The following is a 72,089-nucleotide window of genomic DNA, read 5'->3' on the forward strand; positions in this document are numbered from 1 at the left end:
CCACGTGGCACCTAAGATGGCGGCGCATGGAAGGACCCCCTTCCTCCCTCGCGGAGTAACTAAGATGGCGGCGGCCGGAACGAGAGGTGACGTGTGTGTGTGTGTGTCACTGTGAGTCACTGTGTGTGTGTCACTGTGTGTGTGTGTGACAGTGTGTGTGTGTGACAGTGTGTGTGTGTGACAGTGTTTGTGTGTGACACTGTGTGTGTGGGACACTGTGTGTGTGGGACACTGTGTGTGTGTGGGGGACACTGTGTGTGTGTGTGTCACTGTGTGTGTGTGTCACTGTGTGTGTGTCAGGCACTGTAGGGTGGGGACCGGAGCTATGGGGTGGGGGGGTCAGGAGCGGAGAGAGTGGGGGGAGCGGAGAAACATACAGGGGGAGTGGAGAGGAGGCACCCGGAATGTCCACTGTCTCCCCCCCCCCCCCTGTCCACTGTCTCCCGCCCCCCTCCTGTCCACTGTCTCCCCCCCCTCCTGTCCACTGTCTCCCCCCCCTCCCGTCCACTGTCCCACCCTCCCGTCCACTGTCCCACCCTCCTGTCCACTGTCCCCCCCTCCCGTCCACTGTCCCCCCCCTCCCCCCCCCTTTTCCCCCCCCTCTCCCCTCCCCACCCTTTCCCCCCCTCTCCCCTCCCCCCCTTTTCCCCCCCTCTCCCCCCCACCTTTTCCTAGCGGGAAATTTAACTCACGGGCAACGCCGGGTCTCTCAGCTAGTGCCTTATATTTCTGGACTACTACAACACCTGATGAAGATCCCTGGGAGGTTCGAAAGTTTGTAACCACCTGCGGTCAGCCAACCTTCTCCTTCTCCCGCCTAACTTTCCCACGTCACAGCTTCCCCTTCGAAGACGTGTTCAGGTGGTAAATGGCGCCCTCTGCTGGAAGTTTACTATTGGCAAAATGAAAGAAGACTTTCACACAATGTTCTTTTCCAAATAAAACGGCTTCTTCTCTCTGGCCCAGATTCACTGACCTAAGTTATCGACCTAAGTTAACGCAGTACTGCACATAAGTGGATGCTACCTGGCATTTAGTGGAGTAAGCCCCCCCCCCCCCCAACAGGTCAGGTTTTCAGGATCTCCCAGCTTCAGCATAGGTGGCTCAATCAGTCCCTGCTTCAGCACAGCCAGCTCAATCAGTCCCTGCTTCAGCACAGGTGGCTCAATCAGTCCCTGCTTCAGCACAGCTGGCTCAATCAGTCCCTGCTTCAGCACAGCTGGCTCAATCAGAGGCTCAGTCGATTGAGCCACCTGTGCTGAAGCAGGGATATCCTGAAAACCTGACCTGTTGGAGGGGATTGAGGACTAGAGTTGAGCACCCCTGGAGTATAGGGTATTCTATTTGAAGGTATATAAGCCAAAGAGATCTCATTCTCTCCTCTCCCTCTTTCAGGATCTGAATGGGAGTAATACAATTTATATATGTTATTTGAAGATAACGCAGCGTTATCCTAAAATGACGTGACATTAACACTTTGCTAATGAGCACCGTTACAGTCGTTCTGTTTTGCAAATCATTACCTTGGCGAATAAGGCCCAAACTTAGAGCAAATAACTACCTTATTTGCCCTGCTAATGGAGCAAAACATTCAAAATCCTGTGTTTTTTTAATAAATGTGTAGTATTAGATAATACTTACTGACATTTGTTTTCCAACTCTTTTTTTCACGCGTTTTAATAATGTACTGAGCATCCATTGGCTGCTTAGCAAACCTTTAGAAAGTCACATCCACTTCCTCTTTTGAAACAGGCTCTCACACACCTTTTTGAGCTCTGCCCTTTGGCAACAAAGTATCACAAAGAGATCTGTTGCGGTGTTTCCAGCAGCAGACTGTGTATTGCCGAGCTGTAACAATGGACAACAACGGTGACATCACCAACTCTCCAAGCATGAGCGCAAGCTGCCCTGCAGAATTTTGCAAGCGTGAGCGGGGGGGCCGTGGCCGGGGGCGTGTTATTGGCTGGATTGAGCTGTGTGTGTGTGTGTGTCTGTGTGCATTGACTGGTGCTGATTGGTTGCTGAAGTGTCATGTGACCCTTCAGTGCGCTCAAATCAAATTGTTGTCTCCCCAAGCGTCTAGCTTTGGAGAGCGCGCGCTGCCTGAGCGTGGCCTTACAGATTGAGATTCACAGAAGTAAACGCGCTCAGCGGCAGCGCGGACGCAGCCTTACCCTTAGTAATATAATGTTACATTGCGGCTACAGCATTTCGCTGACTGCAGCACAGAGTAAGAAGGCGGCCATTTCGATAGCCCCAAGAGCAGGATATTGGCCGATCGATCAACGCAGCTTAGGCAATTACTTCTCATTTAAAGCTACTCTCCTCCTGCACATAGTAAAACAGGACAAGAAGAAAATAAAAGTGAAACCAGGAGCATTTCCCCTCCAAACATTTGTATTTTTTTACTTTACATCCGCCCACCTTCCCGGGGGAAATAAATTTAAATGTCACCGATAAAATAGGGACCCGAAAATCACTTTTTAATTGTGAGTGCGCCAATAATAGATTTTGAATTCAGCGCTGGGGAACTCCTACACTTTATCGTTTTCGTTGTGTTCCCGAACCCTCCGCGGTGCCTGAGAGAGGAAATTACAGGGACGTGACGTCAGTGCCCCAGGTCGCAAGACCCATTTGGGATCCGAACCCACACCCACTTCAAAGGCAGGAGATGCTGGGCCTGGCTCTCAACACATGCCTTACCTCCAGGGTTTGCACCCACTCCGGGATTGACCCGGAGACCACGTATCTCCGGGCCACGGGTTTACCTAGTAAATATCTGGGTGGCAGCGGTGTCTCCCGGCATCCTCCTGGCATCTCCCCGAGTCTCCCGACATCATCCCAGCATCCTCCCGGCATCTTGCGGCATCCTCCTGGCATCTCCCGGCATCCTCCAACATCCTCCCAGAATCCTCCTGGCACCTCCCCCTGCACATCCTTGTCAACGTGGCTGCGGAACGTCAAACGGCGCGGCGTTGCCATGAACATGTGGTGCCACGTGACGCCTCGGCCCCACGAGGCGTCCCGGGTGTCATGGCAACTTGACGCCGGCGTGACGCCACGTAGCGTCCCATTGCAATCCCAACGCAGCGCCATTTGACATCCCGCAGCCATGGTTTGCAGGGGAGGATGCTGGGAGACGCCGAAAGTAAGAGAAATAAATATATAAAGAAGATAAATGCAAAAAATGTTATCTCCTGGTTCGCCTTCAATAGAAGGTGGCAACCCTCCCTACAGTACGTCTCATGATAACCCTAAACAGAGTGCTTCCAAAATACTAGCTCCCTCCCTGGGGACAATATAGAGTTTGAATCTGGGAATAAGCCATCCAAGTTCCCACCACACATACAGTATACTTTGGTTTCTTATCTCACTGAGGTTTGGCTATTTAGCGAGGAGGAAGGATGTCTCTTATCTGCTTATTCTCTCCTGCCGTCTGGGGACGGGTGGAAGTGAATTAACCGTGTCACTGTCAGACCAGCCTGTGTGTTTGCGTTGCCGTTTTGTGTTGTGTTTGTGTATTGCATGGCACCGGCTTGCAGCTGCTGCGGGGGGGCGGGAGAGCGCGCCTCCAGCAGTGGTGCTGTGTTACAACCTCCAAAGGACAATTATATCGTTTGATTCGCTGATGAGTGAGCGCTCTGATTTGTAAGGGCAGCTGACATGCACAATATTACAACACCGTGGGTTTAAAGGGGTGCGGAGTTGGATGTGTGTGTATGTATATGTGTGTGCGTGGGTGTATATACATTGTGTGTCTATTTGCATGTCGTTTCCCAGAATCCCTTGCTGCAGTGGAAGCACTGTATGCTAGGGGATGATGGTGAAAGGCGTGGTTGCAGACCTGTCTCAGGCAGCGGCCTCAGTGCCTTCTCGTGCGCTGCGCGAAGAAACACCGCCCCTCTGTGGGGCTGGGCCCGGTAAGCACCTTGGCGCGGGATGTGCAGCCGCGCTGTACTACCGTTTTTCCCAAAGACATTGAAATTGAATTTAGAAGTTGCGACGGAGGGGTGGCCACGCCCCCCGCCGGCGGTTCAGCCAATGAGGGTGTTCCAGCCGCGTGAGGTCATGACCACGCACCCCCCCCTCCGCCCCCGTCACAAACTCTGCAGTTTTGTCTCAGACCCCGGTGAAGCGCTGTGCGCGCGTCGCCCCCCGCCGAGCGTGCATGCTTCAGTGCACACCACTACCTCACCATGTGGGAGAGAGGGCAGTGACGTTGTGTGACAAAAGAGTATATGTTAAGACAAACTGAGACTGTAGGATATATATATATATATATATATATATATATATATATATATAGTGTGTGTGTTTGTGTCTCTTGCGTATATATGTATACTGTATATAAAACGGAAATAGCTGCGTTAGTCCAGTTGCGATAGTGCAGAATAAATGAGTTCTTCGGTATTAGGTGATACCTTTTTTATTTGGACTAACAATTGATGTCATAGGACAAGCTTTCGAGAGTTCTCCTCTCTTCCTCAGGTCGGAAATACTGGTTAACAAAGGATTCTGTGGCTAAAACAGATTAGAAAAAAAAAAGGAAAAAGAGATGTAGTTAAAGTTGGGTGAGAAAAGGATATTTGAAGGCATTGGAAGGGTAACAAAACGGTGACAAGGAACAGCATGGAGGGGGAAGGGGATGCTGTAGGGGGCGGGGGGAGGTGTAGATAAGAACATTGGCAGAGAGGCAGGCAGGATCATTACAAACAATTGTGATAGTGTGTGAGAAACCCCATATCCACATTAAGTCCTCTTGTTTTAGTGTCAAAGAGTCTTATCATTCTGAGATCAAATGTTTTCCGTTCTTGTGGGCGTTTAAACATTCCATTGAGGATTTTGATTTTTAAATCATTTATGGAATGATCTGGTTGTGAGAAATGATGTCCCACAGGTGAGCGGTATCTTCCTTCTTCGTGGTGTTGTATAGAGTGTCTGTGCATATTCATTCTTCCTTGTAGTTTTTGGCTGGTTTCCCCAATGTAGCATCCTTGGTCACATTCGTTGCATTGAATCATATAAACCACATTCCTGGATGTGCAGCAGTATGATCCTTTAACATTGGGTGTTCCGTGGTTGTGACTGGCTGTGGGATCTTGGCATATATGTTTGCAGAGTTTGCAGCGTTTGTTGTTGCACGGTTTTGTGCCATTATCAGTGTCTTTAAGTTAGTTATGAAGTTTTCTGCTGACCAATTTCTGTTTGAGGTTTGGTGGTTGCCGGAACGCAAGAATGGGAGGTTTGGGAAAGATTTCTTTTAAATGTCGCATCCTCTGCCAGCATGGGTTGCAGATCTTTGATTATTTTTCGTATTCCCTCTAGGGTAGGGTTGTATGTGGCCACTAGTGGTATGCATGTGGTAAGTTCTCTCTGTCTGCACTGTATCAGGTGTTCTCGTGGGGCTTTTAGTACAGATGTAATAGTTTTGGCAATGGTCTTTGGTTTGTATCCCTTCTGTCTGAACGATTCGGTCAGGGTTGTGAGATGCCTGTTTCGCATATGCGGTGGTATCTTATAGCCTGGCTGTGTATGATACCTTGTTTGGTATGAGTGGGATGGAAGCTGGAGTTCTGGAGGTAACTGCATCTGTCTGTTGGTTTCTTGCATACAGATGTGTGTAGTTTGCCATCTTTCAGTGTTACTGTTGTATCTAGAAAGTTTACTATGTTTGCAGAATAATCCATTTTGGGTTTAATTGATGGATGGAATGAGTTCAGGGACTCGTGGAATTGTTTTAGGTTTCCTTCACCCTCTGTCCATATTATAAACAGGTCATCAATGTACCTGTAGTATTTGTAGGGTTTGTGGGGGCATGTAGTTAGGAAGCTTTGTTCCAGATTTGCCATGCAAAGATTGGCATATTGCAGTGCCATCTTGGTACCCATTGCAGTCCCCATTAGTTGTAGGTACATTCCCTTGTTGAAGTAGCTGTGTGTGAGGATGTATTCTATCAGTTTGGTCATTACATCAGCGCTGTATTTCTGATCCAGGGGAGACGTTGTAAGGAATCGCAGGCGTGCCTCAATACCATCCTTGTGGGGGCTGTTGCTGTAAAGGGATTCTACATCCATGGTACTGTAACTAGCAGTGTGCTGGATGGTAGATGGGGGATGTTGTTAGTTAGCTCCACGCGGTAGGGATTCCTTTCCTAGTGCCGACTTTGGTGCACTTATTGTATTATAACTCCCTGCACTGTGCTGTCTCTTTGTAAAGCGCTGAGTACACTTTCTGCGCTATATAGATAAAGATATATATAAAAAAGATCAGAGAGGTAGGAAAAAGTTTAATGACTATAAGTAATTTCCTGGTCATTAGTCTCCCCAGACACTGCAGCTTGGCACGTATCTCACTGTCACTGATCTCTAATACAATCATAACGAGGCTAAGTTAGTGCATTCCCGTTCCCTGCATTAGCAAACCTCTGCCTACAATGTGACATTCACACGGAATACAGCTATACTATACACCGCTGCGCTATACACAGCTGTGCTATACACTGCTGTACTATACACAGCTATACTATACACCGCTGCGCTATACACAGCTGTGCTATACACAGCTATGCTATACACCGCTGCGCTATACACCGCTGTGCTATACACCGCTGCGCTATACACCGCTGCGCTATACACTGCTGCACTATACACTGCTGCGCTATACACAGCTGTACTATATACACAGCTATACTATACACCGCTGCGCTATACACCGCTGCACTATACACAGCTATACTATACACCGCTGCGCTATACACCGCTGCACTATACACAGCTATGCTATACACCGCTGCGCTATACACCGCTGCACTATACACAGCTATACTATACACCGCTGCGCTATACACAGCTGTACTATATACACAGCTATACTATACACCGCTGCGCTATACACCGCTGCACTATACACAGCTATACTATACACCGCTGCGCTATACACCGCTGCACTATACACAGCTATGCTATACACCGCTGCGCTATACACCGCTGCACTATACACAGCTATACTATACACCGCTGCGCTATACACCGCTGCACTATACACAGCTATACTATACACCGCTGCGCTATACACCGCTGCACTATACACCGCTGCACTATACACCGCTGCACTATACACAGCTATACTATACACCGCTGCGCTATACACCGCTGCGCTATACACAGCTATACTATACACCGCTGCCCTATACACAGCTGTGCTATACACCGCTGCACTATACACCGCTGCACTATACACCGCTGCACTATACACAGCTATACTATACACCGCTGCGCTATACACCGCTGCGCTATACACAGCTATACTATACACCGCTGCCCTATACACAGCTGTGCTATACACAGCTATGCTATACACCGCTGTGCTATACACCGCTGCGCTATACACCGCTGCACTATACACCGCTGCACTATACACCGCTGCACTATACACCGCTGCACTATACACCGCTGCACTATACACCGCTATACTATACACCGCTGCACTATACACCGCTGCACTATACACCGCTGCGCTATACACCGCTGCGCTATACACAGCTATACTATACACCGCTGCCCTATACACAGCTGTGCTATACACAGCTATGCTATACACCGCTATGCTATACACCGCTGCGCTATACACCGCTGCACTATACACCGCTGCACTATACACCGCTGCACTATACACCGCTGCACTATACACCGCTGCACTATACACCGCTGCACTATACACCGCTATACTATACACCGCTGCACTATACACCGCTGCACTATACACAGCTATACTATACACCGCTGCGCTGCCTCAATACCATCCTTGTGGGGGCTGTTTCTGTAAAGGGATTCTACATCCATGGTACTGTAACTAGCAGTGTGCTGGATGGTAGATGGGGGATGTTGGTAGTTAGCTCCACGCGGTAGGGATTCCTTTCCTAGTGCCGACTTTGGTGCACTTATTGTATTATAACTCCCTGCACTGTGCTGTCTCTTTGTAAAGCGCTGAGTACACTTTCTGCGCTATATAGATAAAGATATATATAAAAAAGATCAGAGAGGTAGGGAAAAGTTTAATGACTATAAGTAATTTCCTGGTCATTAGTCTCCCCGGACACTGCAGCTTGGCACGTATCTCACTGTCACTGATCTCTAATACAATCAGAACAAGGCTCAGTTAGTGCATTCCCGTTCCCTGCATTAGCAAACCTCTGCCTACAATGTGACATTCACACGGAATACAGCTGTACTATACACCGCTGCGCTATACACTGCTGCGCTATACACTGCTGTACTATACACAGCTATACTATACACCGCTGTACTATACACAGCTATACTATACACCGCTGCGCTATACACAGCTGTGCTATACACTGCTGTACTATACACAGCTATACTATACACCGCTGCGCTATACACAGCTGTGCTATACACAGCTATGCTATACACCGCTGTGCTATACACCGCTGTGCTATACACCGCTGCGCTATACACCGCTGCGCTATACACTGCTGCACTATACACTGCTGCGCTATACACAGCTGTACTATATACACAGCTATACTATACACCGCTGCGCTATACACCGCTGCACTATACACAGCTATACTATACACCGCTGCGCTATACACCGCTGCACTATACACAGCTATGCTATACACCGCTGCGCTATACACCGCTGCGCTATACACAGCTGTACTATATACACAGCTATACTATACACCGCTGCGCTATACACCGCTGCACTATACACAGCTATACTATACACCGCTGCGCTATACACCGCTGCACTATACACAGCTATGCTATACACCGCTGCGCTATACACCGCTGCACTATACACAGCTATACTATACACCGCTGCGCTATACACCGCTGCGCTATACACAGCTATACTATACACCGCTGCGCTATACACCGCTGCGCTATACACAGCTATGCTATACACAGCTATGCTATACACCGCTGTGCTATACACCGCTGCGCTATACACCGCTGCACTATACACCGCTGCACTATACACCGCTGCACTATACACCGCTGCACTATACACCGCTGCACTATACACCGCTATACTATACACCGCTGCACTATACACCGCTGCACTATACACAGCTATACTATACACCGCTGCGCTATACACCGCTGCGCTATACACCGCTGCGCTATACACCGCTGCGCTATACACCGCTGCGCTATACACCGCTGGCTAATCCATTATCTTTTTATTTATTTATAAAAATATTTTTAACCAGGAAGTAATACATTGAGAGTTACCTCTCGTTCTCACGTATGTCCGGGGCACAGAGCTATAACAATACACGGTTACATTAAAAGAACAGGGTTATACAGCCAATTCACAGGCATTTCATGGACAGATACAGTTGGAAAATTAGGTACAGGGGATAAAGGGCTGGTGAGTTTTAGATTGAAATAGAGAGGCTTTAACATCACCAAACATCAACGAATGGCAGCATACGGCTAACACCCTTTGGCTGCCCTTCGGCTGCGCCAATGGCTGTCCGCCTTTGAGGCAACGCAGATGTACACTGGGGTGGTTGAGATTGTTATTTGTCCTCTTGGCTCATTAACATCCCAGTGGGTGTGGTTGACGTTGCACAAAGTACAAGCACATGTTACCCCTTAGCACGCTGGTCCTGTGCAGAGGGGAGCAGCTCTTGGCGCCCCATCAGGCTGTCCGCCTTTGGGGCAACGCAGATGTACAGTGGGCACCTGATGCTCTTCCACCCACTGCACAAATTCATTAACACACTGATACAATGATGTACACACATTAACACACTGATACAATGATGTACACACATTAACTCACTGATACAATGATGTACACACATTAACACACTGATACAATGATGCACACACTGATACTCATTAACACACTGATGCACACACTGATTCAATGATGTACACAAAGTGCACACACATTAACAGTGATATGATGCACACACTGATAAACATTACCACACTGATACAATGATGTACACACATTAACACACTGATAGAATGATGCACACACTGATACTCATTAACACACTGATGCACACACTGATTCAATGATGTACACAAAGTGCACACACATTAACAGTGATATGATGCACACACATTAACACTAATACAATTATGCACACACTGATACACATTACCACACTGATACAATGATGCACACACTGATAAACATTACCACACTGATACAATGATGCAAGCACATTAACACACAAATACAAGGATGCACACACAGTACACAAACATTAGCACACTGGTAGAAGACTGCACAAACCATACACGCATCAATACAATGATACACACACATTAACACACTGATACAATGATGCACACACAGTACACACACATTAACACTCTGATACCTACACAGATACATAATGATGCACACACAATACACACACATTAACACTCTGATACCCACACTGATACAATGATGCACACACAATACACACACATTAACACTCTGATACCCACACTGATACAATGATGCACACACATTACACACACATTAACACTCTGATAGCCACACTGATACAATGATACACACACATTAACACTCTGATACCCACACTGATACAATCATGCACACTGATTTGTTTCCACTTTGAGAACGAAGGTTGTTACTAACTAACAGAGACTTGTTACTGGCGTTGTCTAAAAACAGGATCTTCCCCAGAAATTTAGGACAGTCCCACTAGCCAACAGCCAATCCTAAAAAGATGCTCCTGTATTATTTTGTATGGGACCATTGAGCAGGCACTCTTTGGGCTCCTAACTTTCTGTTTTGATGGAACAACACAGCTTTATCTTTATAGATCTTTATTTTGAATAACAGACCCCGCCCTGCATGCAGAATCCAGCCAGTTTCCAGAACAAAATATGGGAACTGCTTTTAAAAAAATGTAACACCTGAATATACTGTAATAGGTCCATGTATACATATAATGCAAAATAAAGCGTGTTTATATATATATATATATATATATATATATATATATATATATATAATTATTATTATTTTTTTAATGCTGATCAAATAGAGAAAGGTATAGAATCAATGTAAGCAGTGCATTAAGTCTTCCCTTCTAGACCAAGGCATTGCATGGAATCAAAGTCGGCTAAAGCTCATGTTCACTAATCAGTCTTCCGCCACGAGATCCCTTTCCAGCGCTGGAAAACACCCAAGTGTGTGGGACCTATACACTATAATCTCATCTATGAAGAATTCTTATGCTGGTTTCTTGCAACAGATCGACACTTTTCCAGGACTTCGAAGGCTACCAGAATGTCAAACTCATGTCTATCAAGAAACAGCATCTGCCTGGGAGACTCCGTGGTGGTGTCTGCGGACCATGTCTTCATGTGGTCACTGCTTTGTCAACACTCTAGTCAACCGTTTCCAGGTGACTTGCCCTCCTTTTTCTGTCCCTGCCGTCTCTGCTTTCTTCATACAAGTTTTCCTCGTTCCTACTCTGTATCAAAGGCATGGACATAGACAAGACTATCTCCAAAGTAGAGGCAATGTCCTTTTTTCCCCAACCGGCGTCTAAACATTCCCTGCCAATATCGGACAACCCCACTTCACTTGGGACAGTGGGCAGCACTACCCGTCATTGGGGCTTTTATTCGATATCTGCCAAAGTGGCCGATCGAACCACTGACTTCGATTGGGAATTTTGGCCAAGAATGACTCAATCGGCCACTTCAGCGGATGTAGAAATATCCCCATTGTGTGTAAAACATTTGTCTTCATTGTGTATAGCATACAAACACTGGATGTTTCTGTCTCGGAGTCAAATCACTTGGAGAAGAGCATATAGTGTTCAACCTCAACATGCCTTCTGTGCTGCTCTACTAAATTAAAATAGGGGGTCCTTCACAACCTTCATTCTAACAGCATTTGCTGTAAGTTCACCTCTCACCTCTCAGGACACAAGCTGCTACAATGTAGCCAGTGGCGATGAGCATTGTAAGTGGGAAGGACCAAGGGACGAATCTTACAGCATCCTTCCTGATGACCTGTGGAAGGAGGAAATACTGTAAAATATTGTTGGCATATGTAGACTTCTGCACCATAATGCAATTTTACAATCCTAACAGTTGCACATAATTGTGCTTCCACATCATTGTGGTAAGTGACTGAAAGGAGGTGAGACAGACACACGTATCTTCAGCTTTAATAGGCCCAGGGCATAATACAGGTGTAGGACAACCTTGTACTTGTGTGAAAAAGACAGGCAACTCTGAGCGCTCCTCCTTGACCTCGATAAAGTATTAGCTCAGGGCCACCAACAGATCTCCCGGAGCCAGGACTGCACTCTTGGTCTGGACCCAAGGGAGGGCAGGTGAGGGATTGAGGGAGAGAGGGTGGCAGCTGGTTGTTGAGCTGGGAAGGGGGGCATTGTCATGATAGAGAGGATTCGGCCCGGGATTAAAGGGGTTACACCCCATTTGGCCACCCTCAACTCTCATCAGGGAAGCAAGGGGTTAACGGGACTGAGGTCCAGTAATGTGTTTTGCCTTGCTTCAGTATCCAAATGTTTATTCCCCTGTGTAAATGTATTGTGTTATCCTGGTGTTTGCAGTCACACATACACTAGGGTTGATGCGGGAGGGAAGGGGTTAATGTTAAAATAGTGATTATAGCCCTTTGTGTAATTTTCCCGCCTTTTCAGCCTCCATTTTGCAGCCGTCCATAGGTCGCCATTGAGCCTCCATGCTTTCTAATGGCAGAAGTAGCGGTTTTGGACCTGTTTTCCAGCGACGACCAGCAGGTTGCGTCCGAGAGGAGGAGCGGCGGTTTCCCATTGTAAATCAATGGGCTCATTGACTTCAATGGAGATTCCTCAATGCCGGCCTCGAGGAACAGGTTGACAGCCATCCAAACCGCAAAAGCGGATACAATGTCTTTTAAAAGAGTTTAATCACTACGGTCAAGTTCAACGACAATTGGCGTGGGAATCTTGGGTTCTAGGGCCCCTGGGAATAAAGTTATTTTTGTCCCTAACCCCTAGGAACCCCCACACACGATCCACACCGGATCCGGGAATGAGGGACCCCCGTAAAGGGTCGAGCGGAGAAGGAGGGTCGCACCATTGAATCTAATGGCGGCGGGTGCCATGCATTGTCAATGGGGGCGCCGGCCATTGATTCCAATGGGGAAAAGCCGCATGGCGAAAAAACGACTAAGTGTAAAATGGTGAAATGTGTAAGTCCATATCTCCGGTTCTGAAATGACCAGAGGGATGGGATTTGGGTGGCATATAGCCAAGGTTCCGGATTTAATGCATGCCCCTTCCCAGCCCCCTCAGACCAACCAGACGGAGTATGGACGAAGGTAAAGATTTGTGGATTTTCTCATAGACTTCAATGGCGGCGGTTCCTCCATTGAAAGTCTATGGCGGGAAACTCCATTGACTACAACGGCGGAGTTGCTCCATTGAAACCCATGGCAGCGGAGCCCGTTGTTTTCAATGGGGATTTAGTGAAACGCTGAGATTTCTTTTTAGCAGAGATTTTTATAATAAAATATGAAACGGTTTATGTGATATTTGTATAACTCCGGTTCCGAAGGTCGTTGCGGGCTGAAATTTGGACCCTATAGTGTACCACTTCCGGCATTAAGGTCTGGAAAGTTTGGACCCGCTGGACCTACCAGAACCGGGTATTTTAATATGTGTAGGTATTAAAATGTATATGGGGTTTTGGGTCTGCTCTGACAATGCAGACCCCCATCTGCTATGCTAATAGGGCAGGGAGAGCATCCTGCAAGAATTAACATAGTCCGGTGATCAAAGGCTAACTGTTCTGATTGTTTATGCTAAGGGCAAGAACAAAAGGGCTGAGTGTTTTTAAAGTGTCGGTCTTCACACTTACAGGGAAGTCAAAATCTCCTTCAAAGAGATTTTTGCTAGACAGCTCAGCGCCTTGAGTGTAAGAGAAGGGTTGAAATGGTATATAAGTCAGAGTCACCCCTTACTCAAATGTCCTTCATGTGTCTTCATGATCTGCATGTATTGCTGTGATGTCAACTGAATTATGGAAGAAATGGCCCATCCTGTATCCTGATGGCTTTCTTGTCCTAACCTTTAAGTAAGTGTCCATATTTTGTCTGTTATTTGTATATCTCGTGTGTTCACCTTTTTCAAGGAATAAATTATATTTTATCATATCTAAGCCTCGTCCAGTTCAACCCAATTATATATTTGGTGTGTATTATTATAGCCTGTCACAAAGCTACCGTCACAGGCATGAATGTAGGTGGGTTGTGGAGAGGGGTGAGGGGACCAAAGGTACATCCTGTCCATCCAACAGTTGTGTGCACCTGGATTTCACGATCAGTGGGGCCCAGGCCCCCGACCTCCACCGATCCTGGGAAACTTGTCCCCACTCTTCCCCACGCCCCCCCCCCGCCCCCAGCTTGGTGGCCCTGGGTACAATACTTATACCTATTAAAACAACTATTCTGCCACATTCATGACACATTATACACATGGCTGCCCCCACCCGCCTCTTCTGTCAGTTCTGCAACTTCCTTCACATATTTTTGGTGTATAGTCTCTGAGAAGCGAGAAGGGAGGTAAAAGTTTGTAATCGCAGTGTTGTCAGCGTGACATCTTTGGATCTCATGGTCCAGATTGTAGGATGAGTTTCCTGATAACAGTTTGCTCACTTGCCGTCTCTCCCATTTTTTGGGGGGCGCCCGCTTTCGCTGTGTCATCCAGTTGTGGTTTAGTCTCTCCGTCTCTTGGTTGTTGAGGTCTCACACAGTCTGTCTTTGGGCGATTGACCTCCAACATCGACGTTTCGAGAAGGGTTGACTGCCTCAACCCTACTGGTTATATAGGAACAACGCTGGAATCCTCCACCCTACATCCTGCAACATTACATAGAGCTGCTTCTGCAACATTCTTCAGACGCTTGCTATTCAATACTACAAACAATTCTTCAATTACAAAAGGAACTGGATGTTCTCGTTAGCGGTAATCAAAACGAACATTCATACCAGCGGTAATAACGACATTATCACATTGTTTCTAAATACATCTTAAGGAACAGGGCAGGAAGAGCGAACTCAGGAAAAGTGTAATTTCCTGGACAGTCAGCCTGCTACCCTAGATATTCGTGTACTGTTTTTCGACTTCCAGTTTTTAGTTGCAATGATTACCTAACGACGGCAAACCACTGCGCTCGCAACCCGTGGGAGCTACGATTTGCCAAATTTCTGGATTCCCCAAGTGCTTGCACCTTAACCGGATTGTTCGCCCGCCATATTTCTTCCACTTTTTTGGACTCGAAGGGTCTTTTCTCCCATGCAGAGATGTACTTATTTGTCTTTTTGCTCCTTTCAGGCTGTAAGTAGCACTTCCCTTGACCGTAGCAGTGAAACAATACCCTGACATTAAAGCTTTGAAAATAACTACCTGTTGTCTTACTTTTCCAGTGAGGACCCTCAACGCTCAGGGCAGTGGTAAGTAATGTTTACGGACTTATTATTATTATTATTATTAGTCTGTGTAGCTACTGTGGTGCTGAATTGGGATCAATATCTTTGTGTTGTTCAAAGAATAGCCCAGTGGTGATGTCACTGCCGTTATCAGTTGTGACATTGGTAGCAAGCCACCTTATCTCTCTGTGCCACGGGCAGCCTAGTTAGAGTGTTAGCTCTTTGGGGCAGTGACTCGCGGTGCCTGCAAAATTCTATGCATAGCGCTGTGCACACTGCCAGCCCTCTCTAAGAAACAACTGTTGTTATTAACGGGCTGAAAGAGGATATGAAACTCACTCCCCTTTCTAATAACGAAGCAGTTTTAGGAGAGGCTCAGTGAGTAAAGACACTCTCTGTATGACAACAACAACACTGCGTGAGAATCAGGGGTTCAATTCCCAGTGTCGGCTCCCTGTGCCTCCCTGCACCAAAATCATAGATTGTAAGCTCACCTGGACAGAGACCGTGTCTGTAACATTCTTGTGTGCTGCATGCCGCGCGCTGTGCTTGTGACGCAGTATATGAAATAAAGTGGTTATTAGTATATGCCAGGCTGTGATTATCCTTTAGTACCATTGAAACAAACACCGTGAGACTATGGGACATCCGAATATATATTATGGCAAAGCTGGTGGACACACAAATTTCCGTGTCGGTGCCAAATGCCACCGAAATCTTTTTTAACCCCTTATGAATGTCTCTTTTCTGTTCATATCTCAGAGTATTTATTATTATACAAGATTTGTTTGGGGGCTTTGGCTTAATTTTTTGATGCTCTAATTCTAAACGTACGAGTCATTGATAAATGTAATTAGCAGAGCAGGGACGCTCAAGCCAGTGCTCAAGTCACCCCCCCCCCCGCCCCCCTCTCCCAAGGAGGTCAGGTTTTGAGGATATCCCAGCTTCAGCACAGGTGGCTCAATCAGTCCCTGCTTCAGCACAGGTGGCTCAATCAGTCCCTGCTTCAGCACAGGTGGCTCAATCAGTTCTTCGACTGAGCCACTGATTGAGCCACCTGTGCTGAAGCAGGGATATCCTTTAAAACCCAACCTCTTGGGGGGGTCTTGAGCACTGCATTGGAGCCCCCCCCTGTAATAGAGGACTGCCACAGTGAGCCCTTCCAAACCCAGTTCCCTCCCATCGAACAACCGACTAAAACCTACGATTTCTAAAGCAATCTTTGTGTTTTAACTCCCCCCCCCCCCCCCCGCCTCCCTCCCAAAAACAAATTGAACTAAAATGAACGGAAGGGTCTTAGCCAACCGCAGTTTCCCAAAAACACACGTATAAAGAATTGTTTTGGTTTGGTTTTTTTCAAACAAGTGTAATTCTCTCTTTTTTTTTTTTATTTCTAAAATATTTTTTTACCAGGAAAATAAAACATTTGGTACTTATTCTCGTTTCCATGTATGTCCCTGGTCCAAAATAAAACGCTGACAACATTACAAGTTACAGGGACAAACATGTTTAAACATTTATTTTCTGGCGCCCGTCATCCGTCGCTTGCTTGTTGTCTGTCTTTGGGCGGTTGACCGCCAACATTGGCGTTGTGACTACCGTAACCCTACTAGTTATATAGGTAGGGAAAGGCCCCAATTTTGAATTATCTAAGCCATGAGTTGGATTTGCATTGAAAAAAGGGCATTGCGCCAAAATGTTTTTCTCACCCCAAATCCTTAGTGGCGTATGTTGGTATTTCTTATTCATGTTCTTGTATTGTATTGTATGTCTTTATTTGTATAGCGCCATTAATGTACACAGCGCTTCACAGTAGTTATACACGTGGTAATCATATAAATAACAAATAATATAATATAAATAACAGGTCATGGGAATAAGTGCTTCAGACAAACGTAACATTTAGGAAGAGGAGTCCCTGCTCCGAGGAGCTTACAATCTAATTGGTATGTAGGAGCAACGTACAGAAACAGTAGGAGGGCGTTCTGGTAAGTGCTTCTGCAGGTTCTTGCTTATAGCGCACGTTTCGGTATTGTTTGCATGGCGTGCATCACCCGTGAACACATTAAGAATGGTTTGCGTCGACGCGCGTTTGGCTTTTGCGCTAAGAAAAAGTGGACAAACCATATTGGCGCGTTTCCGGTGCAAGAAAGTGGCGCGTGCAATTTAAAAAAAAAACATACTTGCCTATGTGCGCCGCCGACTACATACCAACCCCGCCTCTAACTCCGCCCACTGCGTTATTTTCTTCTTAGTGAAAACAAGTTAACACACTCTGCACAACAACATCGTTTTTTTTATATACATTTGCGCGCCGACGTTGGAATTTGTTACGGGCGTCGGGTTTCCGACAGAATGGCTCGTTGCGATACTTTGTATGTAAGCCCTGTATGGCGGCTTATGCGATTATATCCGGCAACGCGGGCAATCTCGCTGCTTTTGAACGAAATTCTCCATCGGCAAAGGGTGGGTCTCGATCAAAAATAAATAAGGCGCCCCGCAGCATAAGGGTGTGAAGTGGACCCACATGTAGGTCCAATTGCTGTGCATAATAGAACCATTTTAAAAGGATTTCCAGTACTTTTGCCTTATTTTGTAGTATTTTTAATATATATTGTCGTATTTTATAGAACATCTGCCATTTAAGTGTTAATGACCCTTGTAATATTGTAGCGTTATCATTGATCAGTTTAAGCCAAGGGTGGGCAACTCCAGTCCTCAAGGGCAATGGACAGGTCAGGTTTTCAGGATATCACTGCTTCAGCACAGGTGGCTCAATCAGTCCCAGCTTCAGCACAGGTGGCTCAATCCGTCCCAGCTTCAGCACAGGTGGTTCAATCAGTCCCTGCTTCAGCCCAGGTGGCCCAGTCTTCGACTGAGCCACTGATTGAGCCACCTGTGCTGAAGCAGGGATATCCTGAAAACGTGACCTGTAGGTGGCCCTTGAGGATGGGAGTTGCCCACCCCTGCTTTAACCACGCCTCATTGTTGGGGTACGTGCGTTATGCGGTGGAGGTTTGTACGCATCATGTCCTTGCTGATACCGTATGAATCATCGTTGGGCCGGTGTGAGTCAGACTAGGAAAACATGCATCGTGACGTTAGATCTTTCCGACCGCACACTCGTATCTCGTATCGTCCCCTGGAACCGATGCGTAATTAGCAGCTGTGAGCAAGAACGTTGTGGATCAATATAAAAATGACCCGTACTCGATGGGATGGCACCAAAGACTCAGGAGTAGTACCAACTACGGACCGGGGGGGGGGGACGAACCGGGTGTGGGGGGGGCGGGCGGATGAACGGACCGACCAGGGGGGGGGGAGGGGAGATGAACGGAGAGCAAGCAGCAGAGGGCATGTGTGGTGGCTCACTGCACCCTCTTGCAGCCCGGGAGACCCCCGCTGCAGCCCTGCGCTCAAACCACAAGCCAGCTCCCCCCCCCCCCCCGCACCAGCTCCCCCTCCCCCCCTGCTCCAGCTCCCGCTCCCTCCCCCCCCCCCCCACCAGCTCCTACGGACTAACAGTGGGTTAGAGCGCACCGCCCAATGTGAGCCATGGGGGGGCGGGACACACGGGGAGGGAGGGCGAGACACACCGGCCAATGAGAGCCGTGGGAGGGACAATCAAATTGTCTACAGGGACGCACAAACAACACTTTTCAGTTTTATATATATAGAGTCTTTCCCTTGCTACAGTTCCACATTCACGGGCGCCGGCAGCTTTTCTGGCACCCAGGGCTACCGTCTTGACCTGGGCCCCATGGTTGTTGAGCATGGGTGGGTGGGGGGAGCATTGGGTGGAGGGTGCTAACGAGGTAGAGGCCCACCTACGTAGAACTTCTCCTTCATGGCCGGGCCTGGGACCATTGATCCGGCTTTCCTCCCCCGTCCTCATCCATTTACTTAAAAAAACAAACAATCTAACGTCTTTCTCTGTCTATTTTTAAATATTGCATGGACCTTGTTAAAATGAGGTCACCGATCTTTGTCCCGATGTTGGATTTCTGTCAATCAACCACAGTACCACTACTGTTTGCAGACACGTTGCCCCATATTTTCAAATTTTTTACAAAAAGACCCAAGAGGGTCCCAAAAGATCCCACAATAGGCACTCGCTGTGGATTTATCAATAATGACCATATGAGTCCTCGAGATATAGTGTCTCCGTCACTAATAGTGATAGGATGGACTAACGCATACACAGCCTCCTATGCAGTTGGTGTAAGGATCGCGCCGAAAAATAATAACGTTTTATTCAACCATCATATTAAAAATGCATGGGATTATATACAGTGAATGATTAAAAAAAAGTCCCCCGTAGTGGGGGGAGGCGGCTAGAGCTAGGTGTGGTGGTAACCTGATAAGCGTACAGATGAACACTTGCAGGTATGTGGGATAAACCGCAGGCTCTGCTGATGAAATGGGTAGGGATATCAATACCCTAACACTGCGCCCCCTCCCCCCCCCCCCCCGCCTGCTCTCCCCCTGTGTCGCCCCCCCCCTGCGGCTTCTAATGTTGATTCGGGGTGATGTGACGAGTGGACACGGAAGCCGGGTAAGTGAGCCGCGCCCTCCCCCCCCCCCCCCCCAAAAACAATATTCAGGATATCCCTGCATCAGCACAGGTGACTCCATCAGCCCCGGCTTCAGCACAGGAGGTGCAATCAGAGGCTCAGTCTTTGACTGTGCTGAAGCAGGGGATATCCTTGCTACAGGGAAAAGTTGACCCGTAGCTGGCCCTTGAGGACAGGAATTTGCCATGATGCATTATTTTCCAAGATGGATTCCAATATGGGCCTTGCCCACTGCAGATATACATTAACATGAGCATAGTCTGTGTAACGATGTACATGGTTCGCTTTCTAAGTCCCCCTTTTGCAACTTTGTATTGGAGCATTAATGCAGCAATCCCCTCTTACCCTTTCTTTATCCCCCCCTACCCTTTCTTTATCCCCCCCTTTCTTTTACAGGATGGGGACCGGGAGTCCCTGGAAACTGAAAACCACCATTTTTTTTAGCTCCTGTGGATCCCCATTGGTTCCCAATATACTTGCCAGGGAAGTTACTTGGTTTAAATCTCCCTCCAGGGGAAACAAAATGGCTACCAAATCTCGGGCCCAATAGTAAGCCGAAACATCAATGGTTGCAGCTTCCTATTGGATAGTCACTTAAATCCCCTTTTATAAACCAGTAAGTAACACCGGTAACTTCACCTGTAATTATTTCAGGAACTAGGGGGTCCCCAGTGCTGGAAATAGCACCGTTGTGTCCAGGAGGTTCCAATCTTGTAAATAACAATGGCTAGTTAGGAGGAATTGCTGCTTTAATAGTTTGCCCCTTAAAAATGATGTATAATTGCATCCAGTTTAATAATAACTTTTTTTCATATAGCGCTTTCCTCCCAGTGGGACACAAAGCGCGTTGGAATTACAGTATAGCGCGCAGTACGCAGGATTGTTACAGACACAGTCCCTGCCCCGCAGAGCTTGCAATCTATGTTTTTGGTGGCTGAGGCACAGGGAGATGAAGTGACTTACCCAAGGAGCCAACACCGGGAATTGAACCAGGTTCCCCTGCTGCACGCTCAGTCTTGTTGTTTACAGCGTCAGTGTCGTTACTCGCTGAGCTAATCCGTTAGGTTTCATATCTTGTGCATGTGTGTAATTTTAGTTGCCAGCACACTCGGACGCCCCGCTGTCAGCATCTGAACGGGTGACTAGCAAACTGACACATTGGTGGCGGGTGACTAGCATACATTTTTCCTGTAGTCATCTCTTTCCAACCTCTTTATAGAGAACTATTCCCTCCTCTATCTTTCTTCTTACTCCTTCTTCTGGACATCTCCAGTACACACTGGTTCGTTACGAACCTTAGCCAAACGCACAAGAAGCCGAGGTATCTCCAGTTTTGGGAAGTTTTACTGTCCCAACCAGCTTGAGATGGGATGTTGCCTACAAATTTAGGATAGTCCGGCTTAATTCGGGGAAGTTGGCAAATCTACTCAACAATGGTACCTGGGGGTCTTGTACATTGATGAATTATGCTATGTGGTCACTGGGAATGATCAGTTATTTTCCTTTCATATCGAGCCTTCACCATCAACAAGGTTGAACTGAAAGCTCTTCCGTCCAACATCTTGAAAAACGGGGCCAAGCTGGAATTGGACTGCTCTGTCGAAATCGTGAAGACGGGGAGCTTCCTGCTGAAGTACAGCATTTCCTTTTACAAGAATGACGACTTGATCTATAATGTCAGCTCCTTCAAAGAGCACGAGACGTACACCATCAATTCAACGAGGGTGTCCAGCTCTGGGTCCTACAAGTGCAAGGTGGATGTGAACGGCAGGGAAAAAACCAGCATGGAGTTACCGATCACCGTCACTGGTAAATCCCAATGCATGGAAGTATTGTTAAGCTTCTTTGGTATCATACAGCATAACATCCAGGGGCAGTCTGGGTCAGTCCTGGTTTTTAATTCCCATCCATGTGCCTTCTGGGACATACTGTAAATCTAAATACGAGCAAAATCCCAGAATGTTTAGGGATAGGAGGCAAAATACAGATTCTGTATGTTTTCCTATCTTACGCTGTCACACCCAAGGAAGTCTATCAAAGCCAAGTTCTGAAATTTAGGATGAGCAATGTCTGTGGAGCAAGGGGGAGTTGAAGTAATAGTGCAGAAGGTGCTACAGCCTCCATTTCCCCAGAGATTTTGGCATGAAGGGACTGATTCGCCTTCGTACGCTCTTCACATGTCATAGATGTCAATTGACTTGTAGCATTTTTCCATGGCTGCTATTGACTACCAAAGATGTGCCATGGTAGCCCTAATACTGAGTGTGGTCCATTAGAGCAGATGTCACAATCTGAGCATGGTCCCAGCAACCTTGCTATGGAGCCACCATGGGTGACCTATAGCCAGAGGACAACTCTACCCTTTAGAAGTCCATAGCTGCTCAATGGGGAAATGTGCTATGGAAGCTCTTTTGGTCTATCTAGAGCTTGTTTAATCTGCCTTGTGTTTCTTTTAAAGGGCTGTCAAAACCCATACTTAGACTTTCCAAGAAGGAAGTAAAGGAAGGGGAGGAAATAATAGCCACGTGTGAAGCAGCAGAAGAGGATCCACCCTTCACATTCACCTTCTACAAGACACCGCAGAATAAGGAGAGGCAGGAGAAATCCAAAATGTCCAATACCAAGAACTACGCCGAGGCTCTCTTCCAAATAGCAGAAGGAGAGAGGATTCTGAAGTTTGAGTGTGTCGCGAAAATCCTTTCTGTTCCGAACCAAGAGACGTCGGACACCAGTGAAAAGCAGATGGTGGCTGTGGTCGGTAAGTAAGGCTCCCCCCGTGATAAGAATCCTAAGATGTAAAGGTGCAATCCCACAAAGATATAACGAGAGGGAAACGCTTGGAGGAGCGAATACCTTGGACGCACAAATTTGCTCTCCTCTATTCCAGTGGGGGCCTGCAACGCTTTGCAGAGCGTTGTAACAGCATGCCGAGCAATGCGTTATGGCCCGTCTGACAATGAAGGGGAAGACACATTGTTATACATACCGAAACAAACCCATGTTTACTTACCTGCGCTATGCCTTAAAGCTGCAGTTCAGGCAATATCCTGCATGTGTGTGTTTTTTTTTTAATAAATCAGTTCTGTAGTAAGAAAAAATACTTTTAGCATTTTCTGTTTAAAAAACAACAACTTTGAAAGACCAATTTTCTTGCATTCTATTTTAACAAGCATGCTTGTTCCTATAGCAACGATTTACATTCCCCATATTTAAAGATGTCGCCAAACTTTGCCGATCAATAGACGGAGAACGAATTGACCGGCAGCTGTGCAGTTCTTTAGGTAATTAGAGATTGCCCACATGAAACTATTGAAGTAAAAAAAATAAATTAAAAAAAAAAAGACTGAACTGCAGCTTTAAGGTACTCTGGTCGACCTTACGTCCCATTCACTTGAAAGTCTCTTTGGAAGCCAGAAGGTGTCTTATGGAATAGCACTGCTTAGTATATATGGCCCACAGATACACGTGCACATTTGTTGCCAAAATGGAAGCCCTATCTAAAGCTGGGATCTCTGTCATTACTTAAGGAGATAATGGTCACTTTCAGAGAGACCCTGACGTTGCTGTGGTATATTTTATGAGGTACACTCATGCGCTGGTCGGGGGCGGAAGGTCCATAGGTGCAGCCGGGGTCAGCTGCACCAGGACCCGACTGTTAGGGGCCCATACTGCCACCTGCCTGCCGGAACAGTGTTCCAGCATTTTCTACAGGGCCCCCTCTCTTTCTCCCATCTCTGAGGCTCAACTGTGCAGCGGAGCCCAGCTTCCACAATGGCCACGCGGGTGGGGTCCTGCTGCCACCGGGTAAGGCCTCGCACGTTGCGCGGCACAAGGTGGGGCCTGGCGGTGGGCGGGCCTTTTATTCCTGCCCCTGGTCCCAGCGATGAGTAGTTCCACCGCTGGCACTGATACAGAACGGTAGTGAGACACGCATAGGGTGATGGGTCTCATAAATGGTGCAAGTTTCTTCAAACATGAAGCAAATATTTGCATCGGCGTCAATTTGCGACGTACGTGTGTACTTTATTTGTACTGTATTGTACAAATTCTGTGCTGTCTTTTTCAAATCTTGGTTGTTACATTTGCCGCGGATCTCTTTGGAGCAGAGGATAATACCATTTAACCTGACAGATTTATTTGGCTCAGAGAGAGGAAAAATGCAGCAGTTATAGGCTCAACTTTTGCTACATCTCATTATAACATCGCTCTGACTATCTCCTCCCCTAACTCCTCCTATAACCCCTCCCCAAAACATCTCATTATAACATCGCTCTGACTATCTCCTCCCCTAACTCCTCCTATAACCCCTCCCCAAAACACCTCATTATAACATCGCTCTGACCATCTCCTCCCCTAACTCCCCTTATAACCCCTCCCCAAAACACCTCATTATAACATCGCTCTGACTATCTCCTCCCCTAACTCCTCCTATAACCCCTCCCCAAAACACCTCATTATAACATCGCTCTGACCATCTCCTCCCCTAACTCCTCCTATAACCCCTCCCCAAAACATCTCATTATAACATCGCTCTGACTATCTCCTCCCCTAACTCCTCCTATAACCCCTCCCCAAAACACCTCATTATAACATCGCTCTGACCATCTCCTCCCCTAACTCCTCCTATAACCCCTCCCCAAAACATCTAATTATAACCTCGCTCTGACTATCTCCTCCCCTAACTCCTCCTATAACCCCTCCCCAAAACACCTCATTATAACATCGCTCTGACCATCTCCTCCCCTAACTCCCCTTATAACCCCTCCCCAAAACATCTCATTATAACATCGCTCTGACTATCTCCTCCCCTAACTCCTCCTATAACCCCTCCCCAAAACACCTCATTATAACCTCGCTCTGACTATCTCCTCCCCTAACTCCCCCTATAACCCCTCCCCAAAACATCTCATTATAACCTCGCTCTGACTATCTCCTCCCCTAACTCCTCCTATAACCCCTCCCCAAAACACCTCATTATAACATCGCTCTGACCATCTCCTCCCCTAACTCCTCCTATAACCCCTCCCCAAAACATCTCATTATAACCTCGCTCTGACTATCTCCTCCCCTAACTCCTCCTATAACCCCTCCCCAAAACACCTCATTATAACATCGCTCTGACCATCTCCTCCCCTAACTCCCCTTATAACCCCTCCCCAAAACATCTCATTATAACATCGCTCTGACTATCTCCTCCCCTAACTCCTCCTATAACCCCTCCCCAAAACACCTCATTATAACCTCGCTCTGACTATCTCCTCCCCTAACTCCCCCTATAACCCCTCCCCAAAACACCTCATTATAACATCGCTCTGACCATCTCCTCCCCTAACTCCCCTTATAACCCCTCCCCAAAACACCTCATTATAACATCGCTCTGACCATCTCCTCCCCTAACTCCTCCTATAACCCCTCCCCAAAACACCTCATTATAACATCGCTCTGACTATCTCCTCCCATAACTCCCCTTATAACCCCTCCCCAAAACACCTCATTATAACATCGCTCTGACCATCTCCTCCCCTAACTCCCCTTATAACCCCTCCCCAAAACACCTCATTATAACATCGCTCTGACCATCTCCTCCCCTAACTCCTCCTATAACCCCTCCCCAAAACACCTCATTATAACATCGCTCTGACTATCTCCTCCCCTAACTCCTCCTATAACCCCTCCCCAAACCATCTCATTATAACATCGCTCTCACTATCTCCTCCCCTAACTCCCCCTATAACCCCTCCCCAAAACATCTCATTATAACATCGCTCTGACTATCTCCTCCTCTAACTCCTCCTATAACCCCTCCCCAAAGCACCTCATTATAACATCGCTCTCACTATCTTCTCCCCTAACTCCTCCTATAACCCCTCCCCAAAACATCTCATTATAACCTCACTCTGACTATCTCCTCCCCTAACTCCCCCTATAACACCTCCCCAAAACACCTCATTATAACCTCGCTCTCACTATCTCCTCCCCTAACTCCCCCTATAACCCCTCCCCAAAACATCTCATTATAACATCGCTCTGACTATCTCCTCCCCTAACTCCTCCTATAACCCCTCCCCAAACCATCTCATTATAACATCGCTCTCACTATCTTCTCCCCTAACTCCCCCTATAACACCTCCCCAAAACACCTCATTATAACCTCGCTCTCACTATCTCCTTGATACAATTGAAACGCGGTCACACAATGTTGGCTGAGCCACTGACTGAGCCACATGCGCTGAAGCAGGGATATCCTTAAAACCTGACCTGTTGGTGACCCTTGAGGACTGAAGTTGGCCACCTCTGACGTAGTGACCGCATTCAGCGCCATCTACACGGAAGAGGGGGAGAGATAGACTCCTTTTCCTCCGTTCGCGTCAACAGTGACGCGGCAACGTGTGCCGCGCTGTGAGGGGCGGTGGAACTCTGGGGCCACGGTCCCACGCGGCAACTCAAAGGGTCAACGGACTGAGCCCAAAATAATTTCTTTTTCATTCTTTTCCGCAGAGCCGTTTTCAACCCCCAGATTTGAGGTGTGGCCGTCCGTCAACTTCACGGAAGGGCAAAACATGACCGTCCGATGCTCCGCGCAGACGTCCCACGCCATCTCGGAGCCGGTGGAAATCACCATCCAGAAGGACAAGCAGATATTGAAGAGTTCCCAGACGGGGAGCGCGGTGTATTTCCAGCTGGCGACAGAGAGCCACATGGGTAATTACACATGCAAGGCGGAATCCAGGAAGACGGCGAAAACGAGCAGCATTTCCATCACTGTGACAGGTACGGGAGGGATCCACTGACTCCATCACTGTGACAGGTACGGGAGGGATCCACTGACTCCATCACTGTGACAGGTACGGGAGGGATCCACTGACTCCATCACTGTGACAGGTACGGGAGGGATCCACTGACTCCATCACTGTGACAGGTACGGGAGGGATCCACTGACTCCATCACTGTGACAGGTACGGGAGGGATCCACTGACTCCATCACTGTGACAGGTACGGGAGGGATCCACTGACTCCATCACTGTGACAGGTACGGGAGGGATCCACTGACTCCATCACTGTGACAGGTATGGGAGGGATCCACTGAGTACATCACTGTGACAGGTACGGGAGGGATCCACTGACTCCATCACTGTGACAGGTACGGGAGGGATCCACTGACTCCATCACTGTGACAGGTACGGGAGGGATCCACTGACTCCATCACTGTGACAGGTACGGGAGGGATCCACTGAGTACATCACTGTGACAGGTACGGGAGGGATCCACTGACTCCATCACTGTGACAGGTACGGGAGGGATCCACTGACTCCATCACTGTGACAGGTACGGGAGGGATCCACTGACTCCATCACTGTGACAGGTACGGGAGGGATCCACTGAGTACATCACTGTGACAGGTACGGGAGGGATCCACTGACTCCATCATTGTGACAGGTACGGGAGGGATCCACTGACTCCATCACTGTGACAGGTACGGGAGGGATCCACTGACTCCATCACTGTGACAGGTACGGGAGGGATCCACTGACTCCATCACTGTGACAGGTACGGGAGGGATCCACTGAGTACATCACTGTGACAGGTACGGGAGGGATCCTCTGACTCCATCACTGTGACAGGTACGGGAGGGATCCACTGACTCCATCACTGTGAGAGGTACGGGAGGGATCCACTGACTCCATCACTGTGACAGGTACGGGAGGGATCCACTGACTCCATCACTGTGACAGGTACGGGAGGGATCCACTGACTCCATCACTGTGACAGGTACGGGAGGGATCCACTGAGTACATCACTGTGACAGGTACGGGAGGGATCCACTGACTCCATCACTGTGACAGGTACGGGAGGGATCCACTGACTCCATCACTGTGACAGGTACGGGAGGGATCCACTGACTCCATCACTGTGACAGGTACGGGAGGGATCCACTGAGTACATCACTGTGACAGGTACGGGAGGGATCCACTGACTCCATCACTGTGAGAGGTACGGGAGGGATCCACTGAGTACATCACTGTGACAGGTACGGGAGGGATCCTCTGACTCCATCACTGTGACAGGTACGGGAGGGATCCACTGACTCCATCACTGTGACAGGTACGGGAGGGATCCACTGAGTACATCACTGTGACAGGTACGGGAGGGATCCTCTGACTCCATCACTGTGACAGGTACGGGAGGGATCCACTGACTCCATCACTGTGAGAGGTACGGGAGGGATCCACTGACTCCATCACTGTGACAGGTACGGGAGGGATCCACTGACTCCATCACTGTGACAGGTACGGGAGGGATCCTCTGACTCCATCACTGTGACAGGTACGGGAGGGATCCACTGACCCCAGTGTTTCAGCCGGCTTCAGGGCGCCTGACCATGGCAACGCGGAGTCAAATGACGCTGCGGGGTCATGCGACGTCACGGTTGCCTTGGTAACGTGACATCAAATGACGCCGCAGCGTCATTTGACGGTGCGCGAGGTAAGGAGGGGGGCGCACAACGGAGGGCAGCAGGAAGGGGGGGCGCAACAAAAAAAGTTTGCGCGCCCCTGGCATTAAGACTTGCCTCTCGTTTTCAAGTATGTCCGGGGCACAGAGTTATGACGACAATACATGGTATTTTAGTTTTTTAGTTTTTTAACAGATTTATAACAGGAGCACCAAACGATTGCCAGCTTAGGTCAAAATGTACAATTATACAGAGTCCCACGCTTTACATATACAAATAAGAAAAGGGAAGTGTAGTATTGCTGCTTTAACCCCTTTCCGTGCCAAAGGGCGCTAAAATGGTTAATTCCTTCTTCCCTGGGATCACGGGAGCTTATTGGAACAGAGTCAGGCATGGCATAGCATTTAAAGGTGCAATCCCACATAGCTGGCTAGAAAACAACTTTGTTGTAGAGAATGTACCGATCTCATTGGGTTTCCTAAACAAATCTAATTTGGGGGGAAATGCATTACACATTGTTTTTCCTTGGGGGCTTTAAATAGGGAAGTGTCTGCCAATCAAGTGTTATATCTGTAGCCTTATCAGAGAGCCATTAAAGGTAAAGGGAGAAGGAGTGGCTCAGTGAGTAAAGACGCTGAGTGTGAAGCAGGGGAACCTGGTTCAATTCCCGGTGTCGGCTCCTTGTGACCAAGTCACTTTATCTCCCTGTGCCTCAGGCACCAAAAACATAGATTGTAAGCTCCACGGGGCAGGGACTTGTGCCTGCAAAATGTCTCTGTAAAGTGCTATGTAAAACTAGCAGCGCTATACAAGAACATGCTATTATTATTATTATTATTATTATTATTATTATTAAAGGAGGAGGGGGCTTTTGCCTGTGCAAACTCTTGTTGAACACACAGTGACATCAGACAAAAGGGAGCAGCCCGAGGAAATGCTATCCCCCTCAGTTTGATTTGTCCTCCCTGTTTGCAGAGCTGTTTTCACGGCCGCGTCTTCTCTCGAATGTCAAGGAGTTGGATGAAGGGAACGTTTTGGCGATGTCGTGCAGCGTCCCCGGGTTATCCCGCAACGCTTCCGGCAGCCAGAGTTACTATCTGCGAAAGGGCAAAGGTCACGGCAAACTGATGAACACAGGGGGGAAGTACGACAAGAAGGCGGCGGAGTACGACACTGGCGTCTACGTATGCGAGGTCACAATATCAAACATTACCAAAAGAAGTGATCCGCTATTTATTAAAGTATATGGTAAGTAGAGCTCTGTAATGGGAAACAGTCACGTGCAACCTGATTATTTCAGCATGGGCTATGAATATGGAAGCCAAGTCATTACTTGTACTGTAGGTGAAATATGTATCAAGTTAAAAAAAAAAAAAATGAATCATCAAGACCAAAGAGGAATGTTGGCGAAGCGCGGAGGCAGGCGTGAAACGCGTTGGAGTTTCACTCCCCTCATCGTGTCATGGACATGTGTTAAGTAAATATTTTTTCCGGATTTTCGGGCACTTGAGCCCTTCTTTTTACTTGCTGTGCACCACCATCTTTCCCGATTTTTTGCTTTGTAAGTCATAGTGTGAACAGAACAAGCTATGTTGCCCTATTGGTGTCACCTTCTGATCCGTAGACTGGGAGAAATAAGAGGAGTTCCAACGCGTTCCTCTGGTTAATAAGCCTGCGGTAGACTGGGACACATTTTCTTCTCGTGGTCGCAATCTTCTGTGTGCCAACAAATCCACTTTTTCGATGTGTAAAAATGCAACCGACCCACATCACGCCTGGGTGACCGCGGTTAACTTACATTATTTCACATGTAATGACGTTTCTATGGTAGACTTGACATTGGGGTCTTTTTACCAGCGACTTGAGGGGCCAAAAGTATCGCCACAGCATTATTTATTCTCTGTGATAAACCTGTTTTTTTTTTTAAGGTTTTGCAGCCGTACTCCAAGGGTTATTGAGATTAAATTGGAAAAAAGCCATTTCGGTCTATTTGGACCACACTGACAACCACGTGGTTAATTGTTTTCCCGTAGATGATTCCGTCTGGTTTAACCTACGCTCAACGTTCCCTGCTTATGGTTCCTTTTCAGCTCCCGTCTCCATGCCCGTTCTGACGCATCTTACCCAACACACCGGGATGGTGGTGCTGGGACAGACTCTCGAATTAAGCTGCATGTCCCAGAAGGGAACTCTTCCCATCACCTACACCCTAGTCAGGAAAACGGAGCAGCTGGGCAGAATCAACGTGTACGTGAACGAGTCCGCTGTGTTTAAAGTTAACGTGACCGAGCCACGTGTTTTGGACGGGTACCAGTGCCTGGCTACAAACAAGAATACGTTTTCTAACCAGACTAGCGTCATGGTTAACATCACTGTGATAAGTAAGACCTTTTAATATTCATGTTGAGGGGGGGAGGGGATGGGAGGAGGGGGAGAAACTGATTCCATGTCGGTGTTAATGTGTTGGCAAAGAAGCAGTCCAATTATTAGTAGGTAATGCCAATGCCATAACGGTAACACCAGTTCAACTGATCTTTTTGTGTGTTAACTTGTGGGTGAAGATGGTGATGAAGGTGCAATATGGGAACGAAACGTTGACACAGTAGATAAAGCTTAGAATTCATACTATAAATGCAAGACAACACACATGTCACATACGGGGGTTAACATTTTGGTGTCATATTGGTCCGGGCTTTCTTCTACAGAAGGCAGTAAACTGGTTAAAACATTGACCAGCTGATGACCCATGCTCAAGTCTGATTTCCCCCTTCCTGGGGTTTACTTCCTCTGCAGCTCCTGTCCGAAACATGACTCTCATCGTCATCCCATCCAACGGCGAAGTAGAAGACGGCAGGGAATTGTCCCTGGTGTGCAAAGTAGAAAACGGATCTTTCCCAATTGAGTTCCAGTTTTTCAAGCACGGCAGAGACCGATCCCTGCACTCGGTGACTGTGAACGGTTTCAGCGCTGCTTGGCAATGTCTGTCATTTGGCAAACACGAAGAAGGGAGCTACTTCTGCAAAGCTTCCAACAGAGCCAATCGCACTATAGAGAGCACTCCGGTCACTGTGAAAGGTCAGCGATAATAATATCAATAATAAAAATAATGTTAATAAACGCAATCATTATTATATAAAAAAATAATTATACATGTATATGTATATGTATATGTATATATATATATATATATATATATATATATATATATATATATATATATATATATATATATATATATATATATATATATATATATATACATACAGTGGTTGACAAATCACCCAAAAATCTACTCGCCGACCAAAAAATCTACTCGTCACCTAGTCCCGCTCCCAATCCCGTCCTGCTTGGGCGGCTATGAGGAGGTCGCTGCAGGGTCAAATCCAGTCGCCACGGGCCTGTAGGTGACTGGATTTGTCGAACACTGTATATATATATATGTATATATATGTAGTCTGTACCCTAATTTGGGAGTGTTGGTCCCCCCCCCTCTCACCAATGCAACATTTCCCATAACCAAATCTCTGATGTGCAAAGGTTCATTCTCTCCTATCATATTGTATTTCTGTTGTATTTTTATGTATATTTCAAGAACACAGATCAAGATGATTAAAATGACCACCTTTTAAGTGGAGCACTTGAAATGGGGGGTACGGGGGACTTTTGATCATCTTGATCTCTGCACTTGAATTATAATATGTTTTAGCCACCTGGTATAATCGCTCTGCTCTCTTTCGAGATTCTAAAGGGATCTATAACTTTAACGCAGGTCTTTGAGCCGACGCTATGGTTTTTGGTGGTATTTTAATATTTATGTAGCGCTCACCATGGACGCAGATATTCAAGATATATTTGTCGCATCTTCCCTGTATTACATAATACAAGATAAGGTGCGCGAAACGTAAAAGTATACATTGGGGAATAGGAGACTCTGCGCAGAAGAGCTTACAATCTAACTGGTGTGGTAAGAGGCATATAGACACAGGAGTACACGAAAGTACAAAATGTATGTAAGGCATGATCAAGGGGTTAAGCACATATGCACTGGGCCATGTCTCCATGTTACAGAGCTTCATTGTCAAGGTGATTTTTTAGTAATCACTTTTACAGGTGTTTTGGGTCTAAAAGATTTTCATGTTAGGATTTTGGTTTTGTACAAAATTATGGGGGGGGGGAGGGAAAAATTGCCAAGTTTAGAGAAAGAAAAAAGAAGGATGAGCCTTTCTCGAGTCTTGGCTCGGATTTGAACGTTGAGTCTAAAGTTCGACTCGAACATCCGAGCGAGCTTTCGAAAGTTCGAACCCGCGAACCTGCCCCTCTTTACCTTTTCAGGTGGGTCTTGGAGAGGTGGAGAATGAGCTTGGGAGATACGGTCGAGAGAGGAGAGTTTCATGGGTAGGGAGCGGAGAGAAAGACTTCAGATCAGACAGAGCAGTAGAAAGATTTTGGAGGGATGGACACCCTTGAGAAGGGTTTAGTAAGGGGAGCAGATACATAGCCAGAGATGAGTACAGGGCCACCAGCCGGGAGAAACAGGTGGGCAACCACGTCCTTGGAGCCCAACTTGAGACTGGATGTCCGTGGTCACAAGAGGGAGAGAAACGTTGTCTCACTTTCTCATGATTGTCCACTTGGGTTATGAAGAGACGTTTCTCTTGTCTGATCCTACCAGTCCCGTGATATATAATATTCTAATTTAAAGGGGCAATCCCTCCTAGGACCAAAGAGATCTAATCCCAGTGACATGTTTAAGGGGTCTCATCTACCCAAATCTGACACCTATAAGTATTTTTTATTGTGTTTTGTAAAATGAGACTTGGGAGGGGTTTGATGTTCTCTGGCTGCTCCCTTTTGGGTGATGTCACTGTGTGATGTCACTGATCAGCAAGTGCTTATACAACTAGAGCTTCCCCCCTCCCTGCCTCCCCTTATCTTAATTGGGTCTCTGATAAGGACAGGGGGATAAGGGGAAAGAAAATACTTGATTGACAAACACTTTCCCCTTTCAGAAACCCTTAAAAATTCAACTCAGAGACTATGTGGAATTTTCCCTTTACGTTGTAGGTCCGGCATGGAGGAACATTTCCAAAATAGAATGTTCTTGTAAAAGGAGTCGTCATGTCAGCCAAAAGATCTATAAAACAGCATTATTAAAATCAAGGCTGCCCAAAAAATAATATATTCCAACATTAATTTCGGTTTGTTTTTTTGCATCCCCTTGTAATAAGATAGGGAAGAACGTTTAATTATATTCGAGGGGGTGCAGTTCCACGTAGTGGGCAAAAACAAACATTTTATCCACGTAGTCATCTTACTTAGACACATTTAGTCACCTTTAAAGTAAAGTCATTTCATGAAGAGTTTGAAAATGTATTATTAGGTCTTATCCAAATGTAAGCTTTCAAGCATACCACCACCATCACTTCACTTTGGTCCTAGGAGGACCTCTCCTAAATTTCCATGAATCTTAAGTGGGAGAAAGTCCCTCTCTATGCTGAGATGGGATAGGAAAACATGGCAGGCAGAACCAGATGAAGCTTTAACTCCAGTCTGATGATGTCATTGCCCACACACGGGAGGGTGAACCAATAAGCAGTGAGAATGAGACACAGCCACCCAGACAGTGAGAAACCCCATGTATGAGTTCCCTTTATATGTGTTCGAGTTATGGAAATGCGGATGATGCCACCTGAGGTGGCTTGATAGAACTCCATCCTTCATTGCCAAGATCTCACTCCTGCTTCTTCACTTCCAGCTGTCCTGGCCACTTGGAAGAAGGGCGTCATCGGCGGGTTTGTTATGTCCATTCTACTGGTTGGAGCAGCCGTTCTGCTCTACTTCTATCTGGATAAGAAGAAAAAAGGTAACCTTGCTTCCTTGTGTTGAGTTATCGCAGAAGGTCGCAGAGACCTCTTATGTAGCTCGCCACCGGTATCTTTTTTGTCCGTTGGCTTCCTTCGAGAGCAAATTGTTTCCCTTTTACTCGGACCAAATATTGGAGTTATGCCTGCCTGTTTTAAAGCTAAACATAGAGGCACGTGTTGTAGTGAAATAATTCCCGGATCCGCAAAGCTTTGTTAATTAACTTAACGGGTGTTAACGCTAACGAGGTCTCGTCAAAGGACTATACCGGAGAAATCGTGTTTTACCCCATAAAGAGCATGGCGTTAACTAGAATGGCCGTTAGAGATTATGACATGCAAATGAGGCCTTATCATAACCATCTTCTACACACTGAAGCCTGTTAAGGTTAACGCAGGTACTTATCGCTATGTAAGTTATACCTACATGTAGCGTTACTCCCGTCCAGACACGGAAATAGGACTTTTGCTGTCTGGATGGGTGTAACGTCACAGCTGGGCGTAATTGTAATAACATCGCGTTATTTCCCGGCGTCATTTCTTTCCCTCTCCCCGTCAGCGAGAGCCCTTATTTCGGAGTCTGGATCAGAGTAACGCCAAGACCGGCATAACGTCCGGTTATTGTAAGTTAAAGCACCGTTACACTACCACCGGGGCGGGCGGGCGGGCAACTCCAGTCCGCAAGGGCCACCAACAGGTCAGGTGTTATGGATATCCCTGCTTCAGCACAGGTGGCTCAATCAGTGGCTCAGCCAGACTGGCCTGTTGGTGGCCCCTTGAGGACTGGAGTTGGCCACAATAACGTGATGGTAATCCTGGGCTAATGAGATGTAGTTCGGACGTTGTTTTTGTATATAATTAGCTTTAAAGCAGCACCAGTTGCAGTTTATTCTTCTTTCATTTCTTTGTTTTTTTTAGTTACAGGATTGAAGCAGGGGGGGGGGGGTCGCTGGAGCTGAACCCCATTAATTTCATCTCTCGGGGGACACCCCTGCTTCCCGAGATACCTCCCGTAGGGGGCGCCGGTATCTCCTTCACGTTTAAATGTCCCTCGTCACGGGAGCCAATAGGACGCAGAAGGGGGGTGACATCGGGGCTTTCTATCGGCCCGCAAGACGCGGGACATTTAAAGCTCCATATTGTTAGCCCCAACTAGCCCAGCTGGAGCTGCTGCCGGCACAGATACCGGCGGTATTGTATCTCTGGGAGCAGTGGGTCCCGGAGCTGAAATTAAAGCAGTTCAGCTCCAGAGACCCCCTGCTTCAACCCTAAGACAAAAAAAAATGAACTGCAGCTTGTGCTGCTTTAATGCTACAAATGTTAACTCAGGGAACACATCGTCCATTCCTGTTTTAGATCCCATTGTGAGCCCTCATTTAATGAAGCTTTGTGGATTTTGCCCTGAGAGTCCTTCCTAGAACCAAAGTGTACTAATGGCAGTGACATGGTTAATGGGTCAATCCCTTCTAGGGGCAAAGTGTACTAATGGCAGTGACATGGTTAAGAGGTCAGTCCCTCCTAGGGGCAAAGTGTACTGATGGCAGTGACATGGTTAAGGGGTCAGTCTCTCCTGGGGCAAAGTGTACTAATGGCAGTGACATGGTTAAGGGGTCAGTCTCTCCTAGGGGCAAAGTGTACTAATGGCAGTGACAGGGTTAAGGGGTCAGTCTCTCCTGGGGCAAAGTGTACTAATGGCAGTGAGAGGGTTAAGGGGTCAGTCTCTCCTAGGGGCAAAGTGTACTAATGGCAGTGACATGTTTAAGGGGTCAGTCTCTCCTAGGGGCAAAGTGTACTAATGGCAGTGACATGGTTAAGGGGTCAGTCCCTCCTAGGGGCAAAGTATACTAATGGCAGTGACATGTTTAAGGGGTCAGTCTCTCCTGGGGCAAAGTGTACTAATGGCAGTGACAGGGTTAAGGGGTCAGTCTCTCCTAGGGGCAAAGTGTACTAATGGCAGTGACATGGTTAAGGGGTCAGTCCCTCCTAGGGGCAAAGTATACTAATGGCAGTGACATGGTTAAGGGGTCAGTCCCTCCAGGTCAGGTTTTCAGAATATCCCTGCTTCACCACTAGTGAGCCACTGATTGAGCCACCTGTGCTGAAGCAGGGATGTCCTGCAAACCTGACCTGTTGGTGGCCTTTGTGGACTGGAGTCGGCCGCCCCTGTGCTAATGCATGTCACAGGTTTCAGCACAGGCTGATGTGATAAACGATTTGAGCCACATACTGTAGTAGCATTGCATTTTAGTTTGAAAGAAACATATATGTCTGCCTGCTTACATTTGTCGCTGGGATGGGGGAATTAAAAGGAATTGGCCTTATGCTGTCCGTGTAATTGTGTCCTTGTAAAATGACCTTCAGAAAACCTTTCGTGTCTTTCATTCCACTCGCAGGCAAAGAGATTTCGCTGGATATGACCAGGTATGTAAAATTGCATATTATTACTCATTTAACCTTCTCACGGGCAAAAGGGGAGGCCGACCTTCACCCCTTCACTGTCAATGTGTAGCGTGGCAGCGTATGGCTCAAATAGAGCCTTACCCGCCACCCCATCCCAGGTCAAATTGTGTTGCTATGGGAACCTGCAGTTATCTGTTGTCGTGGAAACAAGTCCTCACTGTGGACCCTTCTTGTTTAGATCTCAATGCAGGACTATTAGCCCATCGCTGAGTAATGTTGTTACGCCCATTTAACCCCTTGTAGAGGGGCGAGATATTTTTGGGAGCCCAAAGTGTGACCTTGTTAGAGGATAAATTGTATATGCCCCATTCTCTGCCAGATTCAACTGCACCATGTGCTGAAATCCTGCGTTGTATCTTCATTATATGCAGTGGTGTATACCTGTGTTATATGCAGTGCTGTATACCTGTGTTATATGCAGTGCTGTATACTTGTGTTATATGCAGTGCCGTATACTTGTGTTATATGCAGTGCTATATACTTGTTATATTCAGTGCCGTATACTTGTGTTATATGCAGTGCCGTATACTTGTGTTATATGCAGTGCCGTATACTTGTGTTATATGCAATGGCGTATACCTGTTCATTTCAGCTCTGGAGACCCCCCTAGCTCCTGAGACACGTATGTCCTCAGAAGGTAGCGCCGGCATATTTTAAATCCTCCTCGCCGCACAGGCCAATAGGAAACAGGATAAGATGGCATCGCAACTTCCTATTGGCCCATGTAACACAGGAGATGTTAAACCGCCATTTTGTTTCCCCTAGATGGCACGGTAGTGGCGCTGGCTTTATAGTTATGTATCTCTAGAACCCAGGAGGGGGGGGTCCCAGGTGGGGGAGGTCCCTGGGGGGAGGGGGTCCCCAGAAGTGATATTAACATGTTTCAGCCGCGAGGAACCCCTACCTTCCATCTATGTAAGATGTAAAAGTGAGAACGCAGGAGAGACGGCTGGTTTAATGTCTGTAAGAGGGACATGACTCCACCATTGGACGCCTGCCTGGCCTTCCCTTTAGCAATTGAGCTGCCCAAGAGAAGGAATTCAAAACAGGATATGAGACTCGCTCCCGTATCTAATAATAAAGCCGTTTTAGGTGCGGCTCAGCGAGTAACGACACCGACTCTATAAACAATGGCACTGAGTGTGGAGCAGGGGAGCCTGGTCCCATTCCCGGGGTCGGCTCCTTGTGACCTTGGGCAAGTCCATTTATCTCCCTGTGCCTCGGGCACCAAACACATAGATTGTTAGCTCTGCGGGGCAGGGGCCTGTGTGTGTAACATTCCTATGTGCTGCGTACCGCGCGCTATGCTGTGATTGTGACGCGCTCTGTGTCCTATTGGAAGAGAAGCGCTATATGATATAAAATTATTATTTGTTGTACTAATACATTGCTCATACTGGTGTTACTAGGGCCCAGTTACATCTTTATTAACAGCTCATCGGTGTGATGCTTAGGGGAAGTACTACTTCATGGAAAGGGTAGTGGATGCATTGCTTAGCCTCCCGACAGAGGTAGTAGAGGCTATTTTGGAATAAATGTAGGTTGTTGTTAGATGCTGACCCCTCAGACTATCGCCAACACTGTGTGACCGATCTCAGGCAGTATATAGTGTCCTGAGCTTGTGGGGGGAACACACGCTTAATAATCCCCCAAACTGCCCCTCAGTGTGTGCAGGCAGCATGGGGGGCTATAGCTGTCACTCACTGCAGGAGATTCCAAAGTCACGCCCCACAATGCCTCGCTGCTGTGGCTGCAAAGCATTGTGGGTGGTGACTTCGGAATCTTCTGCTGTAATTGACAGCTTTACCCTCCCCCTCCCCCCCCCCCCCTGCTAAGGTGCAGTTTGGGGTCTTACTAAGTGCACAGCCCCCACACTAGCTAAGGACCCCGCTATACTGCCTGGGATCCGACATTGCAGATTTTTGGGGGTGCCACGAACCCCTTCACTGATCCATCGGACGGCAAACGTAAACCCAAGGACTCCCGCACGTTCCCCTTTCATACCGCAGAATATCAGCAGTCTGTATGAACCTGACCCTCCTGAGCTGAAGCAGATATTTCTTTCTCCTCTTCCTTATTTTCAGGCCCACCAACTCAAACAATGACAAGCCCTCCGTGGCAATGAAAGCGGAGGAAGACTCCTATTTCGGTAACTTATTGTCACATTGCTAAATGTTTGTTCGTTTTGCACAGCTGTTAACCCCTTCTCCGACCGGCCCCTGCCATTGACCCACTTTTGAAACCACGTATGGGTGCTGAGTACCGACGTATCAGATGTAGGACACTTGAAAAAACCAGACGACGTAGAGCAGGGGAAGGCCAAGTCCAGCCCCCGAGAGCCACCAACGGGTCAGGTTTTCAGGATGTCCCTGCTTCAGCACAGGTGGCACAATCCGTGACTCGGTTACAATGACTGCGCACCCTCTGCTGAAGCAGGGATATCGCTAATACCCAGGGTTGCCACCTCTCTGGGTTTTACCCGGGTTTTTCCGGCACTTACCTCCGGGCTGCGGGTCGCCGCTGTCAATCTCCGGGTGGAGGCGGGGGGCTGGGTTTAAACCTCTGTGAACTAGAGGGGGGTTCCACAGAGCTGAAAATAAAGGGGCCTCAGCTCTGGGGACCCCCTGCTTCCTATAACCAAAAGCGGAGTCACGGTGGGGCAGCTCCTTTAATTAAAACAATATTATTGCAGGCACAATTTTTTTATAGAATCGGTCGGTACCAGAGGGTCACCTACAGTGCACGATTCATATCTCCAGGGACCCCCTCCCTTCCCCTCCCTTCCCTTCCTCTCTCCATTCCTGAGACTTTAAGCATTTTACATCTATAAAGTGACATTCAAATCAAAGATGGCTGCCGTGGTCATCCAATAGGAAGCTGCAATGTCATGCTCGGCCTAACGCCCAGCGCCAAGGAGCTGACAGTGTAGGGAAGAGAAAACAGGCGCAGGGAGACAAAGTGACTTGCACACTCCCACTTCAAACGCCAGTGGTCTAACCCAAGGGTGCGCAAACGTTTCCCCGTGCACACCCCTGCCTGCTCTCCTTGGCGCCTCGGTCCAACCCCCCCCCCCCCTCTCCCTGCTCGAACCCGGCATCAAATGATATGCGGGGTCATGTGTTCGTCATGCTGCCATGGTAACATGTGACCCCGCGGCGTCATTTAGCGCCGGGTTACGTGTATTACGCGTCGCGGGAAGTGTATTGTAGAGGCCTCGCGCGGTCCCCCCGGCATTTAATTTAATTGCCTGGGGGAGAGCGTGGGACCTCTATAACTGCTGCGCCCTCCTCCCCCCCCCCCCCCAGAAAATCTAGCACCCCCCAGTTTGCGCCCCGCTGGTCTAACCACCCCGCCATGTGGCTTTCCTTACTCATCTCTCTCCGTGTCCTTCACCCGCTTCTCTGTTCTAGTTTCAGGAACTGTCCACAACGAAGATGAAAATCACGTTGTCAAAACACCAGAACAAGGTAACATCCCAATGAACTATGGTCATCCCGTGCGTTAGGGCGGAGAGCGCCAGAAATAACACCTTGCGGGAACACAGGGGGGAGGAGGGGGTATGATACTTTGTATTGGGCCAACAAGTAGTGGATATGTTACAAGCTTTCCAACCTCTCAGGGTCCTTTGTGTGTGTGTGTATGTGTGTGTGTGTGTCAATGTGTGTGTGTGTGTGTCAATGTGTGTGTGTGTCAATGTGTGTGTGTGTCAATGTGTGTGTGTGTGTGTGTGTCAATGTGTGTGTGTGTCTGTGTGTGTGTCTGTGTGTGTGTGTGTCTGTGTGTGTGTCTGTGTGTGTGTGTCTGTGTGTCTGTGTGTGTGTGTCTGTGTGTGTGTGTCTGTGTGAGTCTCTGTGTGAGTCTCTCTGTGTGTGTGTGTGTGTGTGTGTGTGTGTGTGTGTGTGTGTGTGTGTGTGTGTGTGTGTGTGTGTGTGTGTGTGTCACAATAACCCAAAAGCCTATATATTGCTGAGGTCAGTACATCACGTTGACCTGTGGAAGTAATGAGGGGGAGTGAATGCTCCGAGTCTGGATCCGATGAGGAAACCGTGTATATTAGTAACAATGGCGATCTGTGTCTGCAGGACTCGACCAGCAAAACCATGAAGTGGAGTACACTGAGGTGGAGCTCGCGATGCCCGACCCTCATCGAGGTAATGCCCAAGGAGCAGATTGACTAAATGGTGCTAAAGCTTTGCGCGCCCTAACCCCTTCAATGCAGGAGGGTCCTGCCACCTCTGAGGCCACGGCGCCCTTCGCCACCTCCTGGCCATGTGATCGTTCCCGATGTCTACGTCATTCCGGCGATGTCGGCAAAAAATGTCCTTCGGGACCGAAACGTTGGTTTATTTGGATTTTTTGGGAGTTGCCCTGGAGATAGTCACCGTACCCAGTACATCACGGCGCTATGCCCGCTCTACAGGGGATAGCTGGCCACCGGATACATACCTACGGGGGAGGACATTTTGGTCAACATCACCGGGATGACGTAGACATCATGTGATCACTCAGGAGCGATCACATGATCCGGAAGCGACGCAGGGCGCCGCGGGCACAGAAGTAGCTGACCGGTAACGCTCTTACGATTGCTGCGTTGGTTTTCTGCGTGTGCATCCTTGTCATGATATACAGGATATGCTATAAGTGTCCCTGGTGTGCCGGACACCATGATGTACTTTGTACAGTACGTCCAAAGGGCGCTAAACGGTTTCAAGCAATTCTCCCCAAAAATGATGATTATTTTGTTTTTTTTTACCCTCACCTGAGCTGTGGTCACCTGACCTCCAAGGACCACCCAGTTCCGCGGTGTGCCAGTCTTGACGCCCAAAAAAAACCCCTACAAATATGGCTGTTGGGGGTCACGAATAAAACATAGCAATGTCATATCCCGATGATGTCACAGCTTCCTATTGGCTGGCTGAACGAACCCTGACACTACAGCCATTAAGTGTGTGGCTGGCAAATGTCGTGACCGTGAATTAGCTCAGGGAGGCCTCCCGGTTCAAGAAAGGATAAATACATATATATATATTTCGGGTGGCGCGGGCCACTGCTGTAGTCCCCGCCATTGATTCTGTGCCAATACATTTTCCAGCTCCTGTAAAGAAGGGGACTGATACAGTTTATAGTGAAATCAGAAAGTCTAACCCTGGTAAGTAAGCTAGAGACCAACAAACACGAGAGATCAAGGACATATTCAAGGTCGCCGGCGCATCAAGCTCCGGGTCGCGTTGGCGCACCCAGATCCGGCGTTATCCCTCCCCACCCCCCCCCCCACCCCCACCTTGGCTGGAGTGGGAGTTACCGCGGGATCAGGGGCGCAAACCCAAACCGGAGCGTGGACTCAGAAAGTCACCGCAGACACATCGGTGAAATATCGGTGACATTCGCCAACACTGGGCAGCAATGACAGGGTGAAAGGGTTCACCAGCATGCGTTATTGTGAAACTGCCATTGATACGAGTTTCCATGCAACAGTTCCCCGACTGGCACTGCCGCAGTTGAATGAATAACCCCCTCTGGGGTAAATGCTGTACACAGAGAAATTGCTGTCCGGCAGTCCGTTGTGCGTCTGACCGTTGCGCGTCTGACCGTTGCGCGTCTGTCCGTTGCGCGTCTGTCTGTTGCCCGCCTGACCGTTACCCGCCTGTCCGTTACCCGTCTGTCCGTTACGCGCCTGTCCGTTACCCGCCTGACCGTTACCCGTCTGTCCGTTACCCCATCTTTCTTTTTTTTTTTTACATTTTTTCTACAACAGTAAAAACCAGTTATTCCCGGCGCTTTCCTTTATTTAAACGCTTTCTTTTTTTCTTTTGTTGTTCGCTCACTTTAATTACATAGTTACATAGTTACATAGTTCATTACATTCAGCACAATCCTCCCCCCGCCCCCCTGACATCTGGAATTCAGATATCCTGGTAGCCCTCTGCAGGGCATTTCCTCGCCTCATAATGTCATCCGGAGAGGGGCCGTATATATAGCATGCGTGCTGATCCTTTTACCATATGGCGTATATACAGGGGGTAGACGACACTGCCTTTAACAGCTTAATTGCCAGGGGTCAGCAATGCTCTGGCAACCAAAGGGTGTTAAAGCAGTCCAAGGTTTAGGGCACCATTCACTAAGTGATGCTAAAGCCCAAAGCCACCCCACGACCTTATTTAAAGTTACAAAGTTACATAGTGACATAGTGACATAGTTACAAAGTTACATAGTAGATGTGGTCGAAAAAAGACGTACGTCCATCAAGTTCAACCTATGCTAATTTTAGACGACAGATACTTTATCCTATATCTCTACTTCCTTATTGATCCAGAGGAAGGCAAACAAAAAACCCCAGTGTCACATCATCCAATGATATCTCATAAGGGGAAAATATAAATTCCTTCCTGACTCCAAGAATTGGCAATCAGATTACTCCCTGGATCATCATCCTTCCCATGTATACTTATTTGGTATATCCCTGTATACCTTTCCTTTCTAAAGATGTACCCAACCTTTTTTTGTGAACATATCTACTGTATCTGCCATCCCAGTCCCCATGGGTAATGGATGAAAGTGGATTCATGGTAGTGGCATGTGCATTATTAGGTGACATTTCCGTGCCCGATGCCTTACTGAAAATAATCACACGCGCGCATGCGTGTTTTTTTAAATGTATGATTTAGTAACTTGCGATGTAACCATTATAACGAAACGCCCGGGCGACCTCTCTTGTGACCGGACCGGTGGAGAAAGATTCTCCGCGAAGGCTGCATGGAATACCCACCAATCTCTTCCCCTCTGCTGGTCGGTGCAAACGTAATAGCCCGGTCATTGTCAGCCAAAGAGATATAGGGGAAGAGCAACCATTAAGATGACTGTAACACACCAGGGCCAAAAAAATAGAAACGTATTATGATTTAAAGCAGCAGTCCAGTTTCTCCCCCCCTCCCCTTTAATATGTGCATCAATATAATTCACACAATGATAAGTAATTAGCTAAGTTGCTGATCATTCGACTCGGGGGTTCACTAAATGGCTGTCAGTGTAGCAGAAGAGGACCAAAGATGCACAGTTCTGTGGGGAAGATCATATGACCAGGCAGTCACTAGATGCAATTTGTGCACTGCTAGAGAGAGGGCAGGGCTCAAAAAGGGGATGTGCCCGAGCCTGGTTCAGAAGAGGAAGTGGGTGTGACTTTGTAAACGGTTGCTATAGAAACAAAAAAAAATGCTTGTTACATTATAATACATTAACAATGTCATTCAGAGTTGTTTTAAAAAAAAAAAACGCTACAAGTATTTTCTCATAGAACTGATTTATGTAAAAAAAAATAAAACACACATAGGATATCGCTTGGTCGGCAGCTTTAAAAAAGGATAAAGAAGCATACAGAAGTCAGAATCTGTCAGCCCACCTGCTTTCCCTCATCACACGCCGACAAATTCGGGAGGTATTTTTGGAAGGCGTTAGGACGCTTTGTTGTTTTGAAGGGTTTTTTTTTTCCCCCTGAGTTGCTGCACAGGAAAAAGGTTTCCCGCAGATAAGGGCAGTATCACACGAGTCTGTCTGTGGCGGCCGGCGTTTCGATTTCATTGTTTACAGATGGCCGCGGCTGATAACGCGCAGAGCTGCCGCGCTTTGGAGCAGGGAAAAATATTCAGGCAAACTCCAGCCGAGATAACGGCCAATTCTGGTCGCATTCGCTTGTATAAACTTAAAAAAAAAAAAAGTTTGGGGGGAGGCAGAGGAAACCACCTCTTAGGCCCAGATACATCAAGCAGTGCTAAGGAAAAAGTGTGGGGGGGGGGGGTGCGCTCCGAAAATGAGTACATTTTTGGTCAACTTGCATGCAATGCTGATTGAGCCTCCTGTGCTGAAGCTGTGACTGATTAAGCCACCTGTGCTGAAGCTGTGACTGATTGAGCCACCTGTGCTGAAGCTGTGACTGATTGAGCCACCTGTGCTGAAGCTGTGACTGATTGAGCCACCTGTGCTGAAGCTGGGACTGATTGAGCCACCCGTGCTAAAGCTGGGACTGATTGAGCCACCCGTGCTGAAGCTGGGACTGATTGAGCCACCTGTGCTGAAGCTGGGACTGATTGAGCCACCTGTGCTGAAGCTGTGACTGATTGAGCCACCTGTGCTGAAGCTGTGACTGATTGAGCCACCTGTGCTGAAGCTGTGACTGATTGAGCCACCTGTGCTGAAGCTGGGACTGATTGAGCCACCCGTGCTGAAGCTGGGACTGATTGAGCCACCTGTGCTGAAGCTGGGACTGATTGAGCCACCCGTGCTGAAGCTGGGACGGATTGAGCCACCTGTGCTGAAGCTGGGACTGATTAAGCCACCTGTGCTGAAGCTGTGACTGATTGAGCCACCTGTGCTGAAGCTGTGACTGATTGAGCCACCTGTGCTGAAGCTGTGACTAATTGAGCCACCTGTGCTGAAGCTGGGACTGATTGAGCCACCCGTGCTGAAGCTGGGACTGATTGAGCCACCTGTGCTGAAGCTGTGACTGATTGAGCCACCTGTGCTGAAGCTGGGACTGATTGAGCCACCTGTGCTGAAGCTGTGACTGATTGAGCCACCTGTGCTGAAGCTGTGACTGATTGAGCCACCTGTGCTGAAGCTGTGACTGATTGAGCCACCTGTGCTGAAGCTGGGACTGATTGAGCCACCCGTGCTGAAGCTGGGACTGATTGAGCCACCTGTGCTGAAGCTGGGACTGATTGAGCCACCCGTGCTGAAGCTGGGACGGATTGAGCCACCTGTGCTGAAGCTGGGACTGATAGAGCCACCTGTGCTGAAGCTGGGACTGATTGAGCCACCTGTGCTGAAGCTGGGACTGATTGAGCCACCTGTGCTGAAGCTGGGACTGATTGAGCCACCTGTGCTGAAGCTGGGACCGATAGAGCCACCTGTGCGGAAGCTGGGACCGATAGAGCCACCTGTGCTGAAGCTGGGACTGATTGAGCCACCCGTGCTGAAGCTGGGACGGATTGAGCCACCTGTGCTGAAGCTGGGACTGATAGAGCCACCTGTGCTGAAGCTGGGACTGATTGAGCCACCTGTGCTGAAGCTGGGACTGATTGAGCCACCTGTGCTGAAGCTGTGACTGATTGAGCCACCTGTGCTGAAGCTGGGACCGATAGAGCCACCTGTGCGGAAGCTGGGACTGATTGAGCCACCTGTGCTGAAGCTGGGACTGATTGAGCCACCTGTGCTGAAGCTGGGACTGATTGAGCCACCTGTGCTGAAGCTGGGACCGATAGAGCCACCTGTGCGGAAGCTGGGACTGATTGAGCCACCTGTGCTGAAGCTGGGACCGATAGAGCCACCTGTGCTGAAGCTGGGACTGATTGAGCCACCTGTGCTGAAGCTGGGACTGATTGAGCCACCTGTGCTGAAGCTGGGACCGATAGAGCCACCTGTGCGGAAGCTGGGACCGATAGAGCCACCTGTGCGGAAGCTGGGACCGATAGAGCCACCTGTGCTGAAGCTGGGACTGATTGAGCCACCTGTGCTGAAGCTGGGACTGATTGAGCCACCTGTGCTGAAGCTGGGACCGATAGAGCCACCTGTGCGGAAGCTGGGACCGATAGAGCCACCTGTGCTGAAGCTGGGACTGATTGAGCCACCTGTGCTGAAGCAGGGACTGACTGATAACATCTCCATTTCTCCTTAGCACTGCTAGATGTATCTGGGCCTTAACCCCATCAGCGCTGTGTCTTCCAGGAGACTCACTAACCTCCAAAATAGAGATGTGGGTGTCAAAGCCTAAAACATTTTGGGGGGTGGGGGGTGGTCACCGAGGGAGGGGGGGGTGGTCACCGAGGGAGGGGGGGGTGGTCACCGAGGGAGGGGGGGGTGGTCACCGGGGGGTGGGGGTGGTCACTGGGGGGTGGGGGGGTGGGGGTGGTCACCAAGGGAGGGGAGTGGGAGTGGTCACCAAGGGAGGGGGGGTTGGTCACCGGGGGGTAGGGGGGGTTAATCACCGAGGGAGGGGGGGGTTGGTCACTGAGGGAGGGGGGGGTTGGTCACTGAGGGAGGGGGGGGTTGGTCACTGAGGGAGGGGGGGTTGGTCACCGGGGGGTGGGGGGCGGTGGTGGTCACCGGGGGGTGCGGGGTGTGGGTGGTCACCGAGGGAGGGGGGTGGGGGTGGTCACCGAGGGAGGGGGGGTTGGTCACCAGGGGGTGGGGGGTAGGTTCAACATTTCGGAAATGTAAAACTGCGACAATTTACCCGGAAAGATCTTTTAATCGACTTAGAACGATTTGCAAACGGCGTACAAAACTGGGACGCGCTTCCGACTTCAGGGCGAATGAATCTGCTGTTTCAGGTGCTTTTAAATTCCTTTTCCCAACAGTATAGCGAAGAAACGTGCGATTCTTCCATCCAGGCGCAGCAGCAGCGTTAAAATACACAGCCGCGGTCAAACCTCTGTCTCTTTCTCTCCGCAGGCGCAGGGGAGCGGCATTCTGCGGTGAGTACGCATTTTCATAGCAAAGTATGTATTGCTCTTTCACTTGGCTGCCGCTTCATTTCTTACCGTGCCGCTAAGCGCACCACGCCTAAAGTCCGCGTGCGTCCAACGCCGGTGTGGGTTACTGGATTCCAACGGGATTATTCGTACTGGCACTTGATGTGTGTGCTCACTAGTGCAGGGGGTGCTCAACTCCAGTCCCCCCCCCCCCCCCAACAGGACGGGTTTTGAGGATATCCCAGCTTCAGCACGGGTGGCTCAATCAGAGGCTCAGCCAAAGACTGGGACTGATTGAGCCACCCGTGCTGAAGCTGAGACGGATTGAGCCACCTGTGCTGAAGCTGAGACGGATTGAGCCACCTGTGCTGAAGCTGAGACGGATTGTGCCACCTGTCCTGAAGCTGAGACGGATTGTGCCACCTGTGCTGAAGCTGGGACGGATTGAGTCACCTGTGCTGAAGCTGAGACGGATTGAGCCACCTGTGCTGAATCAATCCTTTAGTCAGTGTAACTCAGCAGCTACAATGTATCCTTATATTACTACGGTAACAGTATCTATTGTTACAGTTTGCAGCTCAAACTGCTGGGAACATTGGCGACAAATGAACCCAAACAGGAAAGTGTTGCAAAGATCTTGCACTGCTGGGGAGGTGGGCTAAAGCCCGCTATAGAAATCAAAAAGATGCTCAGTATATTAAAACTTATTAAAAATGGCATTAAGCGTTGAATAATAATAATTTTAAAAAAAATGCATTCTCTAATACTACAGAACTGATTTATTTTTAAAAAAAAACACACCCGTAGGATATTGCACGGATTGCTCCTTTAAGTGAATTAAAGACGTTCTATGGATCTGGGTGTAAAATAAAATAAAAAGACTCCGAATATAATACACCCAACAATGCAGAATGAGACTTTCTTGGCTAAGACGCCTTTTCATTGTTAAGATATTTCCTTCGATGTGTTTTCAAAGACTGCGTTCTTCAGCTCGCGTCGCAACCTGTCGATTCAAATTTCAGGAAGGAAACCCCCTCCCAGTTCCCTTACAGAGTAACCCAATTAATTCGACTTCTTCTGCTCCGATATGGGGTTTCAAATCTGCTCGCTCAAATGATGGTTTGTTTGCTCTTGTGCGGGTCACATTCCCTGTGTTTATTTAAATTAGAGTGGGAATGCGTCCGTTTGGCCGCCGTGAAGTTGATATATCGTTTTATTGTCTCTGCTGTGAAAAAAAAGAAGTAATATGCAGTAACAATGAAGCCACTGGGGTATAATCTCCCGAGATGTACACAGAACCCGTGTGGAAGGGACAAACTGGGTGTGGGCGTCTGTGTGCGTGTCTGTGTGTGCGTCTGTGTGTGCGTCTGTGTGTGCGTCTGTGTGGGCGTCTGTGTGGGCGTCTGTGTGGGCGTCTGTGTGGGCGTCTGTGTGGGCGTCTGTGTGTGCGTCTGTGTGGGCGTCTGTGTGGGCGTCTGTGTGGGCGTCTGTGTGGGCGTCTGTGTGGGCGTCTGTGTGTGCTAGCTGTGTGGGCGTCTGTGTGTGCGTCTGTGTGGACGTCTGTGTGGGCGTCTGTGTGGGCGTCTGTGTGGGCGTCTGTGTGGGCGTCTGTGTGTGCGTCTGTGTGGGCGTCTGTGTGGGCGTCTGTGTGGGCGTCTGTGTGTGCGTCTGTGTGTGCTAGCTGTGTGGGCGTCTGTGTGGGCGTCTGTGTGGGCGTCTGTGTGGGCTAGCTGTGTGGGCTAGCTGTGTGTGCTAGCTGTGTGTGCTAGCTGTGTGTGCTAGCTGTGTGTGCTAGCTGTGTGTGCTGTCTGTGTGTGCTGTCTGTGTGGGCGTCTGTGTGGGCGTCTGTGTGGGCGTCTGTGTGGGCGTCTGTGTGGGCGTCTGTGTGGGCGTCTGTGTGGGCGTCTGTGTGGGCGAGCTGTGTGGGCGTCTGTGTGTGCTAGCTGTGTGTGCATCTGTGTGTGCTAGCTGTGTGTGCGTCTGTGTGTGCGTCTGTGTGGGCGTCTGTGTGTGCGTCTGTGTGGGCGTCTGTGTGTGCGTCTGTGTGTGCGTCTGTGTGTGCTAGCTGTGTGTGCGTCTGTGTGTGCTAGCTGTGTGGGCGTCTGTGTGGGCGTCTGTGTGGGCGTCTGTGTGGGCGTCTGTGTGTGCTAGCTATGTGTGCTAGCTGTGTGTGCGTCTGTGTGTGCGTCTGTGTGTGCGTCTGTGTGTTCGTCTGTGTGTGCGTCTGTGTGGGCGTCTGTGTGGGTGTGTGCGTCTGTGTGTGTTAGCTGTGAAAAGCACCCAGCCCCACTGCTGACAATGTATTAGTGTTAAAGGGTTTAAAGCAAGGGGGTTGCCAACTCCAAACCTTAAGGGCCGCCAACAGGTCAGGTTTTCAGGATACTTCGGCTTCGGACAGGGGGCTCAATCAGTCCCAGCTTCAGCACAGGGGGCTCAGTCAGTCCCAGCTTCAGCACAGGGGGCTCAGTCAGTGCCAGCTTCAGCACAGGGGGCTCAGTCAGTGCCAGCTTCAGCACAGGTGGCTCAATCAGTCCCAGCTTCAGCACAGGGGGCTCAGTCAGTGCCAGCTTCAGCACAGGTGGCTCAATCAGTCCCAGCTTCAGCACAGGGGGCTCAGTCAGTGCCAGCTTCAGCACAGGGGGCTCAGTCAGTGCCAGCTTCAGCACAGGGGGCTCAGTCAGTGCCAGCTTCAGCACAGGTGGCTCAATCAGTCCCAGCTTCAGCACAGGGGGCTCAGTCAGTGCCAGCTTCAGCACAGGGGGCTCAGTCAGTGCCAGCTTCAGCACAGGGGGCTCAGTCAGTGCCAACTTCAGCACAGGTGGCCCAATCAGTCCCAGCATCAGCACAGGTGGTGTAATTGATTGAGCCACCTGTGCTGAAGCTGGGATATCCTGAAAACCGGACCTGTTTGGTGACTGGAGTTGAGCCCCCCTGGTCTGAGAGACGTTAGCACAGTCTGAGAACAGGATGCAAGCGTCCATTGAATTCACTGTTGTGCTAAGTCCCAGCCGGCTGACAGACTCGTAGTGTTATTCTATTGATGTTCTATGTCTATTGATCCAGAAAAACCAAGTGCAAGCAACATTATGACTCCAGTAAATGGCAATTAAACCGCTCCCTGGATCAACACTGTTTTAATTGTGTACATATACTACTGTACATTTCCTTTCTAACAAAAAAAAGCCCAGATATTAACTTAAACGTATATACTGTATCTGCCATCACAGCCACCGCGGGGTGATACACAGTAATGAACATTGAAATGTCCCTTTCTCCCATCCCCGTTGAATACCCTCTGATAAGCGTACAGCACAAGGCATTAAAGAGGCAATCCAGGCAGCTTTAAAAAAAAAAAAATCAAATCTTTTTATTCGTTTTAATATCCGCAGCCTTTGATTACCTTTATGGAAAACTAATTACCTAAGCTGCTGATCGATTTGTACTCCTGTGATCGATCAGCAGAGATCCTGCTTCCCTGGGTCTCACTAAATGGCCGCCTCTCAGTTTCAAATCAATCCATCAGTCCGTGTAACTCAGCAGCTACAATGTATCCTAATATTAATAAGGTAACATTATCTATTGTTACAGTTTGAAGCTACAACAGTAGATGGACTGTACGTATAATTTTGAGGCACAGTTAGTACCTGCCCCAAAGAGCTTACAATCTAATTTCCGTGCCGGAGGCACCGGGAGATAGAATTACTTGCCCAATGTCTCAAGGACCCGACACTGGGACTTGATCTGGGTTCACCCACTTCAAAGGTAGTGATTATCCCACGGAGCCGCTCCTCGCCCCGGGGCGGTCCTGGGACGTCACCCTCTATATACCCATCTTGTATATAGGGATCGTGGGATATAACCCTTCACATGCCAACGCTATGTAAAGCGGAATGGGACCTTTCTCCGATGCTGCCGTTCAGCTGCCGGGCACAGTCAGCCCCCGGCCGTTTCACCCCTAATGTGAGGGGTTAGCATTAGGGGTTAATTGTTGGGGTTTCAGGGTAAGGGATTAAGCTTTTTAGGGTAAAGGGTAAGGTTAAGCTTTTTATGGCAGGGGTACGATTAGGAGGTTTTAGGGTAAGGGGTAAGGTTAGGGGATTTTTAGTAAGGGGTTAGGGGTTAGGCGTTTAGGGTAAGGTTAGGGGATTTTGAGTAAGGGGTTAGGGGTTTAGGGTAAGGGTAAGGTTAGGGGATTTTGAGTAAGGGGTTAGAGGGTAAGGGTAAGGTTAGGGGATTTTGAGTAAGGGGTTAGGGGTTTAGGGTAAGGGTAAGGTTAGGGGATTTTGAGTAAGGGGTTATGGGCTTAGAGTAAGGGGTAAGGTTAGGGGATTTTGAGTAAGGGGTTTAGGGTAAGGGGTAAGGTTAGGGGATTTTGAGTAAGGGGTTAGGGGTTTAGGGTAAGGTTAGGGGATTTTGAGTAAGAGGTTAGGGGTTTAGGGTAAGGGGTAAGGTTAGGGGATTTTGAGTAAGAGGTTAGGGGTTTAGGGTAACGGGTAAGGTTATGCGCAATCTTTTTTTCCTGCGTCCCCCTGCCGGCTGTTTTAATGTTAACCCTTTAGGCACTGCACACATGTCCCATGCAGTGCTTCTTTAATGTTAACCCTTCAGGCACTGCACACATGTCCCATGCAGTGCTTCTTTAATGTTAACCCTTTAGGCACTGCACACATGTCCCATGCAGTGCTTCTTTAATGTTAACCCTTTAGGCACTGCACACATGTCCCATGCAGTGCTTCTTTAATGTTAACCCTTCAGGCACTGCACACATGTCCCATGCAGTGCTTCTTTAATGTTAACCCTTTAGGCACTGCACACATGTCCCATGCAGTGCTTCTTTAATGTTAACCCTTTAGGCACTGCACACATGTCCCATGCAGTGCTTCTTTAATGTTAACCCTTCAGGCACTGCACACATGTCCCATGCAGTGCTTCTTTAATGTTAACCCTTTAGGCGCTGCACGCTTGTCCCATGCAGTGCTTCTTTAATGTTAACCCTTTAGGCACTGCACGCTTGTCCCATGCAGTGCTTCTTTAATGTTAACCCTTTAGGCGCTGCACGCAGTACGTCACGCACCCCGTGCCGAGTGCTGCCGTGTTCCGTTTCCTCTCGTCTCCCTGCAGTAAGAAACACACGAGACAGTGTAATATTGGTAGTGTGGGACCTGCTGGAATGGGGTCACCGCGACGTGCTCGCGGGCTTATAATATTTGGGCCTAAGTATTGAACTAAATGAAGAAAGAATATAAATAAAACACACAGGAACGTACTAAATAATTTCTCACGTTGGATTAGCATTGGGGCTCTCGTCTTTTTGTTGTACAGGGGGGCCCCAGTAACGCGGCGGGTTCCGTTCTAAGGGCCCGCCGTAAAGCGAAAATCTCCGGAAAGCGGAACCGGCGATTTTCGGCATGTGCGCATGCGCAAACCGGCAATCTTCATTCTGCGCATGCGCACCCTCGGCAACCGCCCGCTCTGCGAATGCGCGACCTCTGACTTCCCCCGTTCTGCGCATGCGCAGACATGGCGGCCCCCTTCTCGGTACCGCCATATCAGCGGATCACCGAAAAGCGGGGCCTTGCTGTACACTCCTTATAAACCCCCCCTATTTTTTTTTTTCTCCCCCATCCTCCACAGAGAATAGAAGGCTCCCCCGATGCCACCTAGAAATCAAACAAACGGCTCAGCGGATGAAGAAGCATCACCTTGAAGGGAGAGAAGAAGCAGATGTTTGAAAAAAAACTCCACGGCACTTATTTATAAAATTGCAGTCTTACTCGTTGTAATTAATACCTCATCAGGGCGAACAATTAAGTCTACCAAGGATTTGGTATTATTAATAAGAATATACTTATAAATCGTGAACGTGCTTCTTTTTTTTTTTTTTTTTTTTTTTTTAACGTTCCCGCACTAAAATTAGTATCTTAGTTATACTCGGCAACATCATAGGCGCGCGGGGATGTCTTTGAAGCAGCACTGCCGGTTTGTAACAGCAAAAGTAAAAATATATATTTATATATTTTAAAAAAAATAGACTTCAGCAATTTACACTAATTATTTAGCAATTTTTTACTGTTTCCCCATTTACTCAATGAAAGGCCCCATCCGCCCCGGGTAAACCAGACCTGTTCACAAATAGTATGCAATAAACCAGGGGTGCGTAAACTTTTCCATCTGCGCCCCCCTGTCTGCTCTCCACGCTCGCCCCCCTCCCCCCCTTACCTTATCTGCGGCGTTTCTGATGCCGCGTTGCCATGGTGACATGTCGCCAGAAGCCGCCGGAGATACAGTAAGGGAACTTACAGTGGCCTTGTGCGCTCCCCACCGGCATTTCATTTAAATGCTTTGGGGAAGTGTGCGGGACCTCTGTAAGAGCCCCCCCAGTTTGCGCACCCCTGCAATAAACTATGACACACAGCACTCTCCAGGAATAAACCCAAAACAGATTCCTTCGGTTGGAACCACTCTGGTTCTTTGTCTAGCACGTGTGGTTCGAAACATTGAGAGAGAGGGGAGAGAGGAGAGAGAGAGAGGGGAGAGAGGAGGGAGAGAGAGAAGAGAGGATGGAGAGAGAAGAGAGAGGGGAGAAGGGAGAAAGAAGAGAGAGAGAGGGAGGAGGGAGAGAGAGGAGGGGAGAGAGGAGGGAGAGAGAGAAGAGAGGAGGGAGAGAGAGAAGAGAGGAGGGAGAGAGAGAAGAGAGGATGGAGAGAGAAGAGAGAGGGGAGAAGGGAGGAGGGAGAGAGAGGAGAGGGGAGAGGAGGGAGAGAGAAGAGAGGAGGGAGAGAGAGAAGAGAGGATGGAGAGAGAAGAGAGAGAGGGGGGGAGAGAGAAGAGAGGATGGAGAGAGGGGAGAAGGGAGAAAGAAGAGAGGGAGGAGGGAGAGAAGAGAGAGAGAGAAGGGAGAATTAAAGCACCCATACCAGAAGCTATGAAGAATTGACATGTATGCCACGCAATGTATGCTGGTTTGGGTGATGTATGATTTACGTGTGGGTGTGTATATATAAAATGAGCCAGGAGTGAGACACTGCGGGCTCATTTGCGTGTCATTACCCAGAATCCCTGGTTGCAGTGGAAGCATTGTATGCCAAGAGATAATGGGGAAAGGCAGGGGTGCGGACCTGACAGACGAGAATGTGCGCACACGGGGGATTTTTCTTTGAGATATATATATATATCTATTACAAACCTTCAGTAGAACTTTCTAGATAAAGAGGAACTAGATGCTTTAAATAGTTTTCCTGTTAGGGGAGTGAAAGTAAGAAACATGCCCTCCCCCCCCCTACCCGTTCAGAGATACAGCATTAGGCCGCAGCCATGCTAGGCGCGCGGCGGAGCGCGTGAGGTCACACCGTGCCTGCCGCAGTGGCAATTTGTGGCTATGTGTGGGGTCTGGAGGAGGAGACAGCAGCTTCCCCAGCAAGCGCAGGCGTTTCCCCCTGTGGAAAAATGCCTGAGCCGTGGAAGCTGTACGTGCCCGCGTCTTTGCCGCGAGCAGATTGGCGCGCCCACTTGTTTCTCCCCGCAATCTGACCACAGATTTCGGTTCTCTGCAGTAGGCGCAACCTCATCATTGCAACACTATAACACTAAAAGGGTTAAAAGCACTAATTACAACAATGCAATCCAAAAATTCCATAAATACGCACGCGTAGTCAAGTTACGTCTTTTCAGTTAAAACACAACCACTCAGACAGCCTTACCCTGTGCCCGTGACATCACGTGAGCGGTTCGCTGTCATTGGCTGAACCGCACACGTGACCCTGCCGTGGCGCGGCAAAATCATTTTGTCTCTAGCACCTTCCCGGCGCTCGCGTGCGTGCGCGCACTATGGCCTGCCTCATGGCGGCACGGCCTTTTGTTCGTGCCGCGCTAAGCCCGGGGGCGTGGCCTTACCCAGGCGTATCTGAATCCTGCAATGCTGCTACAAAACTTTTGCGCCCCCCCCCCCCATTTTGAAGTGTAACACAAACTTGAATCACCGCGTGGCCGGTAACTCAGTATGGCTTCTTCTGTGCTGAACAAGCTTGTTGTATATAAAGATTTTATACTAAGGCTTCAACGTCCCGTGTCACATCATTGTCAAACTCGCAGCAAGCTTCGCGGCCGCCATCTTATTTATTGTTTTGTACGGTGGATTTTGTACTTTCCAACGCGGCGTGTTTATTTGAAACGTCGTCACAACGTCCAGCCCGAGAAGACGAAGCTTTTCCGCGCGACAAGGTTTGAAGGAGCGATTCAGGCCGTTTACATATTTTTTTCCCCCCCCGATTTTTAACACGGGTTTGAAGCAGGGGGTCTCTGGACGTGAAGCCCGTTCATTTTAGGACCCCCTGCTTCCGGAGATACGTAGAGGGTGCGGGTAGCCGCTCCGGCTGGGTTTTAAGGCTCCTGCGTCGTGCGGGCTAATAGGAAGCCTCGCCTGATGATGTCACCGCTTCTTATGTCGGCCCCCCTGCAAAAATCTTGAAATGGCCCCCTAAAAAATCCCACAAAATAAATGTCGTTTCTACCTTGGTCAGCGGCAGTGCGAGCACCCCCCCCCCCACACCCTCACACACCTTGCACTAAGCCCCTCTCAGTCCCCCCCTCTCATCCTCACACTCGCTCTCTCTTTCTGTCGCCCCTCTCCCCGTGTCTCACCCCCTTTCATACTCCTCCCACCTCTCTCCCCCCTCACTCACTCTCCCCCTCCTCCGCTCTCCCCCTCCTCCGCTCTCGTCACACAACCCCGCTCCTCACTCAATTCCTCCAACCCCCACCCACACTCAATTCTTCAACCCCCCTCCCCCTACGGCTTACACACACACCCCAACTTAATCACAACACCCTCACACACTCCATCACAACGCGGGCACACACGTACACCATCACAACACACACAACACCCTCATACACTCCATCACAACGCACACATACACGCACACCATCACAACACACACTCAATCACAACACACAGTCACAACCCCCACCCACACTCAATTCTTCAACTCCCCGCCCCCCCCCCCCTACGGCTTACACACACACCCCAACTTAATCACAACACCCTCACACACTCCATCACAACGCGGGCACACACGCACACACACTCAATCACAACACACAGTCACAACACACACACTCAATCACAACAATCACACACTCTTTGGCCTGGGGGTTGGGGGGGGTTTATCAATCAGGTTTTCAAAATCAAGTTCTGCATTATATGTATGAAGTCTTATATATTTGTTAAAGGTTTGTCAGTTTTATAGCACTAAAAGTTTGATGCACACATTTTTTTTAAATAAAATCTTAAAGGAGCAATTCATGCTTGTTTTTTTTCCATTACTGTTTCTAACAGGATTAAAGCAGGGGGGTCTCGGAAGCCTGAACCTCTTTAATTTCAGCTCCTGAACCCCCTGCTTCCCGAGATAGAGACCTACATTGGGGGTGCCGGTATTTTGGCAAAGTTTAAAGCTCCCGCGTCACATGGGCCAATAAGAAACCGCACCTGATGACATCACGGCTTCCTATTGGCCCGCTGGGCGCGGGAGCTGTGAAACTCCGCCATCACCTGACCCTGCTAGCCGAGGACAGCAGCTACCGGCGCCCCCTACAGAGGTAAGTATCTCCAGAAGCAGGGGGTCCCCAGAGCTGAAATGAACGGGGTACATCTCCGGAGACCCCCTGCTTCCACCCTATGATAAGAAAAACACAATCGCCAGCTTGGGTGGCCTCTTTAATACAGAGGCCACGTTTTACTATGTTTGGAGGAACATATACATTTTAGTAATGGAAGCCAAAGTGTATCTATCCATGGACGGGAGGAGAAGGCAGTTGAATTCTTCCCTGAAGAAAATCTAGGGTTTGTTCGCAACACCGTTTCGTTGAAGCGCCAATCCTGCGTGGTGGAGACCAAAGGGGCAGAAAGGAGACAGTCCTTGGAGGGTTGTTGTGATTGGCAGATGAATGGAGGGGGTTATTCCTGAAGCCGTTTGATATTGACACAGAGCGGCTCAGTGAGTGACGACACTGACTGGCGCTGAGCCTGGTTCAATTCCCGGGGTCGGCTCCTTGTGACCTTGGGCAAGTCACTTTATCTCCCTGTGCCTCAGGCACCAAAAACATAAGATTGTAAGCTCCACGGGGCAGGGACCTGTGCCTGCAAAATGTCTCTGTAAAGCGCTACGTAAAACTAGCAGCGCTATACAAGAACATGCTATTATTATTACAGGGCGTCGGTTTCCAGAGAACCGGTACTTTCTCAGCGATCAAAGGAGAACAGTCACGGAACGGCGTGATCACGGGGTGTTTACAGGGAGGACGTTACACAGACTTAACAGTTAGGGGGTGATACAAGGTAATGGTTATATTTGGTTGCAATGTACCAGGCTATATTCTAAAATAACCCAGCCTCTGCTATCCTTGCGAATTTAGACATCACTTTATCTCCCTGTGCCTCAGGCACCCATATTAGATTGCAAGCTGTACGGGGAAGACACTAATTGCGCCGGCAAAGTTCTATGTACAGCGCAACGTACAATGTCGGCGCAATATATGAAAATTATTATTATCATTAAAATGTGCACAGTCACAGCCCACTAGTATATATATATATATTATTACAGTAATGGTTATATTTGATTGCAAATTACCAGGCTATATTCTAAAATAGTACAGTAAATATATACACCGGTAATAAAGGGAAAGCACTCGGGCATATAACCTCATATTTAATGCCTGTGTTATAATTCATAATCAGACAGCAATGATGTCACAGCGCTGTGGTGCTCCCAAGAATTCCTGCAAGGCGTTTCTTTGACGTTTCCTACTGGTGGCCATATTTAGGACACCCAGCAAAAAATTATTTCGCGGGATTTCTTAGTGGGGTGGAGGGGTGGGAGGGGTGGGAGGGGTGGAGGGGTGGGCTAAGCCTCAAAAAACAAAAATACAACATACAAATAAAGCGTGGGCATTAAACACGCGGAGCGGGATTAGGGATCCTTAATACAGATCACCGACATTAACCCCTTCACTGCCAAAGGGGTTAACCTTTCCCTCCTCCCCCCCCCCCCCCCCCAACATGGGAATAGCCACCGTCCTCTGACTCGATGGGAAACTGGATGGATGTGTGCCCGTCCTTATCTGCGGGCTGTGGGATTACGGCTTCGCATCCTGTGGGATCCCGGCTCTCTCCTGGAACGCTGGCGTTTGTTTGCTTGTTTTGTTCTGCGCGACCCCGTGACACGACATCCGTTCTTCAGACCGAGCGCTCCAAACCTCAGTCCATCAGCTTTCTGGGGGGCGGGGAGGGGGGGAGGGGGTTATATGACGCCTGGGAACATGTCCCTATCATTCCCACTAATCGCTCTCAATGTCTTAGTGTGCCTACCGCGAAGTTAATTAACACCCCCCCCCCCTACAAACTGATACCACACAGTGTTGTGGAAGTAAAAAAAACGGTCACGGTTTTATTGCCTTCAAAATACTCGTCAGCCAGTCGCTAGTCATTTGCCGTCGGCCCTATTCTCGGTATCAGCCGGCGGGAGCCGTTCTCCAAACCGACCCTAATGTACCGTCCGGCGGGAGACATCTTCCGACCGACCCCGTCACCCGCTCACCCTAGGTCCCCTTCTCCTTGGGCGTCAGGGCCTACCGGCGTAGGATAGAGCCCAGCCACGGCTCCCGCCCTCTGTTGGCACAGCAGCCCTTATGCGGGCGAGACGGACCCCATTTTTTTGGTTGCCTTTCTCATCTCCCAGCCCTTTTTATTTCGGGGGCGGATTTGACCACTTTTAAATCCTGCAGGAGGAAAGGTGCGATTATTATCGTTTATTGGTAAAGCGGCGACATATGCCACAGCGCGGTACGCTGGAGGGGGGGGGGGGGGGGGGAGGCAGAGATTTGATTGTTACATAGAAAGGACAGACAAGCGCAAACAGACGCAGAAAGTAATGAGCGCCCTGATCCTGAGAGCTTACACTCTAGAAGGAACAGCTGGGGAATGTTGGGGGGGGGGGGTGTTAGTGTGGAGTATGGTCCAGGTGCACAGCTGGTCCCAGTAAGGGTTGGGGGTGTGACTGTTGAGGGGGGGGAGGGTTAGTGTGGAGTATGGTCCAGCCACACAGCTGGTTTCAAGCCCTTGCGTTCTGCGGCCCAATAAGAAGTTGCAACATCATCCATTGCCGTTTCCTACTGACCCGCGTCATGTGGGGTTCAGAAATGTCCTGGAACAGGACTGCTACGCTCCTTTTTCCATTTGCAGCTCTGACTGGCAGCCTCATCTATTTGGTTGTTGGCTTTCCCTGTACCTGTAACTCCCAGTGCATGTGGTAACTGCTACATTTTTGATACATTTACCCCTCCAGACTGCCAATAGCTGGTTGCCCTGACAACCTCTTTAGTCCTCCTAGCTGAGATGGTTTGTCTCAACTCCCCTGTCTGTGTTCACAGTTAGCACAGTCCAGTCACGTTTCCTGTGTGACAGGAATCACATACTTCCTTTCCATCCATGCAGGCTGAGTGAGTACACCTATCTCACCTACTCCTTTGCAAGACATCCGTTTTTGACCTTCCCTTAATACAAAAGCACCTTCACAGAGAAGCACTCTCTCACCACTCATAACATCTACAGGCACCCTACATTTTGCTGTGACTTTCTCAATAAAATTGAGAATATACTAAAGGACTCGGTGTGCTTTCAAAGAGGGATGAGTTTAGCTATCTGGCCATACTCATATCCTGCATACAACCCTGTGGCTGCAGAATAAATCAATCATATGGGCGCAATGTCATCATTAACCCCCATTCGGAAAGCCGCGTTGGGTTGTGTATGGCCAGCCATGTCACTCTTTGAGAAGTGGGGTTTGAGTGCGTCTTAAGCTATGAGACAAGAATAAAAACGCTCCACGTGGTGATATGAGATTCTTTTATGTCAGATCCACTAATCTGTGGAACTGGACTTAAAAAGAAATGATGCTCAATAAAAGAGGATAAATATGTTTTGGTTTGGCTGCACCTTTTAACAATGCACAATATATACCCACTTAAGAATGGAGACCCCATAACAATACACAATATATACCCTCTTAAGAATGGAGACCCCATAACAATGCACACTATATACCCTCTTAAGAATGGAGAACCTATAACAATGCACACTATATACCCTCTTAAGAATGGAGACCCTGTAACAATGCACAATATATACCCTCTTAAGAATGGAGACCCTGTAACAATGCACAATATATACCCTCTTAAGAATGGAGACCCTATAACAATGCACAATATATACCCTCTTAAGAATGGAGACCCTATAACAATGCACAATATATACCCTCTTAAGAATGGAGACCCTATAACAATGCACAATATATACCCTCTTAAGAATGGAGACCCTATAACAATGCACAATATATACCCTCTTAAGAATGGAGACCCTATAACAATGCACAATATATACCCTCTTAAGAATGGAGACCCTATAACAATGCACAATATATACCCTCTTAAGAATGGAGACCCTATAACAATGCACAATATATACCCTCTTAAGAATGGAGACCCTATAACAATGCACAATATATACCCTCTTAAGAATGGAGACCCTATAACAATGCACACTATATACCCTCTTCACAATGGAGCCTGCAAACTTGTCAAGGTGACCTTGAATTTAGAATTTGATGTGACACAAACTGCAGTTACCCCAGCAGACTTTCTACTGCAGTGCAAAATAGCCAGGCTGATTCCCGCTTCTATAACAATAGCAGCAACAAGCCAACTGGACCATTGTCACACCCGTGTGTGACGCTGGTGTTCAAAGGCAGTGACCAAGGTGTGTGACACACGGGGAGTCGGCCGCAGAGATAGGGACGCAGCGTAATGCCAGAAAGAGCCGCAGAACAATATGTTCACCTAATGAACAGGATAAAGGGCAAAGGACTTCCTTCAATGTTTACTCTCTACGTTTCCCAATCCCCTGATTTATTTTCTCTTGCGTAAGCTCCGATCTTAGCATTTTTTTTTTTTAGTACCATCCACAATTGCCATTTTTTTTTTTTTCTTGGCTTCTTTCTTTCTTGGAAAATTCCCCATTTGTTTTTTTTTTTTGTTTTTTTTTTTTGTTTTTTTTCTTCTCTGGCTTTTCCTAAATCACCAATCCAGAGCAAGGTTACTGTTGGAAAGACATTGGCACGCGATGTTACCGTTTCCCCTGCCACTGATTAAAGAATTAGGTGGGTTCCTTTCATTCTGGCACGAGATCGGTTGGTTACAGCGCTACTATGAAGCACAGGAAGCAAAATAAATAAACATAAAAACGTCGAATTTGACGTCGGATCAGAACCATCTGGCCTGCCGTTTGCCCATTTTCCTACCTGCTGCAAAGCCTCAGGCCCGATTTTATCCTTGAAGTAGAATCCAGTTGGGGGAAGAAGAAAACGGTGCGCTGCTGTGCTTCAAAGATGGAGACAGGATCGCTCAAAAATATATATTACAAATATTTATTGGGCTGTTTGCAACGTAATAAATATCAGGTAAAGGAGAACAGGCAGGGAGACGCTCTGACGCGATTCGCGCATGTGTGCGCTTTCTCAGGGACAAATAAGCATACGAACGTAGAATTTGATGTCCGGTCAGAACCACTTGGTCAACCCAGTCTGTCTGCTCGTTTACCTACCTGGTGTAAAACCTCAGACCCGATTTTAGAGTGAGATGTAAGGAGGGGCAGAGGAGGGTACAGTGAGAGATTCGGGTGAGATTTGTCTCTTCTGCTAATACCTCCTCCTCCTCTATCGATCTCTCTGTGGGGGTACCCCAGGGCTCTGTCCTCTTTTCTCTGTACACTCTCTAGGTGACCTTATCACATCTCTTGGGTTCAAATATCACCTCTATGCTGACGACACACAAATGTACTTTTACACCCCTGACCTTACACCTGCTGTACAGACCAAAGTTTCTGAATGTCTCTGCGATATCATCCTGGATGGCCCTCCGCTGCCTTAAACTCAACATGTCAAAAACAGAGCTTCTCATTCTTCCTCCTAAACCTGGCCCTACTACCTCCTTCCACATTACTGGTGGAAGTACTATCATACACCCAGTAGCCCAAGCACGCTGCCTAGGGGTCACATTCGACTCCTCTCTCACATCCTCACATTCAAAAAGTTTCTAAAACCTGTCGCTTTTTCCTCCGCAATATCACAAAGATACGCCCTTTCCTCTGTTGCTCGACTGCTAAAACTCTGACTCAGGCCCTCATTCTCTCCCGTCTCGATTACTGTAACCTCCTGCTGTCCGACCTTCCTGCCTCACCTGTCTCCCCTACAATCTATCCTAAATGCTGCTGCCAGAATCACTCTACTCTTTCCTAAATCTGTCTCAGCATCTCCCCTGAAATCTCTCTCCTGGCTTCCTATCAAATCCCACATCTCACACTCCATTCTTCTCCTCACTTTTAAAGCTTTACATTCTTCTGCTCCTCCTTACATCTCAGCCCTAATTTCTCGCTATGCACCATCCCAACTCTTGCGTTCTGCTCAAGGATGTCTTCTCTCCACCCCCTTTGTATCTAAAGCCCTCTCCCGCCTTAAACCTTTCTCACCGACTGCCCCACACCTCTGGAATGACCTTCCCCTCAGTACCCAACTAGCACCCTCTCTATCCACCTTTAAGACCCACCTTAAGTAAGCATATGAGTAGCTCCGTGGCTGATACTTTACACCTCACACATAAACCTTGCCCCTTGCAGACGCACTTACCAGAAAGTCCTACTGCCTCTGTACGTTCTTCCTACAAACCAATTCGATTGTAAGCTCTTCGGAGCAGGGACTCCTTTTCCTAAATGTTAATTTTATGTCTGAAGCATTTCTTCTCATTGTGTATTATTTGTACTATTTGTTATTTATATGATTGTCCCGTGTATTACTGCTGTGATGCGCTATGTACATTAATGGCGCTATATAAAGACATACTTACATACTGTACATACAGATGTGAGGGCGATATAGTGAGAGATTAGGGATGAGATGTAAGGAGGGGCAGGGGAGGGTATAGTGAGAGATTAGGGTGAGAAGGGTATAGTTACATAGTTACATAGTTACATAGTAGATGAGGTTGAAAAAAGACGTACGTCCATCAAGTTCAACCTATGCTAAATTCAGACAACAGATACTTTATCCTATATCTATACTTACTTATTGATCCAGAGGAAGGCAAACAAAAAACCCCATTAAGGGGAAAAATTAATTCCTTCCTGACTCCAAGAATTGGCAATCGGATTAATCCCTGGATCAACATCCTTCCCATGTATACTTATTTGGTATATCCCTGTATATCTTTCCCATCTAAAAAGATGTCCAACCTTTTTTTGAACAAATCTAGGGTGAGGATTTGGGTGAGGAGGGTATAGTGAGAGATTAGGGTGAGATGTAAGGAGGGGCAGGGGAGGGTATAGTGAGATATTAGGGTGAGGAGGGTATAGTGAGAGATTAGGGTGAGGAGGGTATAGTGAGAGATTAGGGTGAGAAGTAAAGTAGGACCATGCTCCGGGCCCCCCCCCCTGCTTCCTGAGATACTTACCTCCCCCGTAGGGGGCGCTGTTATCTCCTGCTCAGGTTTAGCTGCCCCATCACATGGGCCAATAGGAAGCCGTGACATCATGAGCAGCCTCCTATTGGCCCATGTGACCGGGGGGGCTTTAAACCTGAGCAGGAGATACCGGCGCCCCCTACGGGAGCTAAGTATCTCAGGAAGCGGGGGGGAGGGGGCCCGGAGCCAAAATGAATAAGGTCCAGCTCCGGAGACCCCCCTGCTTCAATCGTAAATAAATAAAAGGAAAGTGGCCGTGCTGCTACGCTCTCCCTCTTGCCGCCCCCCGAGACCTGCTGCCCCTAGACAGTGCCTAACCTGCTTACCACCTGGGGACAGGCCTAGATGTAAGGAGGGGCAGGGTAGGGTATATCCTCAAAGAGGGGAGGAGAATTTTGTAAGTGCTGTAATAATAATAATAGTTTTTTCTTGTATGTTCTGACTGAGCCACCTGTGCTGAAGCAGGGATATCCTGGAAACCTGACCTGTTGGTGGAAATTGAGGACTGGATTGGGCCCAGCCCATACCTATTGAATAGGGCAGTGTTTCTCAAACATGGGTGCCGTGACTAGGGGTGCCAGGCGGCTTCTCCAAAAATTCTGGACACAATGGTGAAAGGTGCGACGTGCTTGAGGCACACACACATCCCTCTCACTGCTCCATGCTGTTGCCTCCTCTCCTTGGCCCCGCCCCCAGGCTCCTGACGCCTCCTCCTGATTGGCTGCATTACCCAGCAGCAGCCAATCAGGATAGAGGAGGCTGCCCAGCCCCCTAGCAACAGCACTGCTTTTCAAATTCCTGCGGCCCCCCCAAGTCGGTCAGATCACTGTCCAGAGAGGTAATACCGGACACACACATGTCCAGTATTACCTCTAACTTTTTACTGGACAGTGTGTCCAAATACAGGACAGTCCGGTTCAATACTGGACACCTGGCAACCCTAGGCCCGTTACCCCCTGCAAAGGGTATCGCAACACCTGGGGGAACACTCTTACGGGCGCTCAGCTGGCGCGTCCGGCGCTGTCTGCAGACTGAGAAGCCGTGATCTGCCTGTACTCTCTCTCCTCTCTCAGCGCCGGCTCGGGGAGGGAACGCGGATCGCTGCCTCCCCGCCGTGAATGTGGAGTGCGTCGTGAATAAGAAGTGTGAGTGTGTAAGAAGGGGGTGAGTGTGAGTGTGGTGTGTGTGAGCTAGAAGGGGTGCATGTGGGCTGATGAGCAGGGGAGCCCTGAGATTTTAAATACCCTCCACAGGTTCCCGTGCGCAGAAAAGGTTGAGAGCCCCTAGAATAGGGTCTTTTGACCATAACTTTAGTCTCCTGTTAATGATATACCACTATGTGGTCTGCTATAGTGGAATCGTTCTGCCACCTAGTGTAACAATACGGAAATGCACACACACCTGACTACTACCCTACCCAATGGGCTGGCAGTAAACCCTGGTACTACCAGGTTGCCAGTAGTTGGTATGGGGTTTTCCCCCTCACCTTTGGTACTGCACTTGAGTGACAGCAGAGGGTGGAACATCCTGTTGCAGCTGGGACAACGGGGTGCCCGCCTCCTGGCTGTACTTAAAGGCAGGACTACCCAAAAGTTAGGCGTTGTTCCTTCACTCTGAGGAAGGCAGGTAACACAACTGGGAGCCTGAGATTGGGGCCTTCCCATGTGCTCTTCCCTCCGGGGGAGAGTGAGTGTGGACCATACCTCTGCCTCCGCTAGGGAGGTGGGGAAGAGCTAGGATGGCTGCGGGTGCCCTTGGCCTGTAGTGACGGTCCAGGGACCGTCTTCAGTGATAGCTGATGTGACAGACTGTATCCGGGAGAAGACTGCCGTGTAACTGTGACTGCAGAGTGTAGTAATAAACCTGCTCCTGTTTTGCAATATACCTCCAGCCTGGTGCGTGACCTTACTGGGGGGAGAGAGGTAATAAGTTCTACCGTGGGGGATCACCTTCAGTTCCTGGAGCCTACGGCAGATGGAGGCGCTGCACTGCTAAGGAGATATGTGGGGTATGAACCACAGAAGCCTGTTCCTGTGTCCCCACTACCATCGGCGGATGACTCTGCCCTCCTGTTGCCAGCAGCTATATGCACCACACACCCTGTAATGGCCCCAATCTGCGAATGGGTGGGGGAAACACGGTTACACATACAACTTAAAACATACTGATACAATAGTTAATGAGGTTCCTGTTACAAGAAGCTTACAATTAATCAGAAAGATTGAATTCCCCTGAAAGTAAATAAATCTGTTTAGAATTTCTTCTGTCCCGTTTAATTATAATGCTGTCATGATAATATCATGAGAAATTATGTATTTTAATCCATCTGGAGCATCAGGAGTTAATGGTGAAACAATTTGGGTTTAAAAATACAATATATTGGGTTTATGGCAGGTCCAGACTTGTCACGGGTCTGTGCTGGGCTCCAAACAGAATTTATTTGGGGGGGCCTGCCCTGGATAGTCCACTAAAAGTAACATGTGTTGGTTAGAAGGTCATAAATGCTAAGCAGAGAGGACTATCAGCTTCAAAGCAAACTCACAGTGCGTGACTAATTACTGGTACATTCCAGAGAAAGGTGACCCGCAGGCTGAGAGGCTGCGATCCATGTACTCTCTCCCAGCCCCGGCACAGAGAGGGAAGGCGGATCGCTGCCTCCCCCGTCGTAATTGTGGAGTGCGTTGAGAATAAAAGTGAGTACGAAGCGTGAGTGTGTAAGAAGGGGGGTGAGTGTGGTAGGTTTGTGCATGTGAGGAGGGTGAGTGTGGTGAGGGGAGTGTGGTACATGTTAGCAAGATGAAGTGCTGATGAGCAGGGGAGCCCCGGCATTTCAAATATCCTCCCATGCTCAGAAACGGCTGAGAGCTCCTGGAATAGGGTCTATTGACCATAACTATGGCTATGCCCTCATTGAAGGACTTTATTAAAAATGAGAATATCATGTGACGTTCTCTGTTGTACATGCTAAGAATTACATGTGTTTATCCGTGGCATATAATGATTACAGACACGTGAGGTCTAGCAGGTACTACGGGACAGATATCCATTTGTCACTCAAATTTAGGATTAAGATGGTCATATTTAGTCTCGTTGCATCAGCCATAATCATCTTAATCTATTGATGCAGCTCACGTGTGTGTGTAAGTATAACAGAAGGAAAGTTATGAGTACGTTTATATACTGAGGGGAAAGTTTAAACGTCATTTTTGTAGGAGTTTTTTTTACTCTGTTATAAAAATGTCAATCCTGCAGCTGATTTACATCCAGGACGGGCTTATGTTGTTTCATTGGAGGAAAATAGGATACAATTTTTAGCATAGATTATGAAAATCAGATTTCAACAGAGGTGTGTTTGGACCAAACACGAAGTCCCATTTTCGGCGCCTGTGAACTCTATGTCAGTGAGAAAACCTATGACATATGGTAAAGTACTGTGTAGGAATTTATATTTTGTTTTATCCTGTTATTTTAAGAAAATGTCCTGCATTTACTGTCATTGTATGTTCTTGTAATCCTTTTTCTGCAATCTAAGAATTCTATTTTTATATATATTAAAACATTTAATACGTGATGCTTTGGGCTCTGAATGAACTGATTGTACGCTCTGGAGAGAGTATTTACCTATTCGGACACATTTTGCTACAACAGATTTTTGTGTGTTAAGTGCATAGTCTTTCTATTATAAACAGGGACCTGGGACTCTGGCACATATTAATTTTACATCTTTTATTTGCATTTCCCCGGGTGGTGGAAGCGTATAGATATGGTTGTAATTTAGTAAGCTGTTAATATTAACTCATTGGAGGTACCTTGCGCAGGCGAAAGGTGAGTTGGCCACAGTAGCCGTGTGTATCAACCCTGGTTGCATATCTAAGTCACATGCCCACTTGTGTGCTGTTCGTGACAGGTGGTTTATGGGGACGGATTTAGGGGAGATGTTGCTCATTGAGGGACCTTTGCGAAGGTGAAGGGTGGGGCAGCTTGCGAGCTGAGTATTAACCCTTGTCCCGAATGTAGGTCACCTGCTCACAGGTGTCCCGTACGTGACAACATGAAAGGAGGAACCATGGAATAATGTGTGTTGGATGATTCCACTCCGTGGACTTACCAGTATGTCTTATTTTTCCGTCTCTATATGAAAAAGGGTTTGACGCATGTGGCGTGCGCAGTCTCGTTTGCGGTGCTTGCTTGGATCTCATGGTAACGCCTCACTCGCGTACCATGTGCACGTTACTATCACCAACGCCCGTTATAGTTGACGCTACGCCCTTGACAGGAGAAAGCACGGCTCGCCATCACGTTATAGCCCTTAGAAGATACACCGTTAGTTTGAACGTGGCGCTAAGTTAGGGTAACGCCGCATTTAATGACGGAACGGCGCTTGGTGGTTCCGGGGCCCTGCGTTAGAGAAGCAGACCGGATGAGCAGATGAGAATTGCGAAACCCAACTTCCTGAAAAACTCGGCTGTTTATAGCTACGTTCCTTCGTTATAAAACTGCTCTTAAAAGGACCAGATGAGAAAATGTTTCCATTGCTCGTGTTGTGCCTCATGTTATGGCGATATAACGCCGGGTCCGGTAAGTGATTTACTCCGGGAATATCAAGTTGGAAAGGTCAAAAGTGTGTTAGCGGCGACCTCGGACACGAGCTTTTTATTTACAATTGCAGAGTGGGACAGCTTCTTTGCTTTTACATTTAGCTCTTGAAAAGTTGTGTTTATTTCTTTCCACCCGTGTGAGGTTTATAATATCTCAACGTACAGCACAGTATCACTGCTCTTTATTGCACTTTGATCACTGTCTAAATTCTATTAATTATTATTTCTCTTCTCATTTGATGGAGGACGAGCGACCTGAGGTAAATTACTGTTAATGTGTAAATGGGTATCTATGATAGATATATATATACACACACACACATATATATATATATATATATATATATATATATATATATAGTCCGTCTGTGTATCTGCAGGTGTATGCATGATCTGAGTGTATGTATCTGTAAGTGTGTATGAGTGCATGTATCTACAAGTGTACGTGTGTATGTATCTATGAGTGTATGTGTGTATGCGAGTGTATGTATCTACGTGTGTATGAGTATATATCTATAAGTGTGTGTGTGTATGTATAAGTGTATGAGTGTATGTAGCTATAAGTGTATGGGTGTAGGTATCTAAGTGTAGGAGTATGTATATATAAGGGTTTGGGTGTATTTATCTATAAGTGTACGAGTATGTATATATAAGTGTATGGATCTAAGTGTAGGAGTATGTATATATAAGGGTTTGGGTGTATTTATAAGTGTATGGGTGTATGTATCTAAGTGTAGGAGTATATATATATAAGGGTTTTGGTGTATTTATCTCTAAGTGTACAATTATGTATATATAAGTGTATGGGTGTGTGTATCCAAGTGTAGGAGTATATATATATAAGGGTTTTGGTGTATTTATCTCTAAGTGTACGATTATGTATATATAAGTGTATGGGTGTGTGTATCCAAGTGTAGAAGTATGTATAAGTGTATGGGTGTATATATTTATGATTGTAAGCATGTTTGAGCATAAGCCCTATTTGAACTTTTTGGTCCATTATAGCCCCTATGAGCCCTTGTTAAACCAAATCGGACCCAGAGTTCAGCAAACCCTCTAGTTGAGATGTTGCTGCTCTTATCTCGTGTGTTCCAGAAAGCTTAGGTAAGCCGGAGCTGAAAGCTGAATCCACCCTGACCGCGGTCGGGAGAACAGAGACCTTACGCTGTCTCTGCAGCAGCGGCTCTCTGCCCATCACCTACAGCCTGTTTAAGGACAGAGAAATGAAAGGAATAATTACAGTGTCTGAGCCCAGAGAAGCCGTATTCAATGTGACTATCACCGACTCCGGCAGCCTCGGGGTCTTTAAATGCAAAGCAAACCACAGTCTCTCCAGCAAAGCTGCGTACAGCAAGAACTTTAATTTCACATTGCAAGGTATGGATTTATTTACTGATAAATATTATTCTCTGCATTTAACCCGTTCTCTGCCAGAGACCCGCAGCGAATCCCGAGGTCCCGCCGCCTCCGGGAAAATATCCCAGGTACACAATAAATGTCCCTGTCACAAATTCACCTTTTTCTGACCGGTCAATTAACTAGTAACTTAACGAGACAGTTTAACGAGACCGTTCTGAGTGAAACAACTTAGGTCTGGATCCATAAAGCTCCGTTAAATCGGGAACCGACGTCATTTCCCCCCCGAGGTTAATTTGTATTCTCAAAGCTAATTATGTATTAGAACAATGTCCGTTCTGCATCTCATTTTGCAACAGCAACGAGATGCAAGATCGCAACAACCCGAAATTCCATCTATCCCCAAGATCAGGAAGAGAATTTGGTTTGTTTGCCAGATGGAAAATTGAACAAGTTTGGTTAATGACACTGGCGTCAATTTTCTCAAAGTCCGGGCACCGTGGCTGGCCCAGACAGACATCCCAAGGGTTGACATAAGCACAATTGGGCAGTGATTGGTACAAATACGTTCTCGTTTGATTAGTGAGGATGATACATAGGTATATAGGGTGTAGGAAAGTCCGGTGGAGACCTAACAGGGATTCAGGGGACGGATAGCCCGAAATACGAGGACCAGCGAGGATTCGGCGCCCAGACAGAGAGGTAAGACGGCGGCAGAGTGGAACCACCCCTTTCCCCCTCCACCCCCACCCCTTTCCTCCTCTCCCCCCCCCCCCCCCACCCCTTTCCTCCTCTCCCCCCTCACCCCCTCCCCCCACCCCGTTCCCCCTCCCCCCACCCTTTTCCCCCTCCCCCCACCCTTTTCCCCCTCCTCCCCAACCCTCACCCCTTCCCCCCACCTCTTCCCCCCTCCCACTCCCCCCACCCCACCCCCACTCCCTTTCCACACCTCTTATTTTAATTTTATTTTTATTTTATCTGATCTCACCTCTCAGTTGATTAGCTATATGGTTTTGGAACTGATGTTAACACTGACGCTTTGTTGCTGTTGACAAGTCACATTGAATGCATTTCCCGTCATTGTTTGCTCTAAAAAAAAAAAACAACAACATTTGAAGTTATAAACAGAACAATGTCCGTTCTGCATCTCATTAGCAACAGGCGTAGTAACGTCACGTGATTGTAGCATAATCTTCCTATTACGTGACGTTATATCAGTCTGGGTCGTTACTCCGATCCAGCCCCCGGAATAAGGATTTTGCTGAAGGTGAGAGAGGGGAGAGGGTACTAACGCTATATTAGGTAACTGACGCCTAACTGTGGTGTTACCCCCCCGCGCACTGCAGAAGCCCGGCTTCATGCCCTGGATGGGAGTAACGCCAACGTTAGCTATGACATATCTAGCGCAGCGTTAAGGGTGCGCTTATAGTGCCGGCGATGCGAAGGCGACATCAGGCTGTGGTCGCTGGAAAAATGAAATTGAGATGACTTCCAGCGATCACGACCAAGCCGTCACTCCGTCGCGTCACACTTACTATAAGCGCACACGGCAGCGGCAATGCTTTTGTTTTCACGCGACGTCGCGTCGCTATCGCCTGCACTACAAGCGCAGCCTAAGTCCCCACGTTAACCTTAACGGACTTCAGTGGATGTGTGATATTATGATAACGCCTCATTTGCATATCACACAAACGTCCTGTATAATTAGCGCTAGCTCTTTCCGGGAGAAGACCTGGCCCGCCATGGCGTTACTGTCCTTTGACGATGCACAGTTAGTGCCCATCACAAATCCTCTCTTTCCAGAACCCTTGACGAAACCGAATCTTTCAGCAACCTCGGTGACGGCGATAGGCCGCATCGAGACCATAAAGTGTCGTTCCAAGAAGGGATACCCACCCATTAGCTACGCGCTGTTTCATAACGGCGACTTCATAGCAAACGTCACACGCAAGAAGTACGGACACGCTGAGTTCAACATCAGCATTGTTAATGCCAGCAGCCTGGGCCCTTATACATGCAGAGCAAGCGACGGGATTAATACTTCCTCCAGCGCGGAGTTTCGTTTCACATTACAAGGTATGTGTCTTTATTGGGTCAAATATTGCATTTTTCACAGAATAAATACATGCACTCATACTCTTACAGATGAAAATGTATCTAAGTGTATGAATGTATGTGTGTCTGTATCAGGGTATTTGTGTATGTATCTATATGTGCAAGGCTCGACAAACTAGGGCAAAACCCACTCGCCCCCCCCCCCCCGAAAAGTAACTCACCGACCCTTGTCATTTGACGCCCATTTTTTC

The 72,089-nt window shown here is 48.1% G+C and overlaps 1 protein-coding gene and 2 long non-coding RNA genes across 5 annotated transcripts in view; 1 reads left to right on the forward strand and 2 right to left on the reverse strand.

The window, feature by feature from the left end:
* The first annotated feature begins 14,778 nt into the window (after positions 1-14,778).
* On the forward strand, positions 14,779-53,874 carry PECAM1 (platelet and endothelial cell adhesion molecule 1). Of its 2 annotated transcripts, XM_075579947.1 has the most exons (16): positions 14,779-15,361; positions 15,451-15,477; positions 21,543-21,836; positions 22,486-22,785; positions 26,526-26,798; positions 29,455-29,727; positions 30,570-30,860; positions 31,273-31,554; positions 34,235-34,342; positions 36,734-36,761; positions 38,885-38,949; positions 40,211-40,267; positions 40,883-40,951; positions 41,893-41,949; positions 47,244-47,266; positions 52,898-53,874. In XM_075579947.1, the coding sequence occupies exons 1-16, from the start codon at positions 15,328-15,330 to the stop codon at positions 52,925-52,927; spliced, it is 2,211 nt and encodes a 736-aa protein (XP_075436062.1). In that variant the 5' UTR covers positions 14,779-15,327; the 3' UTR covers positions 52,928-53,874. The 2 variants fall into 2 exon arrangements, with proteins under 2 accessions (XP_075436062.1, XP_075436063.1); XM_075579948.1 differs by lacking the exon at positions 41,893-41,949 and having other exon boundaries at positions 14,783-15,361; positions 52,898-53,872.
* Positions 31,405-34,157, reverse strand: LOC142472775 (uncharacterized). Its single transcript, XR_012789837.1, has 2 exons — positions 32,804-34,157; positions 31,405-31,545 (listed from the first exon to the last, which is right to left on the reverse strand). It is a non-coding gene; the product is annotated as an uncharacterized LOC142472775 (long non-coding RNA).
* Positions 53,875-57,982: 4,108 nt separating the features above from the next.
* LOC142472779 (uncharacterized) overlaps positions 57,983-72,089 on the reverse strand; it is a 19,251-nt gene continuing 5,144 nt past the window's right edge. Inside the window, exons 2-4 of one of the 2 annotated variants that reach the window (XR_012789840.1) lie at positions 70,772-70,872; positions 58,861-59,041; positions 57,983-58,536 (exon numbers count right to left, since the gene is read on the reverse strand). This is a non-coding gene — a long non-coding RNA (uncharacterized LOC142472779). Of the gene's footprint in view, positions 58,537-58,860; positions 59,042-65,778; positions 65,925-70,771; positions 70,873-72,089 lie in introns of those variants that run through there. The other variant, XR_012789841.1, reaches the window with a different exon arrangement.

This window comes from Ascaphus truei, chromosome 22 (genome assembly GCF_040206685.1).
Source record: "Ascaphus truei isolate aAscTru1 chromosome 22, aAscTru1.hap1, whole genome shotgun sequence".
NCBI classification, from domain to species: domain Eukaryota; kingdom Metazoa; phylum Chordata; class Amphibia; order Anura; family Ascaphidae; genus Ascaphus; species Ascaphus truei.

Excerpts from the sequence above, each read along its gene's own strand:
- PECAM1 (XM_075579947.1), top strand. The coding sequence starts at position 15,328 with ATGTACTTATTTGTCTTTTTGCTCCTTTCAGGCT. Across the intron at positions 30,861-31,272 it reads GGTTAACATCACTGTGATAA|CTCCTGTCCGAAACATGACT; the intron begins GTAAGACCTTTT and ends CTTCCTCTGCAG. Across the intron at positions 36,762-38,884 it reads ATTTCGCTGGATATGACCAG|GCCCACCAACTCAAACAATG; the intron begins GTATGTAAAATT and ends CCTTATTTTCAG.